This window comes from Lipophrys pholis, assembly GCF_963383615.2.
Source record: "Lipophrys pholis genome assembly, chromosome: 21".
In the NCBI taxonomy this organism is placed as follows: Eukaryota; Metazoa; Chordata; class Actinopteri; order Blenniiformes; family Blenniidae; genus Lipophrys; species Lipophrys pholis.
In genome coordinates, this window is record NC_137649.1 from 22,587,408 (window position 1) to 22,659,496 (window position 72,089).

Sequence of the window (72,089 nt, forward strand, 5' to 3'; positions counted from 1 at the left end):
ACCTGATTCTTCTATACCAATGATTCCCAACCAGGAGGCCCCGGCACAAAGCCATTCCCATTTTAAGCAGTATAACTTTTCTTTTGACGTCTTAAATATAGGTAAGTCAGCATTTAATACATTTTTGTTGTGAAATAATTTCAAGATATCAAGGATATGGGCGTGATGACCAAGAACATTCTATCTGTAGTTTAAAGAAAGGTAAGCAGTAAGCAGTAGAGGGAAAAAATTGTGGTTCCTTGGGCCAATGAGAGAGACGAATATGTCAAAAAAAAAGTTTGATTAAGCTTCATAGATGACACCAAACTCATCACGCTGGTGTGTAAACCCAAATAGTTCATCCTCAGAGACATTAACCCATTGTTACAGAACATAACTAAGAAACTGTATTTCACTTATTGTGTGTTATGTACATTTTTTTTTGTATTTGTAGGGTGTACTGGGGGTTCGCTCAAGTTCACAATGGTACAAATGTGGGTCCCTTGTGAAAGATTGTTAGGAACCACTGGTCTGCACCACTTTGCTGCCCACAATAAGCTGTACCATGCCATAACAATAAAAAAAGACCTTGAGTGATCATCTCAGCATGGAAGAGCTGCTTCTGTCGAGGTCGGCCACATGAAGCCAGAAACAAGAGATAATTTTCTTTTCACGCTCGTGCCAGCTGCACTTTAACAAAGCTGGTTGAAAATCAAATCCAAGTTTCCCTTTTAATGAGCAGTGATAATTAGCATTTGCATGGTCTCCTTGCTTGTTGGTGTCAGAGTTGTTGTTTAGTCCACTCACTGCTAATGTGCCTCTATTGTAGCTCTTCATTGCTAAATTAATTCCAAAAGTTGTTTATATTCAAACCAAGTGCACTTTTTTTCTTTCCACTTTGAAGCTCCGTCTGCCACATGCCTGCAGACCATAAGGTTAGACAAGCCTTTATTTGCATTGTAGTGCCATGAAATCGAGCCATCTATCAACCAATTAAGCCATCATCACAATACGTCCTAAGAACATGGCACATTGGGTTTTGTCTATTTGCAGATGGCGTGCCTTGGGCTTCCCTGCTGTCCGAGACATTTGGGGAAATACAACCAGACACACTCTAAACCAGACACCGAAACACAAACAGTCTCTGAGGGTGGCAGGAAACCTAAAGCATCATGTCTGAGTCGCAAACCAATCGATTACAGTGTCCTCTCCACTTTCCCTTAGAGGGGGAATCCTGTCGGAGTCCATCAGTTCGGAGATCTGACACACGCCAATGACAACGACAAAAACAAGACTGGAGAGCATGAGTGAGTATCTCTGTGTGTGTATAACGGATGGAAAAAAGAAATAATAGAGTCCAATCCAGTAAGTCTCAGTAGGCCGAGCTGACGCGGACTGTGTGCAGGCTCATCTGAATACCCAGTACCGCCAATATTGGCTCAGTCAAATAACGCTCCCAACGACTCCCATCTCCCTGAAATGTCGTGTTCATTTTCCTTCCTCTGTGGGTTTTCGACTGTTTGCTCTGTAAGTGACAGTGCAAAATGAATCCCCCTCTGCAGATGGCTAAGAAAATGGCTCACTCTGCCAGGCAAATGTGCGCATAGCGCAGCACGAGGTTTAATGGACGCGCAGGACAGGGGACATGCATTATGTATACAGTAAGGCTCATGTGTGCGGGAGCATGTGACTGGGCAGGACTTTCCGCAGTGACAGTAAACCTCGCTGGAAATGGATTTCAGACACTTTATTTTTTAACATAAAAAAATAAAACAGTGGTATACCTGGTTTGGCCAGTGGGCCCATGTTGTTTCCCACAGTCCAAAAAACTGCTTTCAGGTTGATTGGCATTTTTATCTGTTAGCTATTCAGGGTGTACCCTATACCCGTCGCTATAGCTGGGTTTGGCTAAAGATGAATTAAGCCACATGGACGTTTACGTAGAAGCGTGCAGTGGTAATTTCCTCGTCCCAAACAATTTATTGAAATAAAAGCAAACAACAGTGGAGCGTATACCACAAGAAAACATGACGCAGCTTGAGACTGACGTCTCCTGCTGTTACTGTCTGCTGAGGCATGTCGTCGAACTCTTCGTGAAGGGCGGCCCTCAGCTCGTTGAGGTTTTCTGGGGTACAGAGTCACGAGCCTCAACACGGCCACCGAGCGGATCCCAGGGGTTTTCTATGGGATTCAGATCTGGTGAAAGTGCAGGGCACCTCCACCACCAAAGGTTCGTCTGGTGACAACGGTGGCCGACGCATAGCGCCCTCCTTCACATCTCAAACATCAGTGGCCGCCACCGTTTCTGCTCAATGTGAATGGACTTTCACGTCAATTTTTTAACATTAACAAGTTTAGAAATAATTACCTCTAAATTCTGCAAGTTTATAAACAGAAACCTCCAGAAGAAACACAAAAGAAAAGCCTCTGACACCAGTTGTCACGCTGTCCCGCCGCCTCCGTTAACGAGCGTCATTGTCGGCATCACGTGCCATCGCCTCTGCAGCCGCCACCCGCTGCCGATGCAGCAATTTTTGGATACATTCCCGGCCACGTTGTCATAATCAATTACCGGAGACGGGGATGCTCGTCACGCACCGTCAAATTGCTGCTGACACGGTGACAGCACCAACAACAATTTGATCACTTCCCTGCCCCTCACAATTAGTCATTAAAAGGAGCGCCTCCCTCTCCGTGATCGCAGGTTTGGCCACAAGGTACCGTGGCTTGGAAATGGATTTTCCTACCCCTTTACATTACAACCATGAATGTAAATGTATTTTATTGGAATGTCATCTGATAGACAAACACAACATCCCACATATGCACCACCTACGTGGAGTCTGTTCTCAGTCTAAATCCAGCAGTTCTGTGAACAAACGGCATCATGTAGACCAAAGAGCACAGCAGACAGGTCTGGGATAAAGTTTAAAACTGAGTTAAGATATATGTATATACAGTATATCCAGTATGGCACAACTGCTAACCTGCCAAAACATAGCCGTCCACCTAAACTGAAGACCGGGCAAAGAGAGCATTGATCAAAATGCTGTGTGGTGGAAAACCAGCACTGCTCGTCACTGTGAAACATGGTGGAGGCAGCATCATGCTGTATGGATGCTTTCCTTCAGGAGGGACAGGGATGCTCCTCGGAGTTAATGGAAGATGGATGAATACAAATACAGGACAATCATGGAGGAAAACCTCTTGTGAAAGCCTTGAAACTGTGACGGAGGTTCATCTCCCCATCCAATCTGACTGAGCTTGAGCTATTTTACAAAGAATGGAGGAAAATAATCCGTCTTTAGACTCCAAAAGACTTTCAGCTGTGATTACAGCTAAAACAAAGTATTGGCTCAGCATGCCAGACTCTTCATCTTTTTGTTTGTAAATCGATCACATAAAATCCCATTAAAAGACATTTGCATTTGTGGTTGTGATTTGGCCAAATGTGAAAAAGTTCAAGGGGGATGAGTACTTCTTCGCTATACGTCACAATGTCAATGCTTTCACACCAATTCCAGCCTGCCGGCGCCCGACACCCTCCATATCCTCTAACCCAACACGATCTTCCCTCCGTGTTTGATTAATACTCCAGCGAGTCCTACACAGCGACAGTGGAACAATGCCTTACATTCCAGGCTCTGTGTTCCATTTCGACTCATCATCCAGTTGAAAACGGTCTCATCTTAGAAACTTTTGGCAGGCTTTAATAAAGTCATAAATCATCCTTTCTGTCAAGACGCAGTATCTGACAGTGTCATCTATCAATGCTGTGGTTCAAGTCGTATGTGTGGCGGGAATCTCCCTCTTGGATCGATGCTATTCCAGACCGAGTTGTGAGCAGCTGCCAATGGAAGGAGGACATTTTGGTTTCTGTAGAAACAAAATGATGGTCTTAATATTTGTGGTAAAAATGAATTAATCTCAATTTATATAGTCTGGAAATGCCTTGAGGGTACATTGCAAGCAAAATGTTTGGATGCGCCGGTGTGAAGACGCAAGAAAAAAACAAAACAATACCGTTGGATTTCTGTTGTAAACATATTTAATCGGCGATGGAGGGTGGCGCTGGATAAAATCTTGCCTCGGGCGCCACACTGGGATCAAGGTCAATGTCTGCATCTGTGATCCCGGCACTGAAGTCATCTGCAGAGAGAATGCAGGAAAAAAACAAACAAAACAAGCAGGTAGAGAGTCAACAGAAGCTGTTGGTTTGTATTATTATAATTGGGAAATGGGTGACCGCAATCAAAACAGGAGTGGGAAAAGATCACAACCTGGAACAATAGAGACTCGAGCAGGGTAACCTTAACTTCAACCTAAAACCTCATTTCATCATCTGAAAAAGGTAAACCAACAAGGGATTTAGCAGTTTGCTCCCACCAGCGTCAGCTGCACTTCTCGGGTTTAGTTTGTTCACATTTACTGAGCCCCGATATAAAAACAAGGACAAGCACACTTTTTGAAGACACACCAGCGGCGGCGCCCCGAGGGGTCCAGATGGCTGAGAGCAGCACTCGGGTCGAGGATCATTCAAAGGTTCAACAACACAGATGAGAGCCCCGACTCTCACCTCTCATGATGTTTAAACGCTTCTCATGCTTCTGAGGAGTCCGCTTCTTCTGACTTCATCAAAATAAGAATCCTCATGTTGACAAATATAGCTGCATATGACCAATTTGTCAGTAATTAATAATAACGCGCCCGTATCAAACCTGCCCTTTTTTAGTTAAGATTATTGAAAAGGCAGTTTTTATACAAGTTAATGCTTTTATGGCTTTAGGTCAAAGCACAGCGCTGAGACTGCAGACCCCACAACGAGCCATGTTGTTCCCTTTTTCTCGATTTCTCATCTTTTCTTAAGTTTGATGAGTCCAGAATTGTTTCAGCAAAGCCCTCCAAGTTATCTTGTTGCTGTGGTGAACATGTCTCTCTCCTGTTGCAGCAATTCAGTCAAAAGAGTGAAGGAGGAACCGAATCAAGACAAAGTGTTGCCTTGTTTGTGATGCAGACCTTAAAATGCAAAGGAATATGGCCATGCTACTGATAACTGAATGGAATGCATAACCATCGAAATTGAGGTTGAAAGATCAGATTGTCTGCATTTATCATGTATTGATCAATTTGAAAAAGAAGATTAGTGAAATATCTAAAATAAAAAAAGACTATTTTGGTTCAACATTGATCAATAACATTATGCAGACGACACACAGCTCTATATATCAGTGTCAGTGAATGAGCACAGCTTTTTGGACCTGCCGAGTAAGTGCATAAATGAAATAAATGAGTGGAACGTTTTACAACTGAACCCAGAGAAAACTGAGGTTGAAGTTTTTGGCCACAAAGACGAAAGTTAAAAGGTCAGAGCTCATCTTGACTCCATGTCACTCAGGACATCAAGTCAAGGCAGAAATCTGGGTGTAATTATGAACCTAAAATTCCACAACAACATTAAGACAACAACAAAATCAGCTGATGAAAACATGATGTGGAGGGGGGGTGGGGGGTACCTCAAGGCTCCATCCTTGGACCCTTTTTATTTAAATGAGATCATGGAACATCATAACATCTCCCATCATAATAAAACAGACTTCGTAAATCACTTTGAATTGCCTCGTGTTTGAAAAAGCAGAAATACACGCACACTTAGGAAAAACTTTTTTGATGCGTATCGTAGGCTGTGAGGCTGCTGGAGGTGTGCGTAGTGTCGTAGAGGTGGTTTGCTGCATTACATAGCTTTCAAATATCATTTGTGTATGGAACAACGCTAAAGGTGAGCATTCATACTTGCACTCGTCCTATAAAAAGTTGCATCAGTGCAGTCTTATTCTTCTGAATGAGATTGTACAGTTTCACTTAAAAATGTTTTTTCTCAATGAAAACGATGCATATTTACAAGCAATAGATAATAACAACACGTGATCTTTTGAATTAATGTAGCATGCGTGATTTTTTAATTAAATTTTTTTAATAAATTAATAAGATACCCCTCCAAGAAAGAGAAATGCCATTTTATTTCTTCAGTAACAAAGTACACAAAAATACTTTTGGGCAAAACAAGAAAAAAAATAAATCAGCACGATACATTATTTCTCGCACGTATATGTCTAAATTTTACATTTTTGTTTATTTCTTCGTCGTGGGCTTTAAACTACATACGTGAGTCCTTTAATTCATGAAACATTGCAAAGCTTAATTAAAAGATGTGTGAAGTAGATGAAGCTCTATAATCAAACTAAAACAGGCAGCGGCCTCATTTTCCATCTCCACCTTGACTTTCTACCGCGGGTTTTTCTCCGTTAATTTTCATGCGTTCCCAGATGCTGCGTGCCCTATTTAACATTTCTGCTGAAGAGCCTCATTAGTGAAATTAGACACGATTTGTTTCCCGTCCTATCCTTTCATCAAAGCCCGCCTTCCCTCAATTTGGTCGAATTTCATCTCCGCTTCAGCAGAAAAGAACTTTCTGACAATTTCAACATCTGCGCCGCTTCGCATTCGAATCCTGCATGTGAAGGTGGGGGAGGCAGAAAAGGGAAACAAAAAAAAAAAAACCAAAAAAAGATAAAAAATGTGAGCAGAAAGTAGGACGGAGTCGGGAGGCAGACTCAGTGAGGGAGACGTTCTCACCCATATCCTGCGTTTGAGAAAAAACTATGATGAAATGATTGCTGACATGCAAGCAGAACTCATCTGGGAGGGTTATTGATTTCCCAGCTGGAGTCAGGCATCAGGAAAATTTAAAAAAAATCTCTGCGTGATGCAACAGACACGTTGAGAAAAGACGAGAAACTGTATTTTTATCATCGCCTTCAATATGTATAATCTTTGTAAACAGGAAACAACTGTTTCCCAGGTTCTTCACCAAAGTTTTCATTGCAGAGAACAAAGAGGTGTTGAAATCAGGTCTTCTGGAGGATCTGAGGTCAAGGGGCAGCAGTTTCTAGGGACATTTATTTGGCATAGAGTAAATGAGTAAACGCGGTGGAGGCAGCATCATGTCAAAAGGCTGCTTCTAGTAGATGCTATGGAAGAGTCATAAAGTGTCTGATAAAATCCTTGGTTCTGGTTTCTGCCAGATTATCAACACTCTTGTTAGAATGTAGTAATAATAATAAATAATTAACAATAGTATTAATAATAATGAACAATTATTATTATTATTGTTACTATTATTAATATTGATATTAATAAAAGGCTGTAAAAGAAAATTATGTGGCTGTGCAACATTTAAATAACCATTGAAAAAAAATATATATACAGTGAATGTTTTGGTGTGAGTTCGATGTTATTTGAAATATCAGAGCAACAGGTGAAATTAAAACATTTTGAAAAGAATTGTAAATGTAATGGCATTTAATATTTACTTGTATTGATGCTCGGCATCGGCAAGTAGCTAAAGGTTAGTACTCATGGTAGTAGTTGTCCTTCAAAAAAGTGATATCACTGCAATAGTGAAATAATGCGAAATATTCTGACATAGTTGACAGCATACGACACGAGTGAGTAGTAAAAGGTAATTGTTTTGGAAATAGGATGTTAAACTGTCAAACATCAAATGTCCAAATAAGTGCGTTTTAGTCTAAACGTTTTAAAGAGTTTATTTAAGTTCTTTCTTTCTTTTTCTCTCTTTCTTCCTTGAGGTGGGAATGGTATGGACTGGCTGGAACCAGCAGATGGCGATAGTGCAACTTCACGGATGCCAACTGCTGTTGAATCCAAGTGATGAAGGAGAAGAAGAAGAAGAAGAAGAAGAAGAAGAAGAAGAAGAACGCTAACTCTTGGCCTGGCACACTAACTATATCTTTTTCAGCATTTCTGCCATTTCCATGAAAACAAACATCGTTTTCAAAACGTTGCCATGGAAACAAAACTTTTGTGACACAAAATCGCCAAAGCAAAGTGCTTTCTCTTGAAACGTCACGTAAACTCGGCCTTCGTACGCTTCATTCAGTATCATAGTAAATCAGGCTCTGCTGCTTGAAATAGATTCATGCCAAGGTTAAAGAGAGTTTAAGAAACACGAAGTAAAACAACAATTAATTCGTAAAATTTTAAATGTCGTCAAAAAGCAACAAAAACGACGATGGGACTGTTTCGTCTCAACATGGTGAATCTGAACTTCCCATTGCTTTTGCATTCATGTTTTGTGTTTGGCATTGCTTTTCTCGTCTTCAGATTTCTTCACAAGTCGCGATGTCGGCATTTGTTCTATATTTGTTCTCATTTTGTATTAAAGGTTCGACTAAAGGTTGTAGTTGTGCTTTTTCATCCCTGATTAGTTGAGTAGTGGGCAGTAGTCTTCTGTCACATTTGGACGTCTGTTGCTCAGTTTCTGAAGCTCTTTGCTTGATAAACAGCAGAATGCAGATGCGGCCCCCACGCAGCGCCGCACCGGTATCCCAGGTTCTGCGCCGCCGTCATGCATATATGCATCAGTGGTTGTTCCCGCTGCTCACTGAAAGCCTCGTTTCTACAGTTCTGCTTGAGATTGTTTTGACATCTGACTAGTTCGTCGTGCGACTTGGAGGTATTTTCAATCACCCGGAGCTGGAATCTTAACCGCTTCCTCTTCCTTCCTGACTGCATGCGAGGGGAGAATATAGGAGAATATAGGAGTTTGAGTGAAAGACTGTCTGACAAGCAATTTCAATTTATCCATGCAAATCACGTCAAGCCGCCTCCCAGTTCTTGCTTATCTCTGAATTTGTCTGTGTGTGTGTGTTTTTGTGTAAGTGTGTGTAATTGTGCACCATTGCACACGTGGTGCAACCGCGTCTGTCACGCTAGCTGTTGTGACCCCTCGGTTATTGCTTTCCCTATCCCTGTGGCGATGGGATCGGCGCCGTTGATGAGTTTAATGATTTAATCCAGAGCAGACAACAGCTCAGCAGTCTGCAAACACACACACACGCACATACCCACGCATATACACACACACACACACACACACACACACACACATGCAAGCGGTTGCTCTGACATTATGATGAATTGGGAATACAAACACAAGCGTTCAGACACCCATGTGCAGTATCACATTCGCTGATTTACTCACGTATTGTAGGCACACACACACACACACACACACACACACACACACACACACACACACACACGTATTACGTGCTGCACATACAGTACAACAAATAAACGGACTGTGATTGTATTAAGTCAATGAAGTTAATTCACAGTAAAATATTATGAAAATATATACATACACACACATACAAAACACATTCAGGCCACGTTTACACGTAAACGTGTTTTTATTAAAACGTATATTTCCCCCTCTACATTTACAAAATAAAATTTTTCATCGACCAGACCAACATATACACGTGGGTCAAAGCTACCATGGCAAACCTGTAGGGGGCAGTGTAACAAGAAGCATGAAGCCATGATAGCCAATCAGAATCCTGGGATTTCAGGATCGTTTGTAGCTGCGTTTATGTGTAAATGTAAGGAACACAGAGAAATATCACAGTTTTGTAAATACCTGGGTACACATGGCCTTATGCACGGGATGAAGGATAAGCATCGATTTGAAGGTCACTTCTTTTGAACCTCTCTTTATTCTCTGAAGTAGTGAGGAAGACTCTCATTGACATCTGGTCTGAAGACTAAAAAGTGAATGTGAACGCCACCCGAACCAAATGAAAGGGTGAAAATTCTCCCGGACTCTCCGAATGTGAAAGCTGTGGGACAGGAGCTGGACCAGAGTGTTCCTTCAATCCTGGGATCACGATCTCTGTCGAAGTGACCTTGAAAGGTGAGAGGCTTTGATAATAAACAGTTTCTCCACCTTCAGTCACGAGAACTTTGTGATCTCTAAAGCAGCGACAGAAGCTGTGTGACTGCGTAAATGCATTTATCTGGAAATTAAGGTGAGCGGGTACGCTTTTTTAAAAAAATTTAAAAATATATGAAGACAATACAATGTTTTATGGAGTGCCATTTCCCTTTGGTATGTTTATGAATTCTTCACCCCTGTCAGTGAAAGACAATCTGCTCCTCATTGTCTCCTTCTGGACTTGGCTTTGGAGAAAACCTTATCCACTCTGCAATCACTCAGCTCCGTCTCCTCTTCCCTTCCCCCCCCCCCCCCCCCCCCCGCCCCCCCCCCCCCCCCCGCGAGACGATCAAATGACCTTCACTTGTTTCAGCCCAGTGATCAACGCCGGCCACAATGAGTCACCTCCACCACAGCGACGAAGGGGGGGCGGGGGGGGACGGACATGATGGCCTGGATGACGGGGAGATGGGCATGTGGGAATGGAGGGATAGAGGAGAGAGGAAGAAAAACAAAACAAAAGCTTCTCTATTAAATGCAGCCACATCGTTCACCGTCAGAGAGGTGGAAAAATCCTCCTCGGGAAATACCCCAGTCAATTAATTATCAGCTTTCCACATGCGGTGGAGGGAGGAAGGGCTGCACCTGCGGAGAAGGCTGGCGAGGCCGCTGGGAGTCCAAACAGAATCAAGGAAAGCACAAGAGGAGAAGGAAATCCTGAGATGGAGAAACTAATATTTAATGGTAAAGAAAAAAAAAACTATTATTTTTTTTTTAGCTGGGAGCTAATTTCACGTAAATACTGTTTTGCTTGCAATAATTAAAGCATTAGTCGAACATCCAAGGTTTAACATTTAACTTAGTTTAACATTTATCTCGCAAAGCTTCTCTGCTGAATCTCAACGGAGGGATTATGATGCTTTTTAGGTGAGGTCAGTTCTGTATCTGGTTGTTTCTTCGCTATAAATAGCATTTTTTGGGGGGTGAAAACAGCAACAAAATGGCCTCCGAGGACGACTGAAACATATTTTTCTGACACGCAGGCCTTTAATGCCCTTTTAAAAACATCCTGAGGGAAAATTCCTGAACAACTCTTTTTATAAATTTGCCTTTTTCTTAATCTATTTGACAAATAATGTGCAATGTTTGACATACACCCACTGAAAAAGTCAATACCATGATAGAAACAAAACTTCTGAGAGATCTATTCAGTTGAACTCATCTTTACTTTTAGCTTTTAAAGCTACCACGGCTGAAACAGAGTGCTGCACATAAATAGACAGAATTCTAAAAACAAATAAAACAATAAGACAGCAACAGATAAAACAGGAGCCGAATCTCAAGCTGGGTTTTACATTTTGTGTTCTTTCAAATTATGAAATAAAATCACGTGGTCAAAATGCATGGATTTCACTTTTGTCATATATAGCGCACTGTCACTTTAATGGGAGCAATTTGGAGTTTATTATAGCATACATGTGTCATTTCCCTGCATCCATGTCGAGCCTTGGCCAGAAATCTCAGATTGTTCCTTCTGTGACATTTTCAATGGGGGTGTTACTTCTCCCCTAGAGCCTCGTTGGGCTGCACTGGGGGGGGGGGGACAAAAACCTGGCAGACTGGAGTGTGGCGTGAAATAGTTTGGCACGGTGGAGGTGATTCATGGCGACTGTGAATGTGTCGGCACAAATGCAAAGGCGAAGAGGTGATAAGTGACGACCAGTGTCGCACTGGTCGCAGCCTTTCCCGGAACAAAACGTCGAGGACAACCGTCCAGCGCTCAGAGAAACATTGCAAGTGTCTAATCTATGTTTGGAAATGGTTAAGGAAATTTGTTAAGATACGTTTGGTAATTTCAGGCTTGTATAAATGAGTTAAAAGGATTTTATGTTGAAAGTGTTTTAAGGCGGAACCAAAGTTTTGGATTCCTACGGCGGAGTTTACAGACGGACCACACAGTTCCTGAACGCAACGCAACGTAAACAGACTTTAAAGTTAATATGACGGCAAAAAGGAAGCAAACTAAAGACTCTCTTCATGACATCTGGTGAATGAGGTACTGTTTGATCATACATGTTTGTATATTGATGTAATTTGACCCGTACAATGTGCGTTTTCACGAGTTTCTACTTTTCATTTCGTGTTGGTTGTAGTTCTCAAGGGAGCACAGACGACTTTATAGTCTTTGATATGACAAACAGAGGATTTGTTGGAGCTTAATAATAATCAGCTTGATTTATGAGTCCAATTCTTCTTCTGAAGTAAAAAAAAATATAGAATCAATGTTTGTATTATTTCCCCATATTTCCACGCCATAACTCAGATATAGAAGAACAAGGGAGTTATATAATAAGTTGAGTGAATTTTGATCTATTACTGATCTGATTTTACACATTATGTCAGTATTTTCCACCAATCTTGACTTCAGGATATTTATATGCGGCTTCAAATTGAGCTTTTCATCAAAAGTAATTCCTAAAAAAATATTTACATGCACTTGTTCAATTTGTTTACCATTAAGAGAATGGTAAACAAGGAGAAACAAAGCCATATGATACTATACTAAATATATATTGAAATATACTAGATATATGGAAAAATACATAAAAAATCAATTAGAAATAACAACATGTAAAAGTACATTGTGCAGGATTGATTTTCTCAGGAAAAATTCTGAAATATCATTAATAGACGAGTCGTTCTCATGGAAAACAACCTGTGTCCATGGTCGTGAAGAGAGCTACACACAGAGAGAGTTTTATTTTGTATTTTTTAATTATTATTACCATTCTGCAGGAAATCCCTCCTGCGTGTCCTCTATCAGCTCTACATCCACTGTGTTGGACCTCCTGGCATCGCTGCAGCTCAGAGGCCAGAACCCCCCCCCCCCCGACCTCGTACATCCACACATACTTCAGCTCTCCCTTCGGTCTCTGTGGAATAAAAGCTGTTTTCATGTGGGTGAGTGGTGGAAGGGTATCTCCTGCACTCTCTCGCTCTCTCTGCCGCACAACTTCCAAACCCGTGTCCTTCGGGGGGTTGTTATGTACCGCGTCTGCAGATTCATGAAGCATGCACCGCATCGGCCTGGAGTGTAAGCGCCGCCACCGCCGCTGCTGCGTGTTTGCGCGATGCCCGCATCAATTATTAACGCCGCGCATTCGCGTTTCCACAGTTCTCTCTAAATAACAACAAGCGGAGTAAAGTGGGGGAAGAAAAAGGGGCAGAACAGAAATGATAGAAACCCCACAGGCTGGAGCAACCGCTTTTGAAGTTGGCCATCGTTGCTTGTATTCCTCTGACGGGGACATTTCTGGTTTCTGGAGGTGAAGAAGAATCCGCAAAATATCAATTCAGTGCCAGGAAAAGACGCTTTGTTCCCTTTTAATGTTCTGTTGGATGAGTGGTCATCATGACACCAAGTTTTTTTTATCTCTTCATCAGGTGTTAATTTATTGAAACAGATATTCAATTTTGGACAATTTACAGTGTATATTAAAAAAAACATGCAACTTTGCAAAAGATAATAAGATAAGATATAAGATAAGATATCCCTTTATTTATCTCGCATGTGGAGAAATCTGCAGTGGTACAACAGGATAGTACAGAGAAAGAAGCACACATAGCAGGAACTAAGAAAAGCAGATAAAAATACAATTTAATAGAAAAATATGCACACGGTGCCTATAAGTGTGGACATGTACAGAATATGGGGGTGGATGTATTGCACAAAAAAGCAGGTCAAAAAATATATAATTAAAAAGAAAAAATTGCCAACAAATGAAAATTTCGCCATCATTCAAAACATCTGCTGACAGATGTGTCCGTCTCCAAGTCGCTAAGCAACTTTTTTAAAAGTTTCAGGTTTTTTTTTGGCAGTTTGTTCCATGCTGATGGAGCCGCAAAACCTGAACGCCTTTTTTCCCAGTTCAGTCGTGACTTTAGGAACAGAAAGTAAAAGAGGATCCTGCAAGCAAAGATTATAAGAGTCCATGTTTCTGTGACTGATGTAGGTCTGAAGGTAGGATGGGAGCAGACCTGAAATATACTTTTGAATAAAAACACTCCGAACATATAAAGAAGACCATCCAACATGAGTATATAGCAGACAATGACGTGTCCGACATTTAATATTGGTGATGGACCTCAGAGCTCCATGATGGACCGCATCCAGGGACTGTAAACTACCAGAGGAGGCGTACATAAACAAAACAAAACAAAACAAAACATCCAGCACAGACATGAATGTGGCAGAAACCAGTCTTTTTCTGAATTCAAAAGAAAGGCAAGATTTCATCTGGAAGAAAAATCTAACTTTCCGCTTAAATTAAAAAAAAAATAATTTGTTGAGTCCTCACTACTTGGGGGGGGGGGGATCCTGGTCTTGTATAAAAACATACTACATCCTAAGTTGTAAAAACTCTTTATAACACAATACACACTCCATCCGTGCTGCGTTTCCGGTGGTTAATATGTAGCAATTTTAGCCATGTTGAAGATACGCCCACCAATTTCAACGTTTTACCATTAAAAGCTCTTTTGGTCATCAGGGTTTTTTTTCGTCCGTTTTTAAATCCGGTTTAAGCGCTTACTTAGACTAGGCAGTATTTCCGGACACTCAAAATGCAATGAAAGTTTATTTCTCTTAAACATTGTGTAAACCAGGTCCAAGTTAATAACTCAGGGTTGTTGGAAAATTAACAAGAAATTCTATTTAATTTTATCATCTAATGAAATGTTTTTAAAAAAAAAAAAGGCATCCATGTGACAAATAAGACTTTATTTCACTTTTTTTTTGTGGTTTTGTTCTACAGATGATTAGTTTTTGGGGGAGCAGGGTATGATGGCCAATTAATGATACCCGATTTAGGTCAAGTGTTCTTTCTATAAACAGTAGAAGACTCATTAGAGTCTCGTCTCTGAGGACCAGGGAAGTACAAGTAGAATCAATCACTGAACCCTCATTAAGCTAACCCTCTGGATTTTTCCACCCCGTCACATTAATAGGCAGATAAAGAAGTTTTTCTTTTGTCTCACTGAGGCTACAGCAGAACGAATAGCTCAAGGCTGCCAAATTGAGCTAAAACTGGATGAAACGGTCTTTTCTCTGAAGATTAACGGCCATTAGAAGTGAATAACGAGCCGCTGCAGAAGGTCTGTGTTTTTGTTCTTGACATAATCGGGTGGAGTGTGTGTCTGCGTGCCGGTTGTTGGAAGTGTTTGTGTCACCGCGTCCGTCAGCCAAGGAAGAAATGACAACACCTGCGATGCCAGGCGGAGCCGCGCCGTGCGGATTTAGCACTTTCAGATGTGCTGTCACTGTTGGCCGTCTCCGTTCTCTGTGTTGCTGATGGAATGGGGACAGGAAAAGCATTTCAGGGACACAAAAGACACTTCTGATGTTGCTCCTGCTGACTGCAGCTTATTTTTGGCGAGACGCTGTAGCGCCGCAATATGCAATAATTAAATAAAATGTTCAACCCAATATGTAATCACGATGTATTTTGTATTAATCTGCCGCATTTTGTAATAACTTGTGATGTAATCTAATAACACATTCGCAGGGCTACGTCCCCCAAACGAAAAAGAAAACAAATGAGGGTTTGTAAATATGATAAAGTTAGAGAATGCAAAGTGCGACCACAAAAACCAACAACAATCATCTCTCTTTGAAAGTGTTTCACCCGGTTTTCAGCACAATGCACCACATGACATAACAGCACGGACACCGTCACTCTGTTTACCCCTGCAGTGCCGCCTGAAGCGCTTTCCCTCCCTGCGTCGGCTGTGCGTCAACGCCACAACAGTTTGTTACGACCACGTCGGAGGACTTTTTGCAAAGAAATGTGACGGCTGTCATCCTAAAGCTTCCTAGAAAGATAGGACGTACTCTCTTGCAGGAACAACACAACACATTCCATGATTTCAGTGTCGTCCAGCAGCAACCAATGATTTCCACTCAAGAACACCAGATGATTCCACTTGTGATGGGAGCGATGTGAAATGGTCGAGAACAGTTCGGCTCAAGGCTCCCACAAACGATTACCTGAGACTAAAAGATCGGATCGTGGGAGAATCGTTGATAAAAACCTGCCGTAGGACGGCCGAGGTCCCGGTCGTAGCGGCAGCTGCTGCTGCCTTCAGGAAACAAACTTTCATTTACATTGAGTGTGTATTGTTGGAAAAAGTAATGAATTAGATATCATTTTTTTATTTATCTTTTTAAAGGTTTTAGAAGAAGCCACAACAGGGTAAAGGTGAAGTTGCTTCACCCTAGTAGAGGGTGGCTAAATAAGCTTATTTATCTTTATGTGTTTTTTTTCTGTCTGTCGTCAATTATCATTTAATTTAATTTAATTTAACTTAATATTTATTTATTTATTTATTCGTTTATTCATTTATTCATTTATTTATTTATCTGTATTTCGTCCTCACACACACACACACACTCTCACACTGATGTCATTGTCTTGTATGTATGTTGCAAAGTAAAATAAAAAAAATAAATTAAAAAAGAGAGGGTGGCTGAAGTTGTTTATTTTGCAATAAGCAGTTTGTAGGACGTCCTGCTATCACAGATAGAAAGACTGAATCAGTCACACTTTTGCTTGGAAAGTTTCATAAAACCCCAACGATAGCAATATGACAAGGTGTAAGTACATCTGTCTCTGTAGATGCTGGGATGTTGGGTTTTTATCAGGATGGAGATATGAACCTATTGAGGGCTTTAACCTACATGATTTGGACAATAGCAGGATTTGGACGATATTTCAAAAGGGATGATGCAATACACTGAAGTCCGACTAAAGGGTTTGATGCAGGAGTGGACATTAAATTTGCAACTCCCATCAAGCTTTTCACCGTCAAATCTGGGATGCATGAATGATTCGTGTCAAAACAGCAGCTATAAAAAGTTTTCACTCAGATCTTCTCCATTTTTTTCCCCCGTTTCTACTGAGGACTGACTGATTCTTTTTGTGGACGGGGTGTCGAAGGGCAGGGTAAGGTCAAGACGGCAGCGTGTGCGATTGGAACTTGGGCAGTATCCTCGAGGTATAGAAGGAGAGTTTGGGGCAAGACTGAACTAGAAACATCAGTAATTGAATAATGCACCGTTGTTACACAATGGGCACTACAACCCTGCAATCACACGTCTCTGAGAACGTGCGCTATCGTTGTTTGTACATTTGCACAGTTGAGGGGAAGGCGACTTCCCATGTGCCCCACTGCCGCCGCCGTATCCGTGCGGAAAGCGGAGCGTTGAGCATCCCGGTGTAAATGGAATTCTCTCTGCGGAGCACGAGTGTGCCGGTGTGAGCAGAGACGCTGATGAATGAGTCTGATTAGCGGCGAGGATGAGGCCGGCGCCTTCAGAGGGGCACCCGCAGGCTTATGGGACGTCGCCAGCATTGGGGGAAGAATCACTGGAGCGGAAAATCGTTTTCATAAAGTGACACAGACCCTCCACACACTGTATTCATACACACACACTTTCAAACATACAGAAGAAGAAGCTCTTTGAGTATCCGAGGTTAAAGTGGTATTAAAGGTGTTTTGCTGCACTTGATTCAACCTTTTCTTCTGTTTGATTAAAACTCTTATGACTTGATTGACCTTGATTTTATGGATGTAAAATAAATACACTGGTGAGATGCCCCCCCCCCCCTTTTTTTTCTTTTAATTAAATATTACTGCGCTATATTATTGTGTGCTTTTGATCTTTTTTGTGATTGTACTTTACTACTGTCACCAGTGGTGGCGCCAGAGATTTAAAAAAAAAATGTTTTGCCGGTGCAATGGTGGAGCTCGAGCCTTCAGTGACGGTGCTGGGTAAGGGTTAGTGTAGCATCGCACCGTGCACGTAGCAGTCGCGCACATACAGCGATTTGAAACATTATTGTACAAGAGAATACGCAAGTTTACAAGCCTGCCACTTAAACACACCACTGAATGTAAACTTTAACACAACAGCAACAGGAAGCAAAACACACACTGCAGTGTTTTTATTTCGGCCTCACACACGAAAAACCGCCACCTCCTGCTGCCCGTCACCGAAACCTCCACTGAAAGAAAAACATTTGGTTCAATTGATGTAATGATTTCTTATTAAATGCTGCATAGAGAGAACCAGAAGGAGTCAATCCCAACCACTGAAGAAGTAATAATCCGGCACTTCCTGTTAGATGCCAAAATAAAACGATACGTTAGTTGTTGTGGCTGAGAGGGTTCAAAGGTTAACGCATGCCCTGCACCGATTGGCTGAATAGGACTCTCTCTCTCTCTCTCTCTCTCTCTCTCTCTCTCTCTCTCTCTCTCTCTCTCTCTCTCTCTCTCTCTCGCGCGCTCTCTCTCTCTCTTCCATCCCACCATTTCCTCTGCTTGCTCACGTGGAATTGTTTGGTTTTTCTCCGTAAAAGTTGCCTTGAATTGGATTCGGCTCTGTAGAAACACAGTAGAATTGTAAAGTTCCGTCTGAGATCAGTTATATAAGTGAGTACTGCAGTTAGTTTTTACTTCCCCGTTGCCCCATGTCGGCTGTGATGATTCTTTTCTCCTCTGTGTTGTCACCATCCTGGTTCTATTTTGCTTTTTGCTTAGTTTCTTCACGAGCGTTTCCCCATTGTCTGAAGTTTCAGGTGTCGTCACGTTGCTGTGGATGTTGTCTCTGGCTGGGTCTTATCATACTGTGTTTTAACATAACCGTGTTTATGTCCTGTTCTTTCATGTGAAGCTCATCTTACCTTACCTTTTACTGTTCTGGTTCGCCTCTGGCCTGGTGACCCTGACAAGTCTTTAATCTAGTTTATTTATGTATGTCAATTCTGACCATATGGTCATGTCTCTCCAGTCAGCTTCTTGTCATTTCTGGATTTAATCTTTCCTATAAACAAAGAGAGAAGGTTTTTTATTATCTATTTATTTATTCTAGATTGGAGGTTGGCACCAGCATGGATCCTTAGTAGTCGTGTTTGGTTAAGGGATGAATAGCATTAGGTCAACCACACTCTGACTCTATTTGTGACTTTGATACAAATCACAGAACGTTTTATTATTATTTTATAGTGTTTACACGCTTTTTAATGCCACCGTGCTCTTACGTTTAGGCAGACGGTGAGAGCGCTTGGCATCCAGTCAGAGGTTAAATGCAGTGCGGTCACTCCGTGGCCTCTAATTAGGCCTGTGCAGTGTGGAGGATTTACTGCTGTGCAAACAGAAAAGAATGAGGACAATTTTCTTTAGTTTTTTTCAGCCGGTGAGCTTTTCCTTTTCTTTTAACTGCACACACACACACACACACACACACACACACACACACACACACACACACACACACACACACACACACACACACACACACACACACACACACACACACACACACACACACACACACAGAGGAGAGTGGCTGCATTTTTCAAAGAGAACAACAGCTGTATTCCTATGCATCTCTAATAGCGGGGCGCTGGACGGCTGAATAGGAAAAGACCCTTTCTCTCGGCGGAAACGAATGTTTGATATCGGACCAGGAATGTTCTTGTGCCACATTTTTGACCTTCGACGGAACCGATTCGGGCTGCTGAGGACTTTGATGTTGGTGTTTTGTTGTTTGAATAAAAGCCTGTTGAGAGTGTTGCCTCAGATTAGCTGCTATAAAGAATAAGGTTTGCTGGAATATAGATAGATAGATAGATAGATAGATAGAGAGATAGATAGATAGATAGATAGATAGATAGATAGATAGATAGATAGATAGATAGATAGATAGATAGATAGATAGATAGATAGATAGATACTGAGGTACAAGAGAGCTGCAAGGGTAAAGTCCACTTTTATTCAAGGTGTTTTGTCGAACAAAAGAAACATTCCGATGAGGAAAATTTCTTGATCAAGAATATCCACAATGGCCCTGGCTTAACGTGATCATAATAGTCTGATGGCCAAACTGAGGCCTCAGTGGTGATTACTGCTGAAAACCCCAAGAGGATACTAACGGTGTTTACCCTGCAAGAGTCATAAATTATTCCTAATCCTGAGTGATTGATTTTCCAGTGATGAGACGTTAACGAGGAGATGTGGGACAGTGGCGAGGTTGAGTCCCTCCACGAGACTGCTCAAGAAGAAGCCAGGTGACAGCTGCCAGAAACTGCATCAAATATTGCTGTTGGATGCATGCTTATCAGTTCAAGTTGTAAACTGGCAGCAGAAATACCACTTGACAACAATATTTGTTGGTTGGCACCTTCGCTCAGGGAAGACGCCACATATAAGTATTCTCTTTCAGGCAAGTATTTTCTTAAAGGAGCCATATTATGCAGCTTTTCAACACTTTTTTCCACAATCCCAATCAAGGTAGGACCTCCTTTTGACTCCTCCCACAACCAGGCAGCTCTGCTCTGGCATATGGCGCCACAAGAGGAAGTACTTCCTCCTCGTCCCAAGATGTGTGGGCGGAGCCAGTCCAGTTCACACAGACACAGCAGATTCTGAATGTCGCTCGTATGATCGGAATATTGAAACGGCTGAAAATTAAGGAAAAGCAATAAACTTTGAAGAAAACATTTTTGGACCAGCAAGAAGTGTTGAACATCTGGATAATATGACTCCTTTAAACTTTAAACGTATAACTTTTCTGTTTAATATGAAAACATTTGATTTCGCCGACCCTTGCTTAAAAAAAAATCCCTCCTTCTGCTATGACCTCACATTCAATTCTGCAAATAGCCCTAAAATAATTCCACCATCATCCCTCTTTTCTTAAAATTGTTTTTTTTTTTTGACAATTAACTTCAGTATAACCCAATTTGCTGTGTCTGTAATCCAGGAGTTGTTCTTACTGAAGAGGCCCGGCGGCTGCAGACAGACAGGTCTGGCCCACTCGCCCTGCCTGGCCTGTGTTAATACACTCAGCAGTAAAGCACAACACACAGGTTGGGTTTTCCCCATTCATGAAGCCAACACTGAGTCATTCCTGCAAAGTGCTGCTGGCCATTCAGCCACCAGCAGGAAACATTTCTTTTTTTTTTTAACTCTCATGTTGCCTGTTGCCTCCACTGTTCCTTAAATAACCAGGCATCCTCCCCCTCCCTCCCTCCCTCCCTCCCGCCCTCCCTGCAGCCCCTCTCCACATGGTTACAGTCAGATACATAAACCAGGCATCAGCATCAGCACCGCTGCTCGTGTGGCGCTGCACGCGGTGGAGGAGGAGGAGGGGTAGGAGGGAGGAGGAGGAGGAGGAGGAGGAGGAGGGGGAAGACGCACATCGCACCACCGCGGCTCGTCGCTGCCACTGCAGCCGGTGCAGCGATCCAGGCTCACGGCTTCTTCTCCTCCGCCGCAGCGGAGGCGGGATGGCTTGAGAGGAGACAAGAAAAAGCAAAAAAAGAAATCTGGGGGGGGGGGAGGGGGGGGGGAGATGGAAAAAAAATCGCGATGATGTTTCTGACTTGTCTGCGCGCGTCTCTCTTTTCTCTCTTATGTGCGCGCCCGCGCGCGTCCGCCCGTCTTGCCGCGAATTGCTGCAGTGCCGCTTTTCCAGGTGTGTGTGTGTGAGTGTGCATGCGTGTGTGTGTGTGAGTGTGCATGTGTGAGTGTGTGTGCGTGCGTGCGTGTGTTGGAGCCTGGTGTAATTCTCTTACGACTTGAGCCTGAGCCGGGGACCGCGAGTCTTGATGTCACATGTGCTTCATCGGAGGAGACGGGGCATCTGCAAGCGGGATTCTGTGGAGGATGCTGCGGCAAGTGATACACAGAGGGCTCAAGGCTTCGTTCTACTGGCTGGGCTTATTCGTTAGCAGGCACCCCGTCTTCTTCCTCACCGTGCCCGCCGTGCTCACCATCATCTTCGGATCCACGGTGCTGAGCCGCTTCAAGCCGGAGACGGACCTGGAGGTGCTGGTCGCCCCGACGCACAGCCTCGCCAAGATCGAGCGGAGTCTCGCCAACAGCCTCTTCTCCATCGACCAGTCCAAGCACAAGCTGTACTCGGATCTGCACACGCCGGGCAGATATGGCAGGCTCATCCTGCTGGCCAGGTCCGGGGGGAACATCCTGGAGCTGGCCGACCAGGTCCTGCAGGTGCACAAGCAGGTGCTGGACCTGCGCGTCAACTACAAGGGGTTCAATTACACGTTCGCGCACCTCTGCGTGCTGAGCCACCGGGACAAGCGCTGCCTGCTGGACGATATCGTCACCATCTTCGAGGACATCAGGCAGGCGGTGCTCGCCAACAGCACCTTCCACAAGGTGCCCGTCAGCTACCCCAACACCACGCTGAAGGTGAGATCGCTTCGTCTTTATTTGTTTATTTTGGATTATTTGCTGCACATGCATGTCCAGGTCTACCCCCCCCCCCCCTCCCCCCTCCCCCTCCCCCTCCCCCGTTCCAGCAGAGGACGGTGACTGTGCAGCAGCAGCATGTGAGAGCAGTCTGGCCCTCACAGCTTGCCATAATTTCTGAATGAACCGCTTGTGGGCTTGTATCCGCTCCGGCTGCAGATTGCTTCATATATCAGGCGGCTGGGGAACCCTCTCTATAACATGCCCCCCCCCCCCCCCCCCCCCACATCCTTGCTGGTGCAGGTGAATTGTAAGGATTTCATACTAGAGGCCTCTTTTCTGCACACATGCAATGCATGCACACGCAGGAAGGGATATCCTGACCCCCCCCCCCCCTTCATGCAGTGTCTCCCTCCCTGCTGTTATGCAGAAAGCACATGCAGCATGACTTGTCCACAGCTGCACGTCTCTCCCTCCAGCCTTTGCACAGTCAGATTGTGACTGAATGACTGACTGCACGCATTCCTCACATACAGAGGAAAAGAGGCCAAGCAGCAGCTAAGACTCCTCGTTTCTCCTTTTAATGCAATCCTCGGCACTCTGAGGTGCGATGTGCATCACAATCACGTTTACCAACATGTTACATCATCACACGCTCCGCGTTTTGCCGACTTCACATACAGTTCGCACACATTTTTAATTTTCGTCCAAACACCGCATATTTATTACGTTTATATTAGATACTACTGCGCGCAGGCTGGGTTGGCAGAGTGGTCTCAATTGGAAGGTTGCAAGTTTGATTCCCCATCGAGAATTTTCACCTCTTCATTCGGGTGGCGTTCACGTTGCACTTTTTTAAACCGGAACAAACCGCCTGGAAAACGTCGCGCAGTTACACAAGCGGCTGGTTTGGGGGCGCTGTCGCCCGAAACAAACCAGAGAGGCAGTGAAGAAGAAACACGACTTATTGATTGGTCCGGACCGAAAGAGGAAATCCCGCCGCGTTAGCTCGTGGTGGCTACGCTCGTTAGCTTGTGGCTAATGGGTAGCCACATGCAACCAGATGTCAATGAGAGTCTCACTTTTTCTTACTGCTTCTTCCGATTCAAGCGGTTATAGCCTTTGTTTGTTTACTACCCAGAATGCATTGCACTCTACGTCACGTCCTCTCACCCCGACACACTCTTAGATCTTCTGGAAACATTCCTCAGGGATTTTTGGCTCATATTGACACGATAGCATTTTAAGAGGAAACACGGAGGCACAAAGAAAAAGATAGAAACCCATTTATACATGCCTGGAATAAAACACAACCTTGAAAGAAAGAAAGTATTTCCAGTGTTTTACACTGATATATATTAGGAAACATTTATAAAAGCTAAAAGCAAGTGCAGTGATCTTTGGGACTGTAGATATAGAGGAGTACGTAAATAAAATTAAAGCTGTAAGTTTGTCCAGTTTATCGGGGGAATAAAGGCGGCGGTGAGAGCCGAACGGAGCGGATAGCGGCGCGGTCAATAACATCCAGCTTGTTGAAGGAGAACGTTTGATCTGTAGATTGCGTCGCCGTAGTCTAAGATTTGGTAGAACTGTCGTCCAACGTCACGGCTGAACATCTCAAAGAAACCCTGTTGGACTGAGATCTGTGACTGTCGAGGTCTTCAGAGGCCAGAGAACTCGTCTTCGTGCTCCGGAAGCCAGTTTGAGCTGCCTCTGTGAGCTGCAGTGTAGCCGAGGTCAATCCTCAGGTAGACTGTGGAGTTTAAACCTGCTCAGGTTACAGCAGCAGCAGCAGCAGCAGCTGGACCGTTGATACCAGGCAGCATGGATCCAAGCTCTCATGGTGTTTACACCAAATTGTGAATGCTGATAGTCCACAGTTGCCTCAGTTTCCTGTTTCCCACGGTTGTGGTCATCATCAGCCACAGGAATTTCCTCTATTCTATTCTATTCTAGTCTATTCTATTCTATTCTATTCTATACGGCAGTGTGTGAAAATCCCAGTATTATTGGCAGTATGTCGAATACAGACCAACAGATCTAAATTACTTTTTTTTTCTTAATGTTTTCACTTCTGGAAATTTTCTATCATGAAATGTGATACTTCCTGGCATTACCTGCTAGACTTTCTGTTTTTATACATTTTTTTCCACTTCAAATTTCTTGCAAAGAGTAACACGAGACCTGTCTGTCCTGTGCTACGCTATAGACTCTATAGCATAGAGGATGTAGAATCAGAATGTTGGTTTTAGATCAAGGTCGGATAATCCAAGTCGTTCCAGTATCTTTGCACAATGACAGGATTTAGCACATTATTTAAAACACAAGTCCCTGTTGATATTTTCTCGTGAGATTTTTCCAAAGGCATCGAGTTCGACGAGTTGAATGAAAGCCAATCTTCACATTATGACCGGCTGATGGCCCACGTCGTACTTCTGCAGTGACAGATGAGGTATTAATACCTGCAGTGGCGTACACGGCTCTGCTTTGCTCACAGGGGAGTTTCTGTCTGACCAGAATCCCGACGATGAGCTTTTACTTTGACACTGCAAACTTCCCCGTTGCAGGCTGGACTGCTTAAACAAGTAAATGATTTTGTCCAAACGGAACCACACGAGCTACGGCGCTATAGATCATGATGGGTTTTAATTGGTTGTGTTTGTCTGTGGGTGTGTATAAACAGGTTTTTTTCTAATGGAGATCATGTTGCAGCATGATTTATTAAAAGCACTATTCGGGTCATGTGTTGGGTCATTAATGGTAAATGCATTTCACTCATATTGCACTTTTCCACTGCACGAGGAGTCCCCAAAGCGCTTCACACTGTTAATCACATTCACACACCAATAGCGTGCCAGGTGCTGAAGGCGCTCATCCAACCCATGGAATGGGTGCTTATTGAGGGGAGGTGACAGGCTGAGCAAAGCCATTTCTGGAGGTTTTTAAAGGACAACGGCCATAAAAGACTTTTTTTTTTCTTTCTGCAGTCGGTTATGCTTGGTCATGACCAATCATTGGGTTTTTCCTCTGTAAAAGTTGCTTTTAAATTACTTGAATTCAGTTGAATTGGTGCGGACCTTCTTTGCACCAGTAACCACTGGTTACTGGTGCCCCAAAACATTACCCAACCTTCTTGGATGTATTGGGTGAGGCTCCAATGAAAATGGGGTTTAGAACCAATCTCCTATCCATCCCCGTTGAAACCAAACTCCCCGATACGAGATTTTCTGTGACGCCATCCGTCAGCAGCAGATAGAGCAGAGGACGAGCGATGTCGGCGGTTTAGAGATTCTTTAATATTAGAATTAAAATGACAAAAGTACCCACTTTACGCCATTTCCTTGTCAAAGTCTTTTTTCCAGCCATTAGTGATATTTTAACCAGATGTCGATCCCCTGCCTGTATGTCGTTTTCCATGAGGTTACCCAAATAAAGAAAATCACCGATTCATTGAGATTCTCATCCAACATTTTAAAATGATTTGCATCATGTAATTTCAGCTTCATATAGATATATACATGCTGAAATGTACCTCAGAATGTTGTGCAAACTGCACAGTGACTTTACCTCCTGCAGAAGCTCCAGTAGTTTGGTCCTGAGGCTTGATTTCCTGCTTCTGCAGCTCCTCTCACACTGCATCAGCCCGTTGAGCTCCACATTCCACCGTCTGCCTGTCTTGACGAGCTGTCTGGGCCTATAATTCATTTTGCCTCACTTCTTTTTGCCTCATCCGGCTCTTTGATGTCACAACCGGGGTTTATTTCTGTGCTTGTTAGACAGACGTAGTTCTTGTTTAAAAAAAAAAAAAAAGTTCCTACCTTTTGCGAAGCTGAACTTTAAGCTCTGTTCCCTGGAGGAATTGCTTAAAATATAAACTCTTTGTTTATCCGTCTGCTGGATCTTCACTTGCGTAATCTTTATAAACTGTCAGGTAAATGAAAATACTTCAGAAGACTGTAAATGGGGCCGATGCTACTTTATCAGCGTATTGCTGTGAAAATGTGTACAATTTATGTGTCAACTTTCATAAGGATTTAAGCGGCGTGCGTTTAGAATAGATAACGAATATACAGTGATGAGCCATAACATTCTGCCCACGGACAGGTGACGTGAATAACACGGATTATCTCGCTGTCAGAGCACCTGTTAGTGGGTGGGATGGGTTTTCGTTTTGAAACTGATTTGTTAGAAGCTGAAGAATTGGCCAACTCTGTCCGACTACCTCAAAGATAATTATATCTGTGGTGTTCCTGCTCTGTGGCCAGGATCAGGGACACACGATTTTGGATATGTGCCGATATTTTTTTAAACACAATACTGCCAATGCTGGAGTCAACAGATGCGACGGCGTGTCCACAGTGTCCGTGGACTTCCCACTCATTGCCCGTTCCAAATGCACCAATGTCCTCAGCTCATTTGCATAAAGTTGAATTCGCTTGAATTCAACTTCATTCTTATACTGACAAATACGCCACAGTCGAATTAGAGCAGTGTTACAGAGAAAAAAACAAACAACAATTCCGCAAGAGCATAAGCAACTTTGGAAAAGGAAAAACTCCCCTGAATCCCGCCACGGGGGCGTGGGGGTTCGACGCATCGCAAAACTTTTGTAAAATGTCTGAAATAGGACAGATTCAGCAGCTTGTTTCTCGCCTCAAATGTTTTCAGAAATACTTTTTTTCTGAACTGTTTTAGTTCTAAAAGAGAAAGTTTGTGAACCATGTTGCTTTGGTTAGAGCCCCAAACGATGCGTTCGGGTGCAGCACGTAACTCCAGGCCGTTGCGACGTGCTACATCTCTGGGACCTTCGGATAAAGTGTCACCACAAACAACGGTCTCATTTCCTTCTCTTCACCCTGCGAGTTATTATCTCTGAATCCATGTTTGGTTTGTTTTTACAGCTCCATGCTGAGAAGTCTGAGAAGGCCACGTCCTTTGAAGGATGAAGCCCTTTTTATTCAGCCTTTCACGCTCACATTTCCCTCATAATAAGTTCATTTGTGGCCTCAAATAGTTGATGTGCAAAAATATACTGGACTGAACTGCCTTCTTGGTTCAGTAGCTCTACTATCCAGATATAAAGATGATTTAAAAATTTTATCACAAAACTCAACAACATTCAAACGTGTTTCTCATTTTTTGATAATGAACAACCTTAACTGCTTCTGTCATAAAAACTAAACGCAGCGGCAGCCTTAAAGTACTGATACTGGCGCATCACATTCATTCTCACACTAATATTGTTGTTTGACAAGATCAAGCTGCTTGTTGCTTTCCGGAGAGGATGACAAAAATTGAGTGCCGGATTGAATTAAGTTGTTGCGTCCCAGTTATGCTTCCTGGCAATGTCACACAAAGGTCATTGTTGTTTCGAGAGAGAGAGAGAGAGAGAGAGAGAGAGAGAGAGCGCACACTTCTTTAAAAGACTAGTACTACCCTTTAGCTACTTACCGATTCCGAGTACAGTTGCAAGTACTTATTAAATGCCATTCAGACAAATTCATACCCCATACGTATGGAGGGCAAAATGTGCCAAAATTAAATAAATACGCCCTCAAATAATTAATTAAATGTATCATTAATTCATTAAAATACCAATTCATTCTCTAATCACCTGATTGGTCGTCCCCCCCTCCCCCCAACATAAAGTCAGAACAGATCGATCCCAGATAAAGGATTGATGCAGAGCGAGTGAACATATTCTGATCCACTGGGTGGCGCTATATGTTAAAGTCTGCTCCTGACTGACAGTAAAACCTCTTGTATTTTCTAACTTCTGCACATTCAGCTTCCCAGGTGGTACCTCAGGTGTCGCACACTAACACGTCCCTGGAGCAACACATAGCTAACAGTGGTTCCTATTGCTACACTACACATCCATACAATAAATTCATGAAGCAGTGCGACACGGGTCCATGAAATAATTCATTCAATTGCGAAATGATTGCATGTTTAGTTTTTTTTACAAAAAATGAATTCGTATTTTAATGAATTATAGACACATTTATATTTTTAATTCCAAATTTATTTAATTAATTATTTAACGGTGTATTTATTTATTTGATTTTGGCACATATAGTCCTCCATACATACGGTTCATCCCTTGAAGTTTCTTAAGCCAAACAGCAGTGCCTGACCAAAGCAAGCGTACAATATGTAAGGAAAGTTCGAATCGACTGTCAGCTACTAACATCCATACTTTTCACTGTGTTCAAACGTTTTTGTTTACATCTAAAATAGTCGCCGTCATTGTGCTATACAACGTTGACGTCTTTCCCATCTGGAGGTTTATTGTAGTCACATTCCGGAGGAGATGCGCAGGAATTACAGCGGCCATGTCTGCAGCCTCGCAGAGCACCTACATAACCCCCTTAGCATGGATTATGAACGCCCCATTAGACCCGGCATGAGTCACACTCCAAAAATACTTGAGGTCTCACGTTGTAACACACTTTCTTGAGTACTTTCTGCATACGTCTCAATAAGAGCAGACAGCTCGGGGTGAGTCGAATCGCTGATGTGGCCCAGCAGTATTTAACCTCAGGTTGGATTTGAACACTCGTGTAGATATTGAAGTTGTGTTAAAAAGATGAAACTGTGATTATATATTCTCCTCAAGAGGACAGCTGGGAGATTATTTCTCTGCTCGCATCGTCTGTCACCATGAACTCGGTTTGGAAACGTCAGGGCGTCGAAGGTTTTTCACATAAAAATCAACAATTACTCCAAATGGCTTTGAAATCAGAGAATGCAGCAGGCGCTTCATCGTCCTCGGGAAGAAATAAGAAAAAAAAAGAAGCCAATGTGACTCATAGATACTGCTGAGATCTATTTGAAATGCTTTAGCAAAGTCAAAACATACCACATGCAGGTCTTGACTTCTAAACTGATGAATTTGAGGCAGTCTCTGATAAAGTCAGCCAATTCTATGACTTCATGGTGCGACGTCCACCACCATCGATTTATCGGCTGAATAAGTCATCTGCTTTTTACATTTTTTTTATTTTGCGCCCTGGATCAAGTAAATTGTTCGCAGAAATTGTAGCAAAACAATCAGAGGGATTTGTTTATCTGGTGAAACGGCGCGTCGCGGCTGTTTGATTGTGCCGGATTATTATTATGACAAGATAAATCCTATCTGTGAGCCTGCAAATTAAAAGTGAAATCATTCAACAAAACAGTGTCATAGTTCATAGTCCCATCCCGATGTTGTTTGTCCTATTTTCCTTAATTAAATCGACTATTATAGTGTTGTTCAGTCGTATTGGGTGAATAGGCTAATGGCGTCATGTACAGTTTTACAGTGAGTAAATTATTCTCCGTGGCATCAGTCCAACTTTATTTTGAATGGATCAGCTGCCAATGTGTCCTCAGTTTCCTCAAATGCAGCAGGCAGCGGGAGTGAAATACAAAACATGCACATTTCTTTGTGGAGTACGTAAGTAAATGAACCCTGAACAGTGAAAGTGAATCCTGTGTTTGTATTGTAAATACTGTGTGCTTCAAAAATGAGGAATTATTCGTTTTTTTTCTGGGCAAAAAGCAAAGCTCTGTGTTCTCTGCTGAGTCACTGTTTCAGTTATCAAGAAATCTTCCTGATAGACTAGAATTAAATGTGATTTGGTAGTTGTTGGTTTTATTCACCGTGCAGCTTTTCTGCCGTCTACTTGGAGCCCGAGCATTTTCACAAAGTTGTGTTTTCTCCAGTTCCACCTTGCGAACCATTTTCAAAAGGTTGCGTTTTCAGTCGCTCCGACCACCTCCAGCACCCAAAACGTGACAAATGTTTTACTCGTTCAAACGGCAGGGAAATGCGACCCAATTCAGATTTTTTGCTCACAAGTGACTCATATCCAACCTGTTTTGTGGTTAAAAGCTCCAACTCTGATTATTTTTTTTTTTCACACCAGACCCAGGCCTCGATCATATGTGGTACCAGTTTGGATATTTTTCGACATCGACATGTGACTGACGTCACTGATAAGCATCGGAGGAAGCGGCTCCGCCAAAATGTTAAACGCTGTGCTCTTTTTTCCTCGTCTTGTCGTCTCAATTTTATCGGCTCGTATTTAACAACCACTTGAAAATGAATCTACACGCTGACCTGTGTCGCCAGATATGACGGGTATCCCCCCCTCTTGGGAACCAAACTCTCTTACCTTTAAACTTTGTTCATTTCCTGCATTTGTGTGTTTATAGTGTGTTCTTTATGACACATATAATAGTTTTAGGGTTTTAACATGATTCCTTCACAGACTCAGATTTGGGCTGGTTTTTATCGCGGTGTTTGGGTTTTACGTTGTATGGGCTGGAAACAGAGAGTCACGTCTGGCAACCCTGATGCTGACCGTCCATATTTACTTCTGTTAACAGCGTCTTCTGCGCTCCGGGGCCCGAAACCGTTGGATCGGATCAGGTTCACATGGCAGTCTGATCGAGGTCGAGTTTAAAATGTAATGTGAACAATCACATGAAAGAAATCGGATCCCGGCAAAAAATCTGAATTGAGCATCAAGACCAGCAGTTTCGAACGAAGACAATGAGTCTCATGTCCGTGACCGTGACATTTTCCATTGGAGAATCAAGGATTGGCCTGAGAGAAGAGATGAATGAAGTGAGCTCCTTGCCTCCATTGGTGTGTGAATGTGCTCTTGAATGGGTGAATGTGACTAACATTGCAAAGCACTTTGGGGGCTGTGAAAATTGCTCTATCAACGAACTCCATTTTTCACCATTTTTGCTCCCTTTCTTCTTCAAATAGACGGAGATACTGTAGCCTTACATGACATTCCACCGTTTCCAGTAGTTTCATGTTAAACATGAAAGGTTACTCCTGCAATTTCCTTCTATTCCGTCCATGTTCTGGTTCTGATTCCCTCCAGTCAGACTGCCTTTATTGTCCCCGCTGCCTTTTTGAACTCCTCACCGCTCTGAGCACTTCTTATCGCGCAATTACATTACTGTCAAACTCCTGCCACCGTGATGTCTAGCATGTGCTGCATGATTTCATTATTTTGAAAATGACTGTGAAGCTCCACATCAACCTTTGGAATACATCACCAGGTCTGTCCGCAGCTGTGAGGCGGGCTCGCCTCGCCAAAGGAATACGCATAGACAAAGGAAATTAATTGATTAGTTGTGTTCCCCCCCCAAAAAAAGATCAGCTATTTTACCTGAGCTGGTAGTTCAGGTTTCCACGAGCAAAACATGAAGTCAGGATTAAAAATGGGTTAAAAAGTACCAAAACTTAACAACATTGTTTCCCATTGCTCTCTTCGTCCCTGATAACTCTTTCCCTCTCTCTCTCTTATCAGCAGTTTTTTTTGTTCCTGCTGGCTGTTTCCCTTCTTCTTCTTCTTCTTCTTCTTCTTCTTCTTCTTCTTCTTCTTCTTCTTCGTCATTTGGGTTCAAAGTTGCACTACAGCCAACTGCTGGTTTCTCTTGTACATACCATTCCCACCGCTCAAAAAGAAAGAAAGAGAGAGAGAAAGCCACAGCCCAGTCATTTCTCCAGATTTTTTGGCAGCCAAAAGCATGTTCCCCGGATATCAGGAATGTCACACACTGATATACCCATTGAACGACCATATTCAGATGCATTACATCACATAAGAATTTCAGGGATGTGCCAGGAATGACGGGAAAATTATATTAGTAACTCATCATGCCTACGTGTAAACGCACCTTTACATAGGTTTGAGTTGTTGAATTCACCCAGTTTTGCTGATTCATCGAATCTAATATTCTATATCTTTGGATTCTCCACAGGATGGCCGGGTGTCCTTCATCGGGCACCAGCTTGGCGGCGTGTCGTCGCCCAATAGCCGCGACCAGCAGGTCAAGTCCGCCCGCGCCGTCCAGATCACCTACTACCTCCGTAACCACGGACCTGTGGTGCAGGATGCCATCGCCGAGCGCTGGGAGAACGAGTTCTGCGCCCTGGTCAGCCGGCTGTCCACCGCCGAGGCGCCGCACCCGTCCGACCAGCTCCACATCCAGTCGCTCACTTCTTTCAGCCTGTGGCGGGATTTCCACCAGACGGGCGTGTTGGCCAAGGGCGAGGTGCTGGTCAGCCTGGTACTGGTGCTCCTGGCGGCCACCATCTCCAGCTCCATGCGGGATTGCCTGAGGGGGAAGCCCTTCCTGGGCCTACTGGGGGTGCTGACCATCTGCATCGCCAACGTGACGGCCGCCGGGATCTTCTTCATATCGGATGGGAAATTCAACTCCACACTGCTGGGGATCCCGTTCTTTGCTATGGGTGAGTGGATGTGCAGGTCGTGACTGAGATTATGTGCTTTGTGTGTTTGATGGTTTGGTAAGTGGCTTATCAGGAGGCGACACTCGGAGCGGCTTGATTGGGGAGGGGATTAGCAGAATTGTGATGGGCTTTCCCTTGGATTGTATGGTGGTAATACATTGTCGCTGCTGTTGAAGAATAAGGATGCGTGAGGCAGTTTGCCTTGTTTTCCTTTTTTTTTTTTTAAGTGTTTTTAGTTATACTTGCAATATATTCCTCTCATTTGTATTGACTTTTTCAAACTAAGGGATTTCTTTGATGTGCTTCCTGGTTTAAATGTCTGGACAGACAAGATTAAAATGGTCTATTGCTTCAATACAGCCACAGCACATTCTCACAAGACAGGGAGTCTAGTGTCAAATTACAAGCACACTGGCTTTCATGCTGCTTTGAATGTTTGGTTTCAATAGAGCTCTCATAAACTGACATCAGTCTGAAATAGATTTCAAAATTTAGCATTCATCAAGTTCAGCTGTTAAACATTTATACAATAATTAGATGGTATGTGTCTCCAGTATTTTCTGTTGTGTTATTTGAGTATTATTGTTGAGTCATCTGCATATAGTGATGTCTGCAGCATGTGGTGCAAAGCTCTCCAAACGTTTGACTATATTTACAACCACTATAAACAAATATGGTCTTAAAATGATAATTTTCTGCAAAGGACTTGGTGATGCGTTGACATCAAACCTACTATCCAATAATTACTTTCTATGTAATAATTAAATTACTCTACCAGAACTCTATACGCCGGTTTGTTGACATCTTAGCGGCCACGGAAACGTCAGAAGATTCCCGAGGCAAGATCCCGTTTGTGCACGCGATCTCAGGAGATCTCGAGTCGCACTGGAAAAACAATCAACGACCCATTTCACAACATTTCAGACTATTCTGGTGGCTTGAAGACTCTTTAATTGAGAAAGCTTGGCTTTTAATTTTTGGGCTGAATGGCTCAAATGTTGATACTTGCGGCAGGTTTCCCAACATGACCAGTTAGCAAAACATAAACCGTTTGGATACAAATTCCAGTTTGTTTGTAAACAAATCGACTTTGGTGTGATCGATTTAGGAAATGAGTTTGGAAATGAGTGGTGATGGGCTTGCTTTCGCCTTTTATGGAAAGTATATTTTAAGAATTTGTTTACTGGTAGACTCATTTTAAGGTCGTAACATTTTCGAGTGAAAATGCTAAACTTCAATTGCTTTCGGTTTGTTTACATGACAACGGTGGTCGGAGCCACTGAAAGTGCAACTTTTTGAAAACTGCAACTTGTTCAGAATGCTCCTTTGCTGTAGAAAACGAGGGTAAAATGCAACCTTCTGAAAACAGTCAGGCTTCAGGTAGACGCCGGAAATGCTGCTATATGGAAACGACATGTTTTTCTGTGTTTCCGCTACTGCCGTGTAAACGTGAAACTTTGCTGAACCCAAAACACACTTGAAGCATTGTGTAAATGGGGCCTTAGCGTTCCATACCGTAGTGCTTTTGGATCCCTCTCATCCTCCACATTCTCTCCCTCAGTGCTCCACCTACATCTTGTCCGCTCACTCGTTGGTACACCTCGCCCTGCTGAGGTCACCTGGTCCCCCGGGGGGTTTTCACAGCTCGACTACAGAGCCGCCTGACATAAGTGAAGTTTAAGTAAGACACAGGGACAGGAGACCAGATCAGATTCAAGTGACCTAGAGGCAGGGGAGGAGGAGGCGGAGGAGGAGGAGGGAGAGTGTGATTGAATGGGGAGCAAGTGTAAAAAGGAAAAGTCAAGGAGAAGACTAACAAGTAGAAATAAATGTATGTATGCGAGGGTGTGATCTGATAGAGAGAGGGAGAGAGAGGGAGAGAGAGGATGGATGTGTAGAAGGGCAAGGAGATGGAGAGGACTTGATAAAGTCCATAATTTCATGTGACAGGACCTCAAAGGCAGCAGATGTCCACCCTCCCTCCTGGGAGGTCCAGACTGAGATCCCCCCCCCCCTCCCCCATCACTATATCAATGCCACATCAGGGCCGACGCTGTAATGGAAACTGATACCCAGTCTGTCACGGCACTGTAGCGCCCCCTACTGAACAATCGCTGACATTTGCAGCTGTGTCTGGATTGATGTTTCCACTTCCTACTAAACTGAAATGTTTCATTTCGTATTTGAAGCTGTAAAGATTCTGGTCATAGATGATTTTACCAGGCTTGAGCGCCCTCAGTCTTTTTGTTGCAGTATTACAGGGAAGTCGGGTTTGGATCTTCAATTTGTTATGATCTTAAAAAAGGTCTAGAAATAATGCAACTGGCCAAATTAACAATGATTATTTTCATGCAAGAAAGCAACACTAATTCTTAAAAAGTAAAATTTTGTATCTGAATATATGGCAAATAGAATTTGAAATCCAAATACATGAAAGAAAGCCTGAGTCCTCATGAAAACTTAATAATTCCATACGATGGGCTATTTATCCTTATCTATCATATACTAACATGTGCTACATGATGATTTCTTCCATTCCTATGTTGTGTCTTTAGATAATCCGCCGTGTGTGGACATTGGGATTTGGACCCTCATTTACAGTAATATAGTATTTGCCAAGTTATTCCTTATACCCACTTCCTGTTTTCCTGTCACTATTAAATGTACGGCTGTTAGCATTAGCTACAACCTTCTTCAGCCCACATGAACTCGTATGAATTTGAATGTCATTATCGATTAAACAAGAGTATCTAATCTCAAAAAAAGCTTTTTAAAGTATGAATCTCCCTTATACTTTGATGTGTTACACATTGACGACAATATGTCAAGCCTTTTTGTTTAACTCTTTGTTATGTAACTCAGAAAATGAGAATTTAAAGTATTATGACATTCTGTAAGAGCATATGTTTCTTTTTAATCTGTCTAAGAGAGGCCATAAGCACCACAGTTAAAAAGAATGACAAGATAATGAACTTTTGATATACATTCACTATTTTGGAATGCGGCTGTATGCTGATGATACTCCCATAAATGTCTTCAATACGCCCTTTGACTTTAATAGTCCCTGGATTTGATTATATTTTCCAAATATTTTCTCTTTTTCTTCTCTGTTATAGCATTTCACAGTTTATTTGCTGTGATGAAGCATGAAGTATTTTGTGTTATCCCCTTTATATAGCCGAACCGCTGTTCAGTTCATCTAGCAGCAGTAATGGGATTATTGTACCAGGGTGTTGTGGTGAAGAGGGAGCAAAGCAAAGCTCTCTATCTACTGGCCCTGACATTTGTACATGAACTTTACTTCATGACCGACAGAATAAAAGTGGCTGAAATGAGATTCCACAAAAGGGTCTTAACAAACTTCAATCAACAATCTAGGAATTACAGACCACTTTCAACAGCAGAGATTCCAATTGCTGCAGTAGACGTGGTGGACAAAAAGCAACTGCTCAGCTACCAGGTGAAACAGGAAGTGATGCAATTACTGCATCGTCACAATAACAGGAGGAGAATCAGCTTAAGATACAGATATTACAGCATTACAGTCACACTCTGAGCTGTAGAGAGGCGTTATATAAGTTGGGAGCGTATTGACATAGTTTTAAGTCAAACTCATTTTTAACTTTGTGGGATTATTTCTGTGCTAATGATCTCGCCTGCAGCTTCTGCTATCTGGCGAGCTGCTAACAAACATCTGCGGCGAGGCAGAGCCGCGTCTCACTCCCCCCCCCCCCCAATGATTCATTTGTGGTTGCTGATATAAATCAAACACCTAATTATCTTATCTGAATATAGTCCCGTGACTTAGAGGTTTGTTTTCCCTCCATCCCCAACGTGAGAGCTCCAACATCGTCTGGGATGGTGATGTATTAAAAGCTCCCTGTGTGTATAATTATACGATACGTTTGTCATTGTTCATTCCTTGGTATCACTCCATCTTGGTGCCTGAAATGTTGCATTGCCTCAGAATGCTCAGTAGGTAGGGTGCCGGTGATCACAGGGTTACACTCAGATTTGCACATGTCAAGAAAGTCATAATAAGACAATGTTCAGAGCCAAGAGCAGACCTGGGAACACACCCATCGCTTTTATTCTGAAGGTGCCTGGTTTTTTTTCTGTCAGTATGATGTTTAGCTTTCCTGGACGATTTCTGGCCCCAAAGTGTTAAGTAGGTCTCTTGATCTACACGGCAACCATCACTCAATAAATATAAGATAAAATGTTTGTTCCGGGTTGCAGACGCCTGGTCTTTCACTATAAATCCCAATAAATAAATTACATTTGTGGTTGTCATGTGACAAAATGTGGGAAAGCTCAAGGGGTATCAATACTTTTGCAACTCCAGCAGCTCCATGTTGGACTTTCACTTTCACTTTTAAGTGTTGCACCAAAAATGATTTTCACAACTCTGCTACCAATAACAATCACCAAATATTGCAACAGAGACATTTATTCCCTCTGAAGCTGCTATCGGCTCATTAACAGTTAAAGCTGTGTCATGGTTTCCCCCTCATATCTCTCATCAAAGCCTCCTTTCACGTTGTAGTAAATCTCATCCATTATTCTCTCTCAATAGTCCCACCGCCGCCGCCGCCGCCAGCCTCTGAATGTTGTAGTGGAAGCACCGTTCGGCAGGGCACGTCCCACCATGTGTCTCTGGACCCGTGTTTTATATGGAGCAGCCTTTTCCTCCCGTCTGTCTCCCCCGCGCCTATCTGGCGTGTCATCTGCGAGATGGCCAATTACTGCTGAGCTGAGCCTGTCACTTCCATCCCTCGCCGGATACTTGACGGCCGTTCGAAGTGTGAAAAGGGGAGGAACGCGGAGTCTCATGAAACATACATGCTGGGACGCTGCAGAGAACGTGTCTCTCTCTCCCCCTCGTGCTGCGACGGGCTTTCAATTGAATTCATTAAACTGACCTTACGGATCTCTGTTGTATTTACGTATTGAGACGTGGCGCTGCTGTCCATCCCACAGAGACGTGATCACCTTCCACAGGACTGCAACTCGGTCATTTTTCTGTAGTTTTGAAATGGCTCATATATGACATTATTGCTACCAAGCTTTGAGAGACATTTTTACACATATAGGTATCAAACTGCCACTGCCACATGACATTACATAATGAATTGAAGATTTATTACATTATTACATATTATTACATAATGCGGAGCTACAAAACTCTAAGTGGATTCACCATTTTAGGTCAACCCGTTCAGAAAATCTCCAATTCTCTCCTCCTACATGAGAGGATTGAAATCACGCTGAATAATCAGATCCCAGCAAAAAAAAAAAAATCAGAATGGAGCATCAAGACCTGCAGTGTGAAGGAGGGCTTCATGTCCTCGTGCGTTTATCTCCGAGTCGCCGGGTAAAACCCAGGGTGACGTAAGAGACATTAAAGGTACTGGCATGAAAAGTTCTCTCCCTCCTGTGTTCTGCCACATCAATCTGAGGCTATGATGTTTCCCGTCGGCACCCGGGAATGATTTACGACCAGTTCCCAGTTTTTTTGGACCTTGATGTTGTTGTGGACTGATATTTTCTCCTCCTGCGAGGCGGCGGGGGGTGGGGGTGTGGTGTGGGGGGGGGGGGGGGGGGGGGGGGGGGGTGTAGATGGCGACAACGCAAACGTTCGCTGCCCGGTCACGCGCCGCGGCCCATCTCTGCCGACGACGGAAGGGGCCTTCTGGGAACTCCTGCCCGTTTCTATAAGTGGGACCGAGTGACCGACGATCGATCCGCGCAGTGTTATTGCCTTGAGTGGCTCTGGGATGATGGCGGCGTGACGGCTGCAGGGTCGTTATTAAAGCCTGAAGGGAGAAATCATGAACCGGGTCTGTGCATCAATTAAAAGATGATACGGCCCGAAATTGAGAAGAATTTAATAAAATACACAATTTACTGGAAGAGCACGTCATTTCAATCTTACGATATATGTAGGGATGGACAGGAGGACAAACGGCACCGGGAACCAGATCTCGCCTTCGTCCTGTTCTCGTGTCCCAGTATTGATTTTATTTAGCGTCTCTCTCTCTCTCTCTCTCTCTCTCTCTCTCTCTCTCTCTCTCTCTCTCTCTCTCTCTCTCTCTCTCTCTCCTCCCATAAACTCAGCTCTTAGTATTCAGTTCCACATTTCGCCGCATCTCTAATTGGAGCCGTGAAATTTGCTCTTCGCCGTACTCCTGCCGTACGAGAAGCCTCGGCGTTTTGGAAGCAGGTGAAAGTGACTGCAGCGGCATTAAGGCGAAATCACAGTTTAATCAAAGTGGACAACACAGTTTGTGGCTGCGGCATCTCGCCACGTTCCCATGGTGACGGCGGCCTATAGGTAGACCCGGGAGGACGCCTCGCAGACACAAACGCCAGAAAACCAGCCGTGTATTATTATTATTAACCCTCGATTGCAGGTGTGAGAATAGTAAAGCTCTAAATTCAGACCATCGAGCGGCTTGTTAAACCTCGTCTCATTAACAAGGAAGCGGTTCCACGTAACGGGAGACGGAACAAGAGGTTCTTTAATCATCCTAATGACGCAAGTGGTTGTTGTAATTGTGATAAAGGGACCAATTACCGGATAAACATGTCAAGGGCACAAATAGAAACAATGAATAAAGAAGAAACGATGGCATCCTGGGCAAAAAAATTATTAAATAAAAAGCTACAATTTCTCATTTTACAACCTAGACGATCAACTATTTTTATTCTTTATCATGATGATTGAGTTCTTACAGTGTTTTTGGCTGGGATGTTATCCACCCCTCCATCCTATGTTATCTTTATTATATCTTTTATTCTCTTGAGCAGCGGCGTTCAGGTGTCCCATACAGTCCAATTTCATAGCTAAAGGGTTCCGGGGCACCAGCGATGCTACATGCTATATGCTAAACACGATTAAAGTACGACTGATACACTCATTAACAGCGAGCTCGGTACCTCGGTCTGCAGTACGAATAGCGCAGTGCGTAGATAGACGCGACTCATATCGGTTTCTAAACAATAGTACTCTGCACTATGTTTGATTTTAAACTGTTTAGTAGCAATTTATTGGCTGACCTATCTTAAAAATAAAAATAAGTAAGTAAATAAAAAAGATAATTGACGACAGAAAGAAAAAACAGATAAAGATATTTAAGTTAACCGTGAAAGGTCTACACACAAATGTAATGAAATTAAACAATAATAAATAAAATACTATATATAGCCCTGGTGTCTTGAGAGAACGAGGGAACCAACCGGGCAGGCATTGGAGGAATGAGCGGAGCTTTTCCACGTCACTGCTTGCACATACCTGCTTGTTTACATTTATTCTTTTCATTTCAAAGAACATCTAAAGTTAGGATTGTGGCCGGTATATTATAGTACCTTCTGCCTGCTGGTGTACCGTGTTGCGCCGCTCAGGCCAACGCCTTCAAAGTCACAGCTGCACATAAAGCATCGCCTGACTGTGTTTTATTGATTTACCGGCGTGCAGCAAAAATACGACCCGAGTTCCAATCAACATGAGAGGTATCCTTACTCAGTTTCTTATTACGGGGTCCCTCCAAGGGTAACATATCACATGCCATTAATCGCACAGACGCATGATTCCTCACTGATTCTGTGTGACGGGGTGTAATGGGAATATGAGGCCGCTCAGGCTTCAGGTGTGTGTTTATCGTGCAGGAATGGCTCCTTTTTCATTCACTAACAAAAAGAGATTTTCTTTTTTTCCCAGAAATATTCAAGCTACAAAACTGAGCTTGATTTCATCCAGTTCCTGAGAAGTTATTGCACTGAGAAAGATAATGTTTCTAGTGAAGCACCGATACCAGTAGAATTATATCTGATGTTCCAGCAGACCCTGTTCTATTCAAGCCTCTTGGTAAATTGTCACATTGAAGAGAATTTAATGTCCCACTGCTCAACAACAGAGAGCGTGCTGATGTACGGCATCACTTGGCGTGACTACGACTCCACAGCCAAGGACAGGAAGGCCCTGAAGGGTTCATTAAGGCGGCACGAAAAAGAAATTATTGTCTGAACTCTGCTCTCCCATCACCAACCACACACACACAACTTTTCTGTTTTCAGAAAGGTGTTTTTCTTTTTCTTTTCTCGTTTTCGTTTTGACCGCAACATTTTGAAAGTGCTGTCCACTTATAGGGGAATGCTGAAAACGATGTAGTTTTCATGTAGGGCCACTAGTGGATGCTGTTGCTTGTTTTGCTGTAATGAACCCACACTACGGGTGACGAGAGTCACGACACTCTGGAGGGAAACATTGTTCTTATTGTCCGTCTACATGTGCAGTAGCGGTGTTTCAGAAAAAAATGTTTCCCCGTTTCCATGGAGATAGAGTCGGAGCAATTCTCAAACAAGGTTCCACCTCAAAAAGTTGTGCTTTCAGTACCTCCGGCCACCAATGTCACGCAAATAGACCCTCAAAACACAATTTTACTATATATTTCTCAAAAGATGTCGACAATAAAAAGTCACATTAATAAAACTTTCATGTCACCTGCATTTCACCGCCTGGCAGAAATCACAGTGTGTGTGTGTGTGTGTGTGTGGGGGGGGGGGGGGGTATGAGTATAAGTAATCCATTTTTAATGGAACATTCAGCAGGAAGTGGGGTCTCTAAAGAACCCCGCTTAACAGCTCCAAATATAGACTTAAAGAGCTGAGCGCCTCTATTTTAAATGGATCTACAGTAAACAAGTCAAACTCTCCTCTCTGTGTGATGTAATTCCTATTTTTTTATGTGTTTTTTGTTTCGTTTTGTGTTGTTCTTTTGCTCAATGTGTCACAAATCACTTGTGAAGCGTTCTCACATCAAAGACGAGACGGTGACAGTGAAAGTTATTCCGGGATCGGCGTCGGAGGCTTTTCTGTCGAGTTTTCCTCACAAGTCAATCGTAGAATATTAAGAGGTGATATTACCAGTGGATCTAATGTGTGGTAGTTTGAGTGTTGCTGCAGTGAAGCTACCAGTGGGAGTCGAAGGAGTCCGGGCATTTTGACAATATTAAGCTTTACCCCGTTTATAACACCGGGTGTCAGACTCGAAGCGTTTTAGGAATGTTTTCACTCGAGAACGTTGTTGCTTAAACGGGGGACTTAGTTTCTCTTTTTTAGTTTGTTTTAGTTTTTTCTTCCCCAGCGAATGTTTACGTGGATGAAGCATCGTCCCGTCATGGTTTCTGTCCTGGGCTGGACGTTCCGCCATACACGTCCACTACAAACCTCTGGAGTCATGCTCTTTGTAACGTCTACAAACTCTTGAGACACTCTGAGGAACTCAAACTCAAATTTTTTCCAAGAAAGACTTTTGAGTGATTGATATCAAATATCTGAAGTTTTTTTTTTTTTTAACTCCTGCCGCCTCAGAAAGCTCTTTATTGTATTAGAAGTGTGTGAAGCTTTGCCAAAAAAGAACAAGCAAGCAGCGGAGCTTGAAAGACTTTAAATCGGAGAGGTGGGCTCATTCCTCAATGTGGTTTTAGTAACTGCTACCTGATTGGACTCTAATTGGATGGATGTGAATGTGCTTTATGTGGGATTTGTCACAAAAAAAACCCATTTCAGGTGACCTGTGAAAAAAAAAGAAAAAGCAGGGGGGAAAACGGATCTCAGGGTGGAACTTTTCGAAAACGTTTCCGTCTTTGTGTAAACGGACAAAAACTTTCTGGAAATGCTCGCGTATCGAGTAAACGACGGAACCGCTCCTGCTGCGCATTTTTCCACACATGCTCAGTCGTTGGACAATAACAAACATGGCGGCTTCCAGAGTGTCATGACCCCCCAGTAAAGATTCTCCCGGGGCTTGGTAGTTTTATACTCGAGAGTCACAGTAATAACAATCCGTATACTCACCATCAGTGTGGTTTCATTAGAAAAACAAACAACAGCACCCACTAGTGGCATGGCATGCTAACGACATCGTTTTCATAACGTTGTCGTGTAAACGGGAAACTTTTCTGACATGAAAATGCAAATCGATTTGTTATTTTAGTTGTTTTTTGCAGATTTTTCCCACAAATTTTGTAATTATTTATTGGCACATGATGTCATCTCTTTTCTCTTGTGAAAAGCTGGGAGCTCGGCGGGCACGTGTGGGTCGCGGCTGAAACTAGAGAATATTTACTTCTCAGTTGAAAGGAAAAAGAAAGTAGTGGAGTTCATCCGGAGCTGCGTCGCCTATGTATTGATTTGGGTGTTGAAGATTGCTTTTGGACTCCCCAGCGCTCGGCCTCTGCTTCACTCTGCTCATCCGGCTTTATTGAGTTTGGATCACCGTTGTGCGCCGAGACCTCCTCCTTCGCGATATTGGCTCCTTTGTCATCTCTACCTGTTGTGACAAGCCGACACGGAGTTCGGTGGCGGGCAGAAGCGACCGGCATGCTCACTCGCAACGTGACGGATACATTATTTTGGCGGGGTGGGAGGGGGAATGAACGATTTTGCAGCAGTAATTTGGTTTATTGACTTGTTGTTTTTTTTTCTTTTTTCGTGGTACTGGAGGAGAAGAGAAGGAGGAAGTGGCGGGCCTGTAGCGCCGCATTATGTAATACTGGTGCAATATGTAATATTGTAATAAATTATTAACCCAAGATGTAATAACGCCACATTTTGTAATAAAATTCTTGAAACGCATTATGTAACAAAGTTTGCAGCAATTTGTAATAACTTCTTCCATTTTGCAACAGTTATTACAAAATACGGGTGTGTAGAACTGCATTATGTAACAATATAATAAATGTTCAACTCATTAGGTAATAACACCGTATTTTGTATTAATCTGCTGCATTTTTGAGTAAATGTTGTCACATTTTGTAATAATTTGTTACGCATTGCAACAGTTTTTACAAAATCCAGGCGCTCTCCTTTTTTTTAAGAGAATGTAATAATTTGGTGCATCATGTAATAAATCATAAATATTGATTTGTTAATTAGAAAAGCCATCATACCATCAGAATAACATTGAGCCTTGCTACTGAATCAGGATTTATTTAAAAAAAAAAAAACTAGTAGGAGGTTTTATTGCTCGTGTGTAAAAGTAACTGTATTCATTAAAATGGAGAATTTGTTCACAAGCTAGAAACTAAATCTACACTCATTAATTATTACTGACACAAAAAATATGGTGCACTGAAACTTTGCAAGACATAAACACATGCAATCTACATTATGTTATGCATTTTTATAGATGATACAAAGCATAAAAACACAAAAACAAACATTTATTACATTATTACATATTGCACTATTATTACACAATGTGGCTCTACACACCTGCATTTTGTAATAACTGTTGCAACATGTAACAAGTTATTACAAAATGCGGTGTTATTACATAATGAGTTGAAGATTTATTACATTATTACATATTGCACCGTTATTACATAATGTGGAGCTACAAACGTCAAAGTGATGATTGCCTATAGGAGGGCAGATGAATCAGTAAAGCGTTGTGGCGAAGCTTTTAAAGCTGCCAGAGAAAGTTGGCGGGAGAAGGGAAAGGTTATCGGAGCTCAATGGCAGTATTTACCTGAACCAAAACAACCCGTGCCGCTAATGTTTTGGAGAGTTTGGAAATATTGAAGTCGTGAGTCAAAGTGCCCGCTCCACGAGCGCTGGAGATAAAAGCATCCATGACCTTCTTCTGGTCTGCAAATGAGCGGAATCACGACAAGACTGCTTTACTTAAGCGGTCGCTCTTTTTTGGCTGCTTTCATATTTAGACACGGAGTCACCGAGTCCGATTCTAATGAAGTCCTGATATCTGCAGTTTCCGAGATGTGAATCGTCGCACCGTACCCCCTGAGTTACTGTTGCTGCTCCGATATCTGGAGCCGTTTGGCTGATTTCGACGTCGTTTTGAAGTCAGCAAAAACCTCTGATGCACTCGACAGACAAATGAATGAATGAATGAATGAATGGATGGATTATTTCGGTTACAGTTACAGCTTCAGTGCAAAAGTACAATTTTTGTGCATTCAGTTCATAGTGCTTTTAAGTTCACACACGTTTTTTTTTTTTTTTTCACAATATCTGTAGCCAAAATGGGTCCAGGCAGAAGCCGAGGCTTATTTCTGCTTTTCCCTTAAAAACCCATAAAGTTCCCAAGGACACCAGCGATACAAGATAAAAAAAAAAAAACAGAAAAAAATAAACAAAACAGAAGTGATACGGAAGAGAGATAAAAAAAAAAAAAAGGAAAGTAAATACACATATAGAACATGACAGAAGTAATAGAAGATGAAAACAAAACTAAAGTAACAGAAATCATTTTTCATTTTAAACATTAATTACTTTGCTTTTTAATGTTTCTTTGAAGCACAACCAAAATGTACACAAAGTCCATTCCATAAAATGACACATCGATATTTAACATTAGTTCTCGCACTACCTCTTTCAAATACACATAATACTCTTAAATTATAATTGTTTTCTCTTAATTTGAAAAAAAGTATTTATAGCTGCGAGAAGACTTTTATTCTTCACTTGAAATAGTATTTGTAATGTTTTTAAGTATACAATAGCTATAGATTTTAAGGTGAAAGAGTCTATGAATAGTTTCTTAGTGTTTTCTCGATAGGAAGCTTTATTTATTATTCTAATAATTATTTTCTGGAGATTAATGACAGTGATGTAGTTAGTATGCCGGGCCACGGGAGGGCGCTGTTGCCTGTTTATGTAATGAAACCACACAGAACAATACCCGACATTCGTATGGACTGATGATGAACTTGCGTATCATTTATATATTGTATTATATATAATATATAATATATAAGTGTGTGTGTGTATATATATATATATATATATATATATATATATATATTATATATATATATATATATTGTTGCTATAATATGGAGAATTAAAGATGTATTTATCTGGAGATATCTTGCAAAATGAAGTCCTGAGTCGCAACGTGCACATCGATACCGATACAATGATAATTCCCTTGTGTGTTTGTATTTGGGTCAAATATAGTGATATCGGTACCAAACTGACGATACCAGCTGTAATTTTACTTCAAAAAAGTATCGAGATCAGTGTTACAGCAAATTGTCCTTGTGCCGTCATTAATTGTAATAATAAACCTATGAAAGGTTGAATTTCCTTCAGTGGCTGTGGAGGGGGTGAAATAAAACCTCGGAAAATTCAATCAATGGCAAAAGCAGCGGGGGGCGGAGCAATGCGGAGGAAAACATGGCCACCACTCTATGCTAATTAGCTTTTTGAAGACGCCATTGTCTGAGCATGCGAACATTCATAAGTTGACGTCGACATTTCAATGCGAGGCTCCGCGGCGGTTAGTGGGGGAGTCGAGGTGACGGTGGGCCCAGCTGCCAGTTGCGTCCCTGATTATTGTATTCCACAGTTATTGGGGTAATAAAGCCAAACTGGTGTTAACGCGACCCCCCCCCCCCCCACACACACACACACACACACACACACATAATGACGCACGCCGTAAAGACCCTCTTACAGCTTTACAGCCACGGCTATGAATCTGCAGGGAAGACCAGCCTCTCATTTGCTGTTGCTTTTTCTCATTTTCACCCACACACAAACACATGCTCCCACACACACACACACACACACACACACACACACACACACACACACACACACACACACACACACACACACACACACGCTCTGGAATCGAGCGCGCACACACAGAGACGGCAAATGAACAAGTCTGCCCTTCTTTCAACTCGATTTTCTCTCTATATATGACTCCGCGGGCGGCGCAACACACTTTTTGGCAGCTGTAGTGACGGACTTGAGTACTTGGTCGTGGTGGAATGTCTGCGAACAGCCGAGCGGGGACTGTGTTTGTATAATAACGGCCTCTCAGCGGCGATTCCAGCCTGCAGAATCAGCCAAAGCTGAAGCCTGCTGGTTTGGCTGAGTGTAACATGGCAATGACAACATGTTTTGTTTTGTTGTTTTTCATAAAATCTTAAGGATTTAAGCAGTGTGTTTGAATTGAAACATAAAAATCGACTCATTGGACTCAATGAAATTTAAAAAGGGAGCACCGACTGATGTAGTTTTCATGTTGGGCCACTAGTGGGTGCTGTTGGTTGTTTTTGTCATGAAACCACCCACGCACGCCACAGCACCGTTCTTAATTTCCATCTACACATGCGGAGGAGAGCTAGTTCCTGCGACCATGTGCAGTAGCGGCGTATAGTTATGTTTCCCCCCCGTTTCCACGGAGACGGAGCATTTTTTTAATTAAAAAAAGGCACGACAGACACCCAAAACCATTTTCACTTGAAAAACATCGTCGTGTAAACAGGCCTTTAATGAGTTCCGTAAACTTATTTAATTCTCTGCACAATAAAGTAATAATTTGGGGATTTTGTCACAAATCTTAGTTATTATATTTGTATCAGCAGTTTCCGCCGCCGACACGGAGCCAGAGAATCTTTCAAAAAAGTTACTGCATCTCGATGTCAAACCTTTCGGATATCAGTTCACCCCACTTTGAAATTCATTGTGTCACCGAGATGATAAACAATTCAAAAACAATGAGTAGATTAGATTTTTGTTTGCCGCGTCACCATTAGTGACATGAACTGACTTCATCAGTTAGCGACGTTAGCCGCACGTCATTTAAGCGCCGTTTTGATTAGTTTAAACGACGGCAGGCAAATTGAATTTGTTCAAGCTCATTTATGCCGGCTAACATGATGCCGGTGTCTCATGATAGACGAGATCGCTGTTTTCAAGACGTCGGCGCCTTTTGAACTGGCGGTGTGGAAAAGTAGTGCTAAAACGTGGAACAAGGCTACCGTTTCGTTTAAAGTTCATGGACTTTTTTTGATTTGTTTGGCTATATGTAATTATCTATTTATACAGGCCAAATCGATTTTTATTAAATGTTCTCTCACTGTTCAGTATTTGTGATCTCTTTGACTCAGTGTTATAAATCCTTATTACTACAAGGCAGGTGAAGAGAGATGACACGTTAAAGAATTACATGATTTTTATATTTTATTATTTATTACGATATAAAAATGAATTAATGAGTAATTTAAAATAAAAAGGTGAAACAGGGAGTGGGGGAGGTCTGGGGGGAGTCCCCCCCCCCCTAAGGCTATACATAGTATTTTATTTATTATTATTGAATTTCCGTACATTTGTGTGTAGACCTTTCACGGTTAACTTATTTATGTTTATCTAGGTTTTCTTCTTTCAGTCGTCAATTATCTTTTTTTATTTATTTATTTTATTTATTTATTCATTTATTTATATTGTTTTTAATTTTATTTTCTATTATTTATTTATATCTCTTCCTCTTCCACCCCCCCCCCCACCCCCCCCCCCCCCCCCACACACACACACACACACACACACCAACCATACAAAGCAGCACATGACGAGGTCAGGGAGACGGAAATTTCCCTTTTAGGACAACGTTTAGAGAAGCAGAGGCTCAAAGCAGCGCAGACACAGGCGGAAGTGGAATCTGGCGGCAGGAAGGTCGTTCACCCGTACAAATCCATGAATTAGCGTTCGAAGAAAGTAACGGTTCCGAATCCGGAATTTACGGTGAAACCGGATCCTAAATTTATAATTTTTGTGGATTCTGGGAGAAGAGCTTTAAAATCAAACTCACCCTATGATTGTCAGAATTGTGTCAATCACATGGCCACGATTAGAGGTTCATTTCTTACAGTGGACATCGATTGTGTTGGTGGATTCAGAGAAACAAGCTTGAAAAGGTTTTCCGGAGGAGGTGCAGGCTGCTGCCCATGGTGTTCAGAACGTGTTGCCTTGTGGAGCGTCGACATAGCAGATCTCTGCTCGCCCTCTTTCCTCGCTAATTGGGATTCTTCTCTCTTTCTAGCAACAAGCCTTTCAAAGAAAAAAGTGTTGGAGCCTCCCAAGTGTTGGGCTGTGATAAAAATGGATTCAGCTCTTACTAGAAAGCTGGCAGGATTAAAACCACTAAGAACCTCAGCGTCTTAAATCCTTATGAAATAGTGTGAGAATATATATATATGTTACTTCAGATTACCACGACATATCAGTTCTTATGGAGTAAATATACCAGGTGTTGCTTGTTGGGGTTTTTTTGTATGTTTGTTTTACTTATGAATACAGTGAGGTTGATTAGATTCTTGCATGAATTTACATTTTCGGGAATTTGAACATTTAGCTGACAAAAATTGCCGATTGTATCTAAGTCACTGAACCCAAGTGAAGAAGAAGAAGAAAGGAAACAGTCATCAGGGACGAAGAGAGCAGAAGGAAACAATGTAGAAAGATAGAACCAGCAGATGGCAGTATTGCAACTTCACGGATTTATGAAATGTTTTTTTCAGAATTTATGAGATATTATCTCATTATTTTTGAGAAAAAAATTATTATTAAAAGAAATCGGCTCCGTTTTTCTGAATTTATGAGATACTGGTTTTCTGAAAAAAAATTTAATCTGTTGTTTTTCAGAATTTTATCTCATAAATTTGGGAAAATAGAGTGAATTTTTTTTATAATCAATTTTTTCTCATAATTCTGAGATAATTATATCATTAATTCAGAAAAACAAAGTCAATTAAAATTTTCTCATGTGAAAGCAAAATGCGTCCCTAATCCTGTAGCTTGCTTCCCGTTACCAGATGACAGAAATGATTCCTGTCGTCTTTATTGTCCTCTGATCTCCGATATGAAGCATTTACACCTGCTACTCACCAGTTCTTTGGTATTTCTACCACTGTCTTTAAACCTTACACAGCCATTGCACTTCTGTGAAAGTAGCTATGATACTTATAAGTAGACAAGTGCAGGTTTTATCTGTCACAGACGTTTCTTCTTCAGTGGTAGAAATGCAGCTACTAACCAGGGGGAAGTCACCAGATGGGCTTATTGTTCTTTTTTCCCCTCCACTTACCAGCAATCAGTTTTAAATGAACCTCGCTGCTTTTCTAATGGCGTCTAGCAAATGACACTCTACTTAACATCCTATTTTCTACCTGCTGAGGGGAAACATGCAGACGCCCTTAGTGGGATTCTGCAGAAAACGATGGGCTGCAACTTCCTGTCTCTCTCTCTGAACTGACACTAACCGTCACATAGCGCAGCTTAATAAAACTAAAAGCAGGAAGAGCCATCTACCCGACTCATTACATCGGATTAATCCTTTATACTTAATTAATTTTTCGTCCCTCTGTGTCAAACGAGGGGAAATTTACAACGCCGTCAGGGGGAGCGACCCCTCGTCCACATCTTGGATCCGACAGGAAAACCATTTAACATCTTTGACGTCGCAACGTACCGACGACCCACCGCTTACTGAAATATTTACACGGTGAAAGGAACGTTAAATTGATTTGAGTGTGAAGAAATTCATAAGGCACTTGCTCCGCAGCAGTCAGGCCCGGGCATTTCACAAATAAATAACCCCCGGTGAGTGGGTGGGCGGGTGTTCCAGAGTGGGAGGCTCTGCTCGGTGGCCATGCTTCTGCCTCTGAACGCTGTGGATTCGTGTCTTGTGTTTTCAAAAATCCCACAGATTGGATTCACGTGAATGGGCCTGCTAACGGATTTGGATTCTGCTCAGTAAAGACGCTGTGCAGTTCTATCACGCGTATGATAAAGAAAAAGTAAAGGCCACTCTCCTTAAAGATTTTTCAGTTTGAAAAGAACTCTTGGGGAAATGATGAGAAAGAGTCAAACGACAATAAAGAACTTCGTATACTTGGACAGTTTGTAAGAAACATTACCATGAGATTTCTGTCACAGCATGGGATCATATCATTTATGAGAATAAAAGGCACGTTTACAACATTCCAAGTGTTGTCATGATGTATTGCAACGGTTTGTACTCATGGATGGGGACTAGATACTTTAACAGGAACATTGGACGATTAAGTGAATATTACACCTTTTTTCACAGTTTTTTTTTCTACCTTTAATAGAAGAAACACACCAATTTCTTGCAACAAAACTCTAAAAATGCACCAGTCGTTACTCCTTTTGTTTAGTCAATGTTCAGAATGTTTATGGTTTTGAATCGCATTTGTGCATCAAATAATCATAATCCTCGTAGCTGACCTTATTCTGTCCGATCAAACTTTTTGAGTTGAGTACTAACTCTGGTAAATCTTCCCTTTTGTTATATATTGTGACAAAACAAGTTGCTGTGATTTGTGGGTAAAATACTGAGACGCCAATTAATAACGACTGAAGTGCGATTACCCAGTTCCGCCAGTAGAGGGCCACAATCTTGCATGTTTTCATGCTCTAATACACCTGATCTAAAGAAGGTATCATCATGAAGCTCTGCGGGAAGCGTGAACAAAAGGCTTTAGATTCGGGATGCACATGACGAGTACAAGTACTAATATTTAGCTACTTGCCAATATAGAGTACCGATTGGCGCAATTATGAAAGGCCAAGAAGCCTTATTTAGTGTCCATAAAGAAATTATAGCAAAGGCTATGTGCTGTAGTGAAAAAACACTGGTTGTATCGTGGATCTGTAAGTACGAGTATGAGTAAGAGTACTCTGTACTTGTTTCCTGTTATCAGAGCTTTGAAAACGCATCAGTTCTGACCTTCTCTGTTTTGTGAATCAAGAATAATCAGAATCCTTATAGTTCATCTTTTACTGAGAAAAAACTGCAATTAAGCCTTTTGTGTTTTTTACATTGTGTGATTTGCTTTTTTTGGTTTGGTTTGGAAGACCTTGTATTTTATCTATTTATTCTAAATTTACACCGTACAATTTCGTGTTTTTTATGTTTTTTTTTTAATTTTTTTTTTGTTTTTATGAGGACCACAACGGAAATAACTTATCTATGACTTTTGTGTCATCCTCGGATTTTCTTTTTTTTAATGTCATCAAAATGATTCATATATATATTTGTAGATATATATGTAGAAAAAACTCCTTATTCTCAAAATTCATTCATTCGATCCATTGGTTTCCATGGTGACAAATGTGGTGCTGGCGAAGGTTCTGGGCTCCGCCGAGTTCCCGTTCTACTCCCAGATATATTCTCACACACGTATTTGTTTCCTCTTCTTCCAGGCCATGGAACCAAAGGAGTGTTTGAGCTGCTCGCAGGCTGGAGAAGAACCAGGGAAAACCTGCCGTTCAAGGAGCGCGTGGCCGACGCGTTTGCAGATGTGATGGTGTGCTACACCATGACCAGCTCCCTCTACATCATCACGTTCGGTATGGGCGCCAGCCCCTTCACCAACATCGAGTCGGTTAAAATCTTCTGCCAGAGCATGTGCGTCGCCATCCTGGTCAACTACTTCTACGTTTTCTCCTTCTACGGCTCCTGCCTGGTGTTCGCCGGGCAGCTGGAACAGAATCGCTACCACAGTGTTTTTTGTTGTAAGATCCCCTCGGTGGAGTACCTGGACCGCCAGCCCACCTGGTTCAAAACGATGATGAGCGACGGGCACGACTTGTCTACGCACCACGACAGCGTGCCCTACCAGAACCACTTCATTCAGCACTTCCTGCGAGAGCACTACACGGAGTGGATTACCAACACCTACGTCAAACCCTTTGTGGTCATTCTCTATCTCATCTATGCGTCTTTCTCGTTCATGGGATGTTTACAAATTAGCGACGGATCGAATATTGTGAACCTGCTGGCGAGTAACTCTCCTAGCGTTTCCTACGCTCTGACCCAGCAGAAATACTTCAGCAACTACAGTCCGGTGATTGGGTTTTATATTTACGAGCCCATCGAGTACTGGAACTCCACGGTGCAGGAGCACCTGAAGACTCTGAGTCACGGCTTCAACAAGATCTCCTGGATAGACAATTTTTTCCACTACCTGCGGGTGGTGAACGTCAGCGCCTCGACGAAGAACGACTTCATCACCATCCTGAAGGGTTCGTTCCTCCGGAGCCCGGAGTACCAGCACTTCACCGAGGACATCATATTCTCCAAGAACCGCGAGACCGACGAGTACGACATCATCGCGTCCCGGATGTACTTGGTGGCGCGGACCACGGAGAAGAAGCGCGAGGAGGTGGTGGAGCTTCTGGAGAAGCTCCGCCCCTTGATGCTGATCAACAGCATCAAATTCATCGCCTTCAACCCCACGTTCGTCTTCATGGACCGCTACAGCTCCTCTGTCATCTCGCCCATCCTGACCTCAGGCTTCAGCGTGCTCACCATCCTCATCCTCACTTTCTTCCTGGTCATCAACCCCCTGGGGAACTTCTGGCTCATCCTCACGGTCACGTCCGTGGAGCTGGGCGTCTTGGGCCTGATGACCCTCTGGAATGTCGGCATGGACAGCATCTCAATCCTGTGCCTTATTTATACCCTCAACTTCGCCATGGATCACTGTGCACCACACCTGTACACTTTCGTGCTGGCCACTGAGCACACCAGGACGCAGTGCATCAAGTTGGCACTGGAGGAGCACGGGGCGGCCATCCTGCAGAACACGTCCTGCTTCGTGATCGGCATCATGCCCCTGGTGTTTGTGCCTTCCAATCTGACCTACACACTGTTCAAGTGCTCCCTGCTCACCGCGGGCTGCACCGTGCTGCACTGCTTCGTCATCCTGCCCGTCTTCCTCACCTTCTTCCCGCCGTCCAAAAAGAGACACAAGAAGAAGAAGCGGGCCAAGAGGAAAGAGCGGGAGAGGGAGCGGGAGCGGGAACGGGAGCGCGAGAGGGAGCGGGAGGAGATCGAGTGCATCGAAGTCAGGGAGAATCCTGATCATGTGACGAATGTCTGAGTGCTCTGTGCTTCTTAGCGGTCAGTAGCCGTGAGCTATTGGCGAACAAGAGGTACTCTCCAATGCTGTGGCACTTCTGGAGGTGCAGGGTGGAGTCGGAGACGTCCCTTGAAACGCGGGCGCTCGTCACTCCCAGCCAATAGCAGCTGAGCCGGCCAGAGTCGAGCGCAGTCCCGCCGGTCGGTCATTCAGTCCTCCAATCTGGACAGTGGATCGCATTTGCACAAACCGCAACATGCTCATGGTGGTAAAGCTCTTTCCCGTCTATTTGGTATTCAAGAAAAATAACGTAAAAAAAAAAATTTAAATGTTAGTCCCTAGAACGTGCGCTTGCTAAACGTGAATCCCAAACACACAGTACGTCAGACCATCTTAAATACTAGCAGCCCTGCGTTCATCAGAGAGGCGAGCGAGCAGCGCAGCAGTCTGTCGAGCCAAGGACACTCCAGTGGAAGCGGGCGCTTGAGAGTGTGCTAATTCAAACTGTGACACACCTTCGTCCTCAAACGGTGAAAAATAAACAAATCAAAATTGTAAAGAGAGAACGAGTGGGCCAAAAGCACAGCGCATGCGTTTCTCTAACATTACAAGGAAAACAAAAAAACAACAACAGCAAAATAGCTGAACTGGGCAGATGGAAAGGTTGCGGGAGGTTCGTCCGTAATGCCAGAAAGACCTGCCGCCGCGGTCGAAAGAGAAACGATAAGCAGCGGCACCTGAAACAGCGGCGAGCTAAATTCTTAGAGTCTGACTCCACCAGAGCAGTAAAACCAAAAGTGACGAGCCGATCTAAAGGTTTGAGACGCTTGAACTTTCCCGGCAGACTGACAGCTGTCGGAAAGTCTCAGAGCTCGTACGAAGATCTGTGATCTGCCTTCAATGGCGCACAGTCGGCGATATTGGAGGTTCTGAATGTGATTCAATACAAGCAGTGGAGCCAAATAGTGTACAGAGCCTGTAGTTGGGAAGATTTCCATTATATGAAAACATTTTTAAAAAGTCTCATTAAGCTTGAGCGTCCATATAAATCAACCGTGGGTCATGAGTTAAATGTGCTGCCTCAGGTGTAAAAAGTGAGTTAAAGTCACAGTCCATCCTTATTCTTTTCCAAACAACAAAATTATTATCAAGTTTTTCATTTATTGCGAATGATCAGTGGAATCCACATTCACCGGCGGGACAATAACGCCGATCCATCCGTTCCCTGTAGAGTGCCGCAGGAATGAGGCAGAAGACGAATATGTCCGCGATTACGTCATTTCCGGGGCGTAAAACAAATGAAACGACAAACTTCTGTTGGTGGTTTTGGCACAGAGCCGGCGACTCGGCTGCGGCTCGATTTGCGGTTGTGAACACGTACACAAATAGCATGAATGCATTGAAGCTACCGTACTTTCCTAGTACTATTGAGCGCACCTGAATATAAACAGCACCCGGAGTTACGTGATGCACCTGAACGCATCACCCATGTATCAGAGGCATGAAGCTCGTTAACACCGAAAAATCCATAAATAAGCCGCGTCGTTGTTTAAGCCGAAGGGTTCAAAGTGTGTGAAAAAAAAAAAGGAGCAGCTTATAGTCGGGAAATTACGGTCACTTCACCAATGTTGACGTACTGGCAGGACTTCTGTACACCATGTGACGTCAGCGATCAGCGATCAATTACTTCACCCAAACAAGAAAAAGTCACTTCTCTTTGGATGGGAAAGGTTCGGACGCCAACACCATTTTCCTCATAATGCAAAATCGCTGCAAAGCCTAAAGCTAATTAATTCCCTTTCATATAAGCTTCATAGTCATCAGCAAAGAAACTGATATCAAAATATTTTGGACACAGCAGTCGGACTCGGCAATTATATTTAGATTTTAAGAAAAATAAATCTGTGTGTCTAGTTGAGTTGCTAATGTCGTGAAAGAAAATATGCAAGTGATATGAATGATTTAAAAAAAAATTTACGTTATGCAAATTCTGTTTATTGTTGCGACGTTTTCAACCTGTAGAACCACGTCATTCCTGTTGCACTCTGGCGAGGGAGAACCACGTTGATCTCTTCTGGGCCGACGCTGCTCGCATGGATCGTTTCAACCCGACACATCAAATGACATTTCATTGACAATACCACGCTGTTCAATATTCTGGCTGGCGGCCATCTTTACGGAGGGCAAGGGCGCATTATGTTGGTCTGCCGGGGTCGTGATAGGAATCTCAAAACGAACACACTCACGGCCGGCGGCCCTGACGACAGATACCAATCTCCCGCTGACCTCTGGCAGGCAGGTCGTCACCGGCGGCGCGTACGCTCGCCAATTACAGCCCAGTCGGGGATTAAATGTTTCTTAAGGGGGGGTGGTTGTGTTTTCACAAGAACACAGATCTCATTCATGTCTAGAACGTTCATGTTGGACCAAACGTCACCATGATGTGGGTACATCCATGAGAAACACTCTCTTTGCTCGACACTGTTAAACTCTTGTTTACAGGAGAACAAACTAAAGCTAAAGCTAGAAAGCTTTTTTCTTTTCTTTTTTAACTCTTCTTATTTCTACCCTAAACGGTGATTCAGGGGAGTTTGGAAGTAACCCTATAGAATTGACGTCGCCCGACTAAGACGTGAGGAGTTCTTGTGGCCGGCTCCGTCCTGCAGCGTCTGCAGTGAGCGGCACTTTGTGTTACAAGCCATGAAAATCTATGTAAAACAAGAAGGCATGAAAAATGTGTGCAAAATGAGAAAGAAATGCAATTCCTGAATTATTTACTTCCCAAAAATGGACTTTGTTTGCATGGCACTGTCTTGTACGTATGCATGTATTTAAGTTCCCTGTATGAAGTCTGTATTTATTTATTGATTGATTTATTTATTTATTTTCAAATTACTGCGATTATTTTTGCTACGCTGTAGAAGACTTAAGTTTGTTGTTTGGGTACATACTCTGTAACACCACACGCTGCAAAAGAACCAACTGAGTCATATCTGTTACAAAACAAAAAGCCAGAGAATATTCCTTGTGTATAAAAAAAAAAAAAAAAAAAAAAAGCCCTGTAAATTACTTTTTTTCTATATATTTTCTAAGAAAAAGTATAAGAAAGATTTTTAACGACAGAATTTTCATAAGAAAAAGAATGAAAATGACGGAGGGGGTAAAAAGTTGAACACAGTAGGCCAGTAATAAACAGTGGAATGTTACCAGTATACTAAAATCTTATTCCTTGCACACTGCAGTGTCGATATTTGTTCACGACTCACTTTATTTTTTACCGTTTTAACCACATTTAACCATTTGTCTGTCCGCACTGCTCACATTTAGAATTACTTAACAGCCCTTTCATAACCATTGTAACAGTTTGTCAGACTTTGTATTAATCACTTTAAACTATAATAAAAAAATTAAAATAAAGGAAAATAAAAACGTAGGTTAGCGATTTAGACGGAATAATGTGTTGATGCACTGTATGGCAGCTCAAGCTTAGCACAAAGATATCAGTATTTTGGCTCCTGACACTCATAGCTGAATGTTCGCCTGCGATTGCTGCTACTTCTGTATCCTGAAACACTTTTCATCGTCCATTTGTTTACTTCTTTTTAAATCCTGAATGGTCAAAGTAACAATGTAGTGTTTGGCTCAAAAAGGCAAGAAATACTGAGTCATGGACTTCTGTGGCAATAAGGTTAAAATAACTGGTGACTCCCTCCATTGTGAATCACACAATCGGCTTTGTCCGAATAAAGATTTCCATTGGAAGAATTACAATCAAAGCTGACAGCATGAAAAAAAGCAGAAAAAACCCCAAATAAACTAAAAACGACTTGATTATATTCCTGCAGCAGGATTGTATGTGGCGTTAATTCAAATAGAACTGCAGCTATCTAATCTTCTGGACTGCAAAACATGTGCAAGACTGTGACTTAAACCAACGATGGTTTGGTGGTTTTTATAGTATCTGTTGACATTAAAGGGCCCTTTTACACATTTGACCCAATTGACCTTTGGCTAAGCCCCGCCCCCTTTAGGTCAACACTGAGGCCCTGTTTACCAATTTTCAGGTGAAAACACCAAACTTGTGTTGCGTATTGGCCGTCTGTTTACACGGCAACGCTGCTGCCACTGAGAACTCAACTTTTTGAAAACGCTCTTGACTCCGTGCCGCTGCACATTGCGCTCCACGGCCGTGGTGAATGGTTCTTCTGCACTGTAGATGGAAAATAACGACAATATCCCTCATTGGTATTACCAGAAAAGGATTCATTTGAACGTATAGAAGTAGGAGGGCAATAACAAACGTATTGTTTAAAATTACTGAATGTATTTTCCTACATATGTAGACTACAAATAAGCAGTGCGTTTTCGCTGAGGACCTGTTTTACAGGTAAACAGGACAATATGACTCCCGGTCCATATTCTCCCGGGACTTGGTACTTTTATTTTGACAGTCACCGTGATAACAATCCAACTTGGTCGTCTGTCTATATGAATGTCCATGTACTCCCATTGTTAATGCTTATAGCGTATTGTCGTCTGTACGCATGTATGTGTAGTTTGATTACAAAAACAAACAGCACCCTCTGGTGGCCCGGCATGACAATTACATTGCTTTCAGCACTTCTGCCGCTCCCATGTACACGGACGTTACTTTCAAAATGTGGCCATTTTCCCGATGCGTTTCCGCTTGAAGCGTTGTCGTGTAAACGGAGTCTTCGTCATGGATTACATCACGTAGTAAGAAACGCGGTGAGGGGAAATGGAGCGCAGGCAAACCGAGGTTCGATTCATAACGGGGAGCAACTCAAAGTACGTAGAGCAACAGCAGCTGTAGTTGTCATGGAAACGAAGCTTCCCTCGTTGGCGCATTGGTTTGACCTTGAGCCTTATGAATGACAATGTATATATATATATATATATATATATATATATATATTATATATGGAAGCAACCTGGACTTACACGAGATGATGTAACACTGAAAAAAAAAAACTGTACTTATGTATCCATTTAAATGCAAAAGTTCAGTTAGTTCATCTGCTTTCTCGTCAAGTGAAAAGATTCTATTCAATACCGGTCTTATTGAATCTGTTATACGATCTGCGATACTGTGAACTTACAACTGGAAAGAGTCAGATTAGCTCTGAATGCTCGGTCCTTTATGGACTGCTGAACTAAAAAACATTCAACACACAGGGAGAGGAAGGTGGAGTGACTGCGACAGGAATGTTTTGTCGAAACGCTCGTCAGGTAGAAGCCTGTACCTGCAGGAAGACTCTGACCGCTCACCAGCACATCGTTCAGCTCCGACAACCAGCGACGGCGCCATACCGCCACCGCGCCAGGGCAATAAAATTATGCAACCGCCGCTTTGCTCGTCGAATAATCTACACGGCAAATCTGTTTCAGCCGCAGCCTCGCAGGACAAATTGCTGTTTTATTGTAACTCGTCTATCTTGTACGTCAAGTGACTGAAACACAAATATAAGCACCCCCCCCCCCCCCTCCTCCAAACTGGTTATTTAATGGCTTCTTGTTCATACTCCAGTTTTGATATCGTTCAGAAGCATCTATCTATCTATCTATCTATCTATCTATCTATCTATCTATCTATCTATCTATCTATGAAACTCAGATCAGATTTTTGTTTTTTCCTTTTTTCTTTTTTTTCTTTTTTTTCTCTTTTTTCTTGTTTTTCCTTTCTTTTATTTATCCCAAATTTTTTTTCTTTCTTTCTTTTTTTTCTTTCTTTTTTCTTTCTTCTTTCTTTTTTGCCAAAATGGAACTTTTCAAATAGTCTTCCACCTTTTTTAAGAAGCTCTGCATCTTCATTGTGGTTTATATCGACATATAATCAGATTGGCTCGGCTTTCAGGTGTGGACGGGAGAACGATGATGTCATCAGTGGCGGACTACATGCGCCAGGTGGCGCTGCAGAAGCTACTGACGCTAGCAGGAGGAGGAGCAGGAGCATAGACCTATAGAACTCAGAGTTACGTAGAGGTCTATGAACAGGAGTTTACTTCTAAATTTTGATGTGCTTCGATTCTTCTTCTTCATTCGTTGGGTAATTGTTGAGTCACAGCGCCCCCTCAAGGCCTGGCATATGTACTACATGAACTTTGGCCTCGTGTTGAGCCGTGTTCATTGTGACTGTGGACGCTTTTTTTTTTTTTAAACGCCAAAGGATCGTTTTGGCTCGTGCCGGTTTGAGATATGCCGTCTTGGGTAGAGCTGGATGTCGGATCGTGATGCATTAAAACCCAATATGAGCAGCTAATATAAGCTTACAAAGGCACAAGGCTTTACCAAAGCAAAGAAACTGATTAAATAAGAGTATATATGGGGCGTACAACTGCATGTTATGGTATGTTGTCTTGAAAATGTTATGCAGTCCTTTGTTAACTATGAGCCACCAGTGTAACGACAATATTACAGTCAAACTACAAGAAAAGATCAAGCTGAACTTTATTAGTTCAGACGCAGAGAGCTTTTATAAACACGCTTACAAATCCATCTGCGGTGGTATTTAGAATATGCAGCTAAGTGCCCGACAACCTTTTCAAGTCAAAACACAGAACTTCAACCTGCAGGTTTGGAACCTCACGTGGCTCCTCAGCTCCACTGCAGCAGCGCCATAACGTTTTTGTGAATAAATATTATTTTCTTGTTTCATTTGAACAGAAGTCAGTTAAATATGAATCAAAATAGTATTCCCTCACAATTCTCTCTAATATGAAGCATTTTAAAAGGGTGACCCAGCATTATTAGTGTAATGCTGCTATGAAATTGTCACTTAGAAAAGTCATTAGAAAATAAATAAAGACAACAATGACTGTGCCAGAGGTCAGTAATCACAATACTTCCAGCAGGCCGTATTTAATTTTAGCACAGAACGAGCTCTCGGGATTATCCCACCGACAATACTAGCAGTATAATATGTTTTCACTTGTTTCATTTCATATGGTCAGTATATCGAAAGATTACCTGCAAAAAGGGTTCCTCGCAATTTTTTTTTAAATTCCTTAAGAGTCGCCAAAGGTTTCTTTTTTTTTTTTTTTACATTTTAATTAAGATTTCATTTAAATTGGCTTAATTTTTAAATAATTCAGGTTGTTTTTTTTTGTGAAATTATAGATATTTCAATCACATACTTTGCACCCAAACAAAGAAAAATATTTAAAGATTTAAATTTTAAAGTTATTTTGGCACTTTTTCACCGGTCCGGTGAAATTAGAACTGATCCATCCTTCCTGGTAGACAGTTGTTGATTCTACTTTTTGTTATAAAGCTCCACACGCACATGAAACACCAGAACATTTATTCACGTGTGATTTCTGGTGCTAATTTATTGTTGTTGTTTTTTTATTCACAACTCATATTAAAGACATTACAAAGCACATTATCTCCAATGATCCACCCACTTTGGAGTTTGCTTATTTCAAAGCAACGTTTGTGGTCGTAGTAATCGTGGCAGAATAGAAACAGTCCGATTTGCTGACTTGGTAAAAAGATATAGCAGCTGGATTTGTAGGTGAATTGATGATAATAAGAACCATGTTTGAGTGCCGTGACTCCCAGTCCATGTTCTCTGGTACATAAGCAACCCGTGACTTTGCACAATAACTACATTATTAATAAAAATGTTGCCATGTCAGGACCGTTGGTGGAACCAAATTTCAGTAAATTGATCCGTCAGTAAACATCGGCGTAGGAAAAACAGAAGAGGTGAATGTAAAACCAGAAGTCCCACCGCCTACCCTTGAGCAAGGCCACTAAAAACCAAATTGCCCTGAGGCCGTGTACGAGTCGAGGCTGTAAACCAAACTGCCGGCGCGACCTCTTAAAGGTCACAGAACGCAAAGTGGAGTTTTTATTGTTTGGGGGGGGGTTTAAAGGCGTCGGATAAAAAGAGCATTGACACGTCGGATCGATGGAGAATTTCCTTCTGATTGACAGTTTTTTTATTGCGTGCAGTTGACCTCGACACTGGAAGTTTCCCTCCCCTGGTTTCTCCTACAAGCCCTCTGCTTCCTGAGCAGGAGTCTCTGCCGCCAGCGCTTGTCTGTTGCAGCGTTATTGCGCCAAGCTTCCTCGGCCGGGGATATTTGTGGCTCCCACCTTTTCCTAATCCTGTCGTGATTCCCCGTTGGATTCCTCCTCTCCGTCACCTCCTTACAACGCCCCCCCCCCCCCACCCCACCGCCTCTCTTTCTCACCTTCTTTTTACACTCTCTCCTCCTTACCCTTCATATATCACCGATCACTTCTATAAATTATTCACTCGTTAAGGTTACGTAACCAATCCGCAGTCCCGACGCGCCTCAGATACACAAACCAATAGAATTCTATATCGGGAGTCTTGTTTGCACCGCCGCGCTCCTCACGTCTTCTCTCTCCACGTTATTAACGTTTCTGCTCGTCTCAACACACTGCAGTGGGTGGAATTCCTCACCGAGGGTTGCTGTGATAACGACTTTCAGGCTCTCGTTCCCTTCTTTCTCTGCTGCCACTCTTAAAGGTACAGTAGGAGAGATTTCCGCATTGTCTCCTTTGTGCTCTTGGTGGCAGTAGTGAGTCACTGGTCCTCAGGGTTTCAGTGTTTTTGTTGCTGCCAGAATGTTGCTCAACCCTGTTTTTGAACTGACGGAAGAGTCGCAGTGACTCACGACACCATCTGGTGGTACCAGGTGGTATTACAAGAATTATCAGGCTGCATCGAAATAGTTTGCTTGTTTAGATTTCTCTGCAATGTTTTGGTGAATGTTTTAGAAAATCTTAAAAGTGAAATCTTTGTGGTTTGGGCGAGATTTGGATTGGAAATTGTGATAATTGTGATAACACTGAGGCAATGAAAAGACTTTATTTTCTTTGAACTTTCCATCTTTTGCTGGTTGTAGCATGGATGAGGTCGGAGTCCCTTAAAGGACATGTTGGGGGCGGGGTACGTCGTAGGAATAAAATGAATAAATAAGAATTTTGGTGACGCTTCGGACTTCCAGCATCAATAAATCCTTCAACGAACGTCATCGTCACGCATAACTTCTCTCCCGTCGGTGTGAGCCAGGCAATAGGTTACAAGCTCATTTTTATCGAAAGTCGCAGCAGAAATCACAGCAGCCGACTGCGACCAGTGTGCAGGGACCGTCTGCAAATTACAAACCGCTGCGACAGCGAAGGAAGACCCACTGCAGTCAGTATCAAACCAAGTAGTTTAACGAGCAGGACACACGTAAAGGACGCAGTGATTTCGGCGTCACTCCCAGTGACGTTATCAGATAGTTCTGGAGTGTCTGTCTTTGCTGTTGCAGCGGTTTGTAATTTGCACACACACACGAGGACATTTGAACCTGTTGAGTTTCAACGGGTAAAATTGCCGAGGACGTACGTATACGTATGTTGCTCGAGTGGCCGTGGCAGTTCTGATAAAAGGAGGGCGAGGTGATGGAGGAGGCAGCGGCTGTATAAAGAGTTTTGACACGTGACATCGAGGAACTCGGCTGCATAACACCAGGAATACAGTCGCTCTTAGCCAAGCCATGATGGATTTATAATGCCGGCTATGTATTTTTGGTGCAGGAGCCTATTAAACCCACGGCGGTTTCCTGTGACCGCGACATCGTTGTTACTCCCCTGACGTTTGTAAAGTGAACACTCGTCTTTGGCCGATGTGAACTGACACACCGAGAGTGTGTTGAAACTTTGTGATATTACCAAGTGTGAAATAATGCAAATGGGTAGATCGTCAAAAACAATAGCCCGAGAAAAATCCCCTGATAAATCATGTTCATGTGTAGAAAGCGGGGAGTCAAACGCCACTGTAAAGCCGACTTCATTCAAGCTTGAGCCTAAAATTTAGATGAAGAAGCATGACAAACATCTACATGGTATGGATTGATCCTCTGGTAGAATTTATACAAATTAATACTCCTTATTGGGTGACAAGTCAAGTATTTAATGGTCGTGTGTATTTTTGATTTCTCTTTTTTGAGTACATGTGGGTTAAACTTAGATGTCATGTAAAATACCACAAACCTTCCCAACAGCAGCTAACAAACACATAGTCTTCCATACATGCAAACGTATATCAGCAGAGAAAACCTCTTGAAATCTCTTATAATGGATTTTTTTTTTTTTTTTTTTTTTTTTTGGTATCAGGCTGAAATCACCTGGGATTTGTTTGTTTGTTTTGTTTATTTGTTTACCAAGCTTTCCGCAGTGATCGCCCAGCGCTGACGGCTCCGATCGAAACACGCTCCCGACTCTGAGCCGTCGGTCAGACCAGCAGTGGGACACCAATGTAACGGGAATGTCGCCCTTTCTGTTTATTAGAAGACGTATGCTTTTGAATGCTCCGAATATTTTACATGTAAACTCTCTTTTTCTACTGCCTGCTATGTTGAAGCTATAAATAGTATGCATATGATCAATTTTTTTCTACCTGAGCGGAAAAGAAAAAAGAAAAAAAAAAGATGAAGATTTTCATTAAAGAGCTTTTGTCTATGAAACAAACAAACAAAAAAAAAAGTGACTACTGTCTTTCTTTGTTGTTGTTGTTGTTGTTGTTGTTGTTGTTGTTGTTGTTGTTGTTGTTGTTGTTGTGATGATGAGTCAGAGGACAGACTTTCTTCAATTCTGGGGCGTCATTCCAGTTTTACTGTTGAAAAACAACAAGACGGTGAATTTTGCATCATATGACCCCTTTAAATCACCAAAGAATTCTACTTGAACTAATTGGTGTGTTGATTTTGGTTGCAAACTTTAATAAAAATGTCATTAAAAATATCCTCCAACAAGTTCTATAACATTACGAGTTCTGCGAGAACCTTCAAGCCATGAGATTCAGGCCACGTTTCCACAGCGTTTTATAGTGAGAATGGAAAACGTCCGTAGCGTTAATGTGCCTGTTCGCACGACAACAGAGCGCTGAGCCACTTTTTGAAAACTCCCTCTCTGTGTAAATGGCAGAAACGCGGCCACTGTTCATGTGCACCATGGAAATAGTTCAATTAGGGTCGTTTTGCCTTTAGTTTGTTTATAAGTAGTGCTGTCAAACCGCTTTAATTTTTAATCAGATTAATCACAGATTGCTGTGGATTAATTTCGATCAATCACAGTTAAATAGTCTCCATTTTTAATGAATGAATAATGTGTTCCTGTTACTCTTTCTTCAGCAGCGACTAAGAAAAACTTACTTGTTGACATCGTCCGAGAGGAAACGCGTCACTCTGGGGCCTGAGAACAAAACAAACCAACGTGGCGGCTCGGTCACAAACTTTTTCTTTCATTGCAAGAACAGTTCAGCAGTAAAAGCTCAGATTAATCATGATTACGTATTAATCTGCATTAACTTGTACATTTTAAAAAATATTCTCTTTTCTCCTGGAAAAGCCTGACGGTGCAGACCGACTTGAGGCTTTCAGTTGCTGATGCAATCACCATTATTTCACCGGAGCCAACAGGAGTCTGGAACTGCAGCCCATCCATTACCTAATTAATCACGAGATCCGGGAGAAAATAAAGTTTGACATCTAAAGAGAAGCGCGGGTGGAACGAGAGCTCGCATCGACAGACCGTCTTGACTTCAGCAAATTGCAGCCATAAACGTGTCTCTTAGCAAATTGCCCGAGTGCCTCAGTGGAGCTGCTTCTTTGACGAACACGGTGGAGTTTCTCTGCATGGGACACTGGGACACCGTGTACAAATTAGGTTCGTACATCGCAAAGAAAACCACTTTTGCATAATGGAAAGCAAACCTGTACAACTGCTCTCAGTTTGTCAATGTCTTTGCTAAATTCAGAAATCAGACATAAAGCCAAAGTCTTTCTTTTTTTATTTTTTATTGTCCTCAGGCTCTGGTTTGAATTTGATTTGGATCAAACTGCAGAGACTCAAGATGAATTGATTTATTTTTTATTTTTTGTATTGTCCCACAAAACTGGCGTGCGAGAGGATCCAACCCTGCCGCCAAAAACACCAAGAAAATGGCAAGAATTTCTAAGAAAACATTTTTTTTATTTTTTAACAAATGAGCTGAGATAGCGGCCATGCCACCATCAAAGCTCACTAATGAGTTTGTAAAAATACAACAGTCATCGGAGAAGTTTTTTTGGACATTTTATTATATTTTGCACCAGAAGGTGTCATTAAAATTGGCTTCATGTTGAGAATGTTGTAATTTTTTGGATAAACTGTTTAGTTTTTGGACAAATATAGATATTTCCATCGTTTGTACTGCGCTCACCAACAAAGGAAAACTGTAGAATTTCAATTTAAAGGTTTTTATGGCACCATTATACCTGTCCAGCTCACACAAGATAAAATCGGGCCGTTAATCATATATTTTAAATATTCAAACATTTGAAAGAACTTGGACAATCACCATATTTTACAGTAGAAAAACTACTCTGTCATGTGTGTCGGGATTGTCATTGTTAATTTGCAAGAAATTGTGAGGAATGTGGTCATGAGCAAATACATGCACGTGTCTTTCTTCCCACGTCAATGTGACGCCACGTTTACACGACAACGTTTCAAGGGAAAGCGCATCGTTTTAGATAAGTTTCATGTTTACGCGGCAATCTTCTGAAAACGATGTCTGTCTGCACGGAGATGGCAGAAAAACGATGTAGTTTTCACGTTAGGCCACTGGTGGGCGCTGTCATAAACATTTACAATGGGAGAACACGGACGTATAGACTGAGTTGAATTGTTATCACGGTGACTGTCAAAATAAAAGCGCCAAGTCCCATAAGAACTTGGACTGGGAGTGACGCCACTCTGGAGGGAAACAGTGTTGTTATTGTCTCTACTGAGCATGTGCAGAAGAACTATGGAGTATGTGCGTTGGCATGCCTACATGTTCTCCTAATCTAAATAGGGTTCTACAAGAAAAGATAATGAGAACAGTCCATCTGGCGCACCGAGAGGAAGGCGGCAAAAAAAAGAGAAGAAGAAGAAGCAGGCGAGAAAAGAGAGAGGGAGAGAGAGTCGCTGAATCTTCTCAATCTGACACGTTTTTGTTTTTTTTCCTTCTCTCCAAACTCCCTCTCTTCTCACCCTCTCCCACCGCCTGCCTCTCTCCACCGGAATGAAATATTCATGGAAGCCCTGGATTTTATCTCGCCGGCCTGTTGCCGCCGCCAATCCTGCGACTGTGGCGGGGAGAGAGCGCGGCCGGCATCACCTGCCGCCAAGCCCCACCTGCCAGCTCCCATCGTTTATTTAAGGGGCTGCTGCATATATTGAAAGGCAACCTGCACCCCCCCCCCCCCCCCAAAAATGGCTTCTCCTCTCACCCACGCAAACAGAGCTAAATGGAGGAATAAATGAACGAGGGAGATAGTGCGGGGCCTGTTTCTGGCTGCAGCTAGAACTGGAATTGGAAGGCGGGGGGGGGGGGGGGGGGGGGTTACCACTGAATGACCCACACACACACACACCCACACACACACCCTTCCCACTCCAAGGAACAGATATGTAGAAAAATGAAGTCTCTCACTGAAAGGAGAGATCCTTTTTTCCACATCGTGTTGAATAAATTTGCTGTCGGTCATGACCAGGAGGCTCCAGCAGCTTCAAGCTTCAAGGAAAGCGCAAGTGCTCCCCCTAGTGGAAGCTTTGCACCAAACAGTCATTCACAACCTTTTTTTTTTTTTTTTTTTTTCTTGAAGGACCCAAATTTAAAACCAAGACGAAAAATTGCTTCTCTGGAGTCATATTCGAACCTTCTTGGTGTCTTTTTCTTTTCTTTTCTTTTCGGAAGTCCAAGCTGCTCCCGGTGGATGGACTGAGCGCCTTTCGTTGGTGTGTGTGAAAGGGTGAATGTGATTAACTGAAGCTTTGGAAAAACCCACAGTACGAGTGAAATCCATTTACTCTTCTCACTTCCAATCAAATTCCAAACCGCAGTAGATTTGTGTCAATTTTTAAGACATAAAAAATTATTATTGCCCTTAAACTCAAGAGGGCTTCTCGACCCCTCATGAATCTTTGGCTGTCGGCGCCCCCTGGTGGAGAGAAGATGAACTGAGCTGACGGTGTAGTCCACTGTACACAGATCACACCACTACTTATTAATCTTCGGTCACTAAAACTTCTTCGTCGTTTGGATGACAGTAACAAACGAGTCCAAATACAGACTAAAGGACTAAAGTACCAAAACTGGAGTCCAGTGGACATTCGAGGTATAATCTCAACTTAACATTGTGTTCATACAAGCAATATTTGATTTACCATGTTGGTTTCTTTGAGACATACCACATCAGATATGTAGATCTTAACAAAATGTCCAAAGATCAACCTTTCAGATTTTCTTTATATCGTAATATCTTCAGATTTATAATTGTCATGATTAAACCTTATTTAATTCCATCATAGTGCAACATTTTCATATAAATAAAGAGTGCTGATTTCAGCCAGCTCAGTTTTTACAGGTATGAAGAGATTAAAGACTTCTTATCGTGTGCAACGGTGACTTACAGGGCTCATATTATACACTACAATAATCTGACGTCCCAGAAGTGGAGACAGTCTGTCCTCTCTCTCCCTGGCTTGTTTCAAGGTTTAAAAAGTGTGTTGCTCCAACCAGCCAATCAGGAATCAAACCCTATATAGTGTCATCGGGGGTTCAGCCAATCCCAATCAAGGTAGGCTCCTCCCTTTGACCCCTCCCACAATTAGGCAGCTCTGCTCTGGCACATGGCACCACGAGAGGAAGTACTTCCTCCTCTTCCCAAGATGGGCATGTGTGGGCGGAGCCAGTCCAGCTCACACAGACACAGCAGATTCTGAATGCAGCTCCTATGATCCAATATTCAAATGGAGGAGAATCAAGGAGGAGCTCCTTCCTTCCGACCAGGAACCAGCTTTAAGCTGTTTATCTCAGACAGTGACGAAGATACAAGCTCGGAAAAATTGGCGGCGGCATTGTTTGGTACGTTTGCCGCCACTAAAATCTGAAGCAAATCCAAAGAGGATTAGCAGGAAGGCTTCATGTTGATTTTCAACGGAATGACCCATTTCTCTGCTGCCACTTGAAAACAACCGACTTGAAATGTGGCGATGCGAGATTAGAACGGGTCTGACGACTGCGGTCTCCAGTCTGTCCACTGCTTCACAAGGTTCTGTTGGCGGACGTCAGCGGATCGGATGCTAGTGGATCACATGAAATCTGTCTGAATCACAGTAAAGGGTGTGATGATTACGTTTTTGTTGTTTTTTAAATAGATGTTTCAATGTTTACGGTCAAGACGGAGGGAAAGGCCAAGAGAGTTGAGAGAAACATCACATGAAGCCTTCAGAACGTTGTTTAAACGCCTGAAACAAGTCCTGTTGCCTCCTAAAGACACAAGCGCTGTTGGGTAAGACAATTAAAACAACAATAATCATCATGCACATGAATAAAAGCTCCATTATTGAATCATGTTCAATTTGACAACTGCACCATAATAAGGTGGTTGATGTAAGTTTTCTTAATTTGATTAATCCATTTTAACGTTGGAAAGACAAGGATGCAAAGGTAAAGCAGCTCTTTGATTTTGAATAACTGGTTATGTATAAAATAAAACACTTTGACTGGTTTTCTAATCTGTTATTCAAATTATGTAGATAAGTGAAATATTTGTCATAATATGGACTCATCAACAAAATCATACAAAAAAAAGAAACAGTTAAAAAATTACATTTTGTGGGGTAATGAGGTCTTTTTGACCAGTTTCCTTCTTATTCCCGAGGACGAGTATTTCATCACATCGTTACAAGAAATGACAGTTCAACTAAAAAAAAACATAAAAGAGTGCAGACGATATCGACTCTCTCATTTTGCCAAAATAATCGTCACTCTTCGAGGCAAACTGGTGTGTGTCCCCCCCACCACCCACCCCCACTGCCCCCTCTGGACTGCTGCTGGGACGAAGACAAACCCATGATGTTCACATGTTTGGCCACTTGGGGGCAGCATTCACTGCCATAACAGCAGAACACAGACAGCCCAGTTTGAACTGAACTCACAAGAACCACAAAATTCAAATGTTGTTCTAGTGCAAAGAAGGTTGAACACCTGAAAAGTTTCTACATCTTACAAGGTTCGAATTTACACAGAAAAACAAGGACGAATTAACAATATAACAGTTTGTCGTTTCTCTTTAAGCTTTTTTTTTTTTTTTAAATCTGAGAACACAACAAATCAGAAGATAGTTCTTTCTTTCTTTCTTTCTTTCTTTCTTTCTTTCTTTCTTTCTTTCTTCTGGTTGTTTTCATCTTTCTCACTACATTTTTCAGATGAAACATGACTCACTGTCCTCTCATGTGTCCTCTGGACCTCGTGAGCAAACAAAAATCCGATTTTTCCTTCGCAGCTAAAAGCAGTTTTTTTTTCTTTCAAACATCAGCAACATTTATTTAACTTCTCGCAGTCAAAACCTGAAAGGATTGACTCTCCCGATTGTAGCTGACAGCAATATTAAGAGGCGGGCAGCAATCACATCCAACTGAGTAAACGTCCTGGAGAGGCATCAAAATGCCTGAACACCATTAAAGTTCAATTCAAATGAAATAAAAGAAGATCAGTATGTTTATATTTTATATTCTTCAGAAAAGAAACATTTCTGGTAAAGAAAACCTGATAAACATGGCGAGAACTGATATATCATAGTGTCTCTCTCATATTTAATAGGTTATCGTTGTATAATTTACAATCAGACGTTTGGTGTTTATCCAGAGTCACAGTCATTTGGATGATAGTAATAATCATTTTAAAACAAGTTATGGAGACAGAATGGTATATCTGTGTGATCATCAAAGTCAAAATGTGACCGGATTTTTTTTTCTTCTTCTGTATTAATGGCTGTACTAAAGCAGCTTTGATCTATTATGAAAGAGTGAGTCGGTGTGACAGTGAAAGGCGACCTCAATACATGTTTATATACGGAGCAGGTTTGTTTGCGGAGAGTTTACAAGACTTCGAGTGAAAACGCAAAACCTTCCTCTGGTCGGCACGTCGCAGGATCTCTTTGTTTCCCCCAGTGTTATTTTGATGTGGGGAATTATTGCCTGCGACGTGCCAGTACTCGTACAAAGGCAGGATGTTGACCAACGAACCTCTGATTGTGACGTTTCACTCTGAAAGCGCTCAATGTGTGGAATCTTTGTTGGATGCGTTTAAGGTTTTGTGTCAAACTGTGCAGCACGGTTATAAATAATGTGTTAGAAATGAACTTTGGGGATTTACATTTAGGCTTTGAAGGGTCATATTATGCAAAATTCACATTCTAATAGTTTTCAACAGTGACAATCGTCTCCATACCTGGACTGACGTCCCAGAAGTGAAGACAGTCTGTCCTCTCTCTCCCCGGCTTGTTTCAGGTTTTAAAAAGTGTGTTGCTCCAACCAGCCCATCAGAAATCAAACCCTATATAGTGTCATCGGGGGTTTAGCCAATCCCAGTCAAGGTCGTGTCAGAGTCGCCAGGAAAAGCCTCCGTCACAAGAAGTTCAGCCTGGTTTGTTTCAGTGTTTTCATTCACATTCCTCCATCAGGAGTTCTAAAAGGGCCATTTCAGAGTTGGACCTACTTCCTTTAATCACATTTTCAGTTTGTAAACTTGATTTATTCCCGGGTGTCATGGGGACGCTGGTAATTCCAAACCTGCTGCCGTGACGTGAACCAGCCGGTCCTCCGTGGCTGGTTGAGGTTTTAGTGATCAACGACTTAAAGGGTATAAAGGGTGACCCTGTCTTCAGGGAGGCTTTATTACTAACTGGATGCCTTGCTACGTTCACAGAGAAAAATACTATGAGCGGTTTGAAGTCTGAAATACCAAGAGATGCATCACACATACACTAGAAGCACTAAAAAGATTAAGGGAAAACATGCCTGAAAGAGAGACAAAGTAGTTAAAAAGAAAAGAAAAAAGACGGATGAAACATCTAGAATCAGGTATAAGAACGACTGAAAATATCAGGAAATATTTAACGTCTTAATTCAAAACTACATGAATGCATTTTATTTGTCAGTATATCAAAATCACGTCTTTTGGTCACGAAGGTTGCACACCCCGGGTGTTTACCGACAACTGAATCGGAGCTTTGACTTTCTGCTCAGTTTTAGTTTTGGAATTTACAAACAGCAACGATGAAATAAAGGTTTTAATCAGACCAAAGGAAAGTCAGCGGAGGCACAGGACACAGGACACAGGACACAGGACACTGGACACTGGACACTGGACACTGGACACTGGACACTGGACACAGGACACTGGACACTGCCTTCATCTGGGTCTTAATATTCTATTTTATTGTTGTTGTCTGTTTGCTTATATAGAGTTCACTGTTTTTACATGTTTCGTTTTTTATTATATGGCCCTAAGAGTCTGCAATAGAGATTGCTTTATATCAAAAGTAACTAAGCTAAAGTAACTGATTACTTTTGAAAATCAGTAACTGATTACAATTTTCGTGTAACTTGACCAACGCTGCTTTACTCCCTCTACTTTGGTTGCGTCTGTTCATGTGACAACGGCGCTCGGAGCCACTGAGAACACAACTTTTTGAAAACGCCCCGTCACCGCGGAAACGAGGGGAAACTTCCTGGAAGTCGACGGCGGCGTGGCGGGAGTTCCCCGTCCTCTCCTGGGTTCTCCGCTGCAGAGTCACGGACACTGCTTTGCTTTGCGATTCACCATTTTGAAGAGTTAACCCAACATCACTCACACACACACACACACACACACACACACACACACACACACACACACACACACACACACACACACACACACACACACACACACACACACACACACACTGCTGTTGCCTGTGTAAATGGACAACAGTTTTCAAACATGCGTATATTTATATACAGTTGATGGTATTTATGTATGATGGCCCAAGTCGTTTATAGTCTTTTATTCTCTACACTCTGTAATGCATTTCTCCAGTCATCAGCACTAAATAATGTATAACGTTAAACATGTTGAGATCACATTTATATTCTTGTTAAGTTCCGGGTTTTATTACCTCATATTTCACAACAAATCGCATCCATGTTGGAGGTTTTCCAGGTGCGTCGCTGC

General features: G+C 42.4%; 1 protein-coding gene across 1 annotated transcript; it reads left to right on the top strand.

The window, feature by feature from the left end:
• Positions 1–21,061: 21,061 nt before the first annotated feature.
• Positions 21,062–53,329, top strand: ptchd4 (patched domain containing 4). The gene is made up of 3 exons (XM_080490076.1): positions 21,062–22,051; positions 31,820–32,312; positions 51,357–53,329. The coding sequence occupies exons 1-3, from the start codon at positions 21,452–21,454 to the stop codon at positions 53,036–53,038; spliced, it is 2,775 nt and encodes a 924-aa protein (XP_080346202.1). The 5' UTR covers positions 21,062–21,451; the 3' UTR covers positions 53,039–53,329.
• The last annotated feature ends 18,760 nt before the right edge of the window (positions 53,330–72,089 follow it).

What these genes read in the sequence shown, in the direction of transcription:
- ptchd4 (XM_080490076.1), top strand. Translation starts at nt 21,452, where the DNA reads ATGTGCTTCATCGGAGGAGACGGGGCATCTGCAAGCGGGATTCTGTGG. An exon ending in ACCCCAACACCACGCTGAAG is followed by an intron (nt 22,052 to 31,819) that starts GTGAGATCGCTT and finishes GATTCTCCACAG; the next exon opens with GATGGCCGGGTGTCCTTCAT. An exon ending in GATCCCGTTCTTTGCTATGG is followed by an intron (nt 32,313 to 51,356) that starts GTGAGTGGATGT and finishes CTCTTCTTCCAG; the next exon opens with GCCATGGAACCAAAGGAGTG.